The 52,611-nt window shown below is 36.3% G+C and overlaps 3 gene segments (V, D, J or C); all 3 read left to right on the top strand.

Annotated features, from left to right (window-relative positions):
* Positions 1-22,427: 22,427 nt before the first annotated feature.
* On the top strand, positions 22,428-23,087 carry LOC124081422 (T cell receptor alpha variable 13-1-like). The segment is given in 2 exon segments: positions 22,428-22,586; positions 22,744-23,087. Coding segments are annotated over 2 exon segments (396 nt in total).
* Positions 23,088-27,389: 4,302 nt separating this feature from the next.
* Positions 27,390-28,328, top strand: LOC124081421 (T cell receptor alpha variable 14/delta variable 4-like). The segment is given in 2 exon segments: positions 27,390-27,633; positions 27,799-28,328. Coding segments are annotated over 2 exon segments (579 nt in total).
* Positions 28,329-36,220: 7,892 nt separating this feature from the next.
* Positions 36,221-36,774, top strand: LOC124081430 (T cell receptor alpha variable 9-2-like). The segment is given in 2 exon segments: positions 36,221-36,313; positions 36,434-36,774. Coding segments are annotated over 2 exon segments (387 nt in total).
* The last annotated feature ends 15,837 nt before the right edge of the window (positions 36,775-52,611 follow it).

Genomic DNA, 52,611 nt, shown 5'->3' with positions numbered 1-52,611 from the left:
AAAAGATCTAGAACAGCCAACACAATACTGATCAAGAAGAGCAATGTCAGAGGCATCACACTACCTGATCTCCAGTTACACTACAGAGCTATATAGTAACCCAAATAGCATGGTATTGGCTGGCATCAAAACAGAAATGAAAACCAATAGAATAGAATAGAAGACACAGAGACTATCGCACATAGATACAGTTATTTGATATTTGACAAAGGTATCAAAACATACCTTGGTGAAAAGATAGCCTTTTAAACAAATGGTGCTGGGAAACTGGATATCCATATGTATCAGGAGCTGCCCTGGATGCAGATGCCTTTAAGTCCTGATGCACTGGATTCTGAACAATTATTGCCTTGCAGTCTGGCACAATAGTGCCAGGTCACAGTAACTTGGGTATTAACCCAACTAGGATAAGGAGGCATGGCTTCTAGAGTAGGCATCACCCACTGGGGTTGAGTTACACTCACCTGTTCCTTTGTAATCCTATCTCTTTGCCGTTTCTGGGATAGAATATTTCATGGAACTTGCCCTTGTGTGTCCCCTGTATAAGAATAAAGAATTCCAGTGGCTCTCTCTTTGTCCACGGACCCTTAAGATTGGAGAGCCATCACAGATTTTTAAAAGGTGTATCAGTGTGTTTGTGTGCTTTCTTTGTCATTTTCATAAGTTATTGGAATAGTCAGATTCTGTGAACGGAGCATTAGGTCACCAGCTAGGATAGATGACAATACATATGTAGATGAATGAAACTAGATCCCTTTCAACTTGCACAAAAGTTAAATCGAAGTATATAAAAGACACAGGAATTCAATCAAAAACCTTACAAATGCTAGAGGAAAAGAAGCTCAATACTCCAATAATATTGGCACAGGCAATTCCTTATCATGACCTCAAAGTGCAAGAAATAAAACCAAGAATCAGTAAGTGGGATGGGATCAAATTAAAAGCTTCTATAAAGGAAATAAGAGCATGAAAAGAGAACCTATAAAATAGGCAAAAATCTTTGCCAGATACTTCTCCAACAGGATTAATACCAAAAAAAAAATAGAAAGAAAGAAAACAAAAACCTAATACCAAAACAACTCATATAAACCAATCAATAAATGGACAAAAAACCCCAGACATCTCTCAAAATAAGAAATACAAATGGCCAACAAATATATTAAAAAAATGTTCAACGTCCTGAAAATCGAGGAAATGAAAACCATAACAACATTAAGATTTCATCTCATCCCAGTTAGAATGGTAATCATCGAGAATATAAATAACAATAAACTCTGGCAAATATGTGGAGAAAAAGTACACTCATACAATGTTGTTGAGACTGCAAATTAGTATAGCCACTTTGGAAACCAGTATGGAAATTCCTCAAAAACCAAGAAATGGAACAAGCATAGGACCTATCTATCCACCTGCTTCACTCTTCTTGCTAACAAATATTTTTTCATATATTTGTTGATATTTAATATTTCATTTATTTGTTGGTATTTATGTAAAAGAGCTTAATCAGGAACTGAAGTTGTAGCTCAGTGGTAAAGTGCCTGCCTAGCATTCATGAAGCACTGGGTTCAATCCTCAGCACCACATAAATATAAAATAAAGATATTGTGTCCACCTGAAACTAAAAAATAAATATTTTTTTTCTAAAAAAAACTTGATCAAAGTATTATAGATATACAGGCACATCAATGTTTATAGTAGTGTAATTTTCCAATACCAAGTTGTGGAACCAGTACAGATACCTGTTAACAGATGAAGGGATAAAGAATATGTGATATATATACACAATGGAATTTAAGGTTTAGCCATAAAGAAGAATGAAATTATTTCATTTGTAAGTGAATGGTAATGGAGACCATAATGTTAAGTGAAATAAGCTGGATTTAGAAAGTTAAGGGTTGAATGTTTTCTTTCCTCTTTCCCCACCCCTACAGAGACTCTGGCCCACTGGAGCCTGGTGCACCAGGCCCAGGGAAAGAGGGCAGGCCAAGGAAATCAGGTTGCAGAACCAGAACCAACAGTGATTGGTCTTTAATATGTTGTTAGGAAAGTGCATTTCTAATATTCATTATGCTATTCATTATGCCACTGATTTTGCCTGAAAACCCAATATCTGATAGTCCCTGTGATGTTTAACAGTAGTTAAGTCTTCAATCAAGATGTGGGTGGCCGAATTGTGGTTTCCTCTGTCTTGGCTTCTGTTACTGTGGTAGCTGCCTCCCCTGCAGTTTTCTTCTTTCCTTCCTTCCTTCCTTCCTTCCTTCCTTCCTTCCTTAATACTTTTTCAGTTGTCAGTGGACTTTATTTATCTATATGTGGTGCTGAGAATCGAACCCAGTGCCTCACACACAGCAGGCAAGCTCTCTACCACTGAGCAACAACCCCAGCCCAAGTTTGCTTTCTTGACCAGGTCAATTGACTCACCTTACAGTCGTAACTAAATTGAATTAGCATATACTCCATATCCCAAGGTCTGCATTGATAAAATAAATCATATTAATTAAATATGTTAATACTTTGTTATATTTCTTCTTACTTGATAATATACAGATACTCTGAATAATTTTTAGATGATGGTTTCTGTTAAGTTCTGAAGATTTATAAATCATGAAATTGTAGTCTTTTTCAACAGTTATTTCAGAGAACTATTTAAAAGCACTTTGCTATAGAGAGTGAATAGTAAAATATTGAAATGCTTATTAACATATAAGAAAATTTAATATCAAATGTAACCCAAACAAATTTTCAATCTTCTTAGCACTTTAGCACAATTGTTAGGATAATTTGACCTGGAGACCTAGTTCTTAAGAGACTATCAAAGACAAGGGAGCACTGATTTTTTGTTTGTTTGTTTGTTTGGTTTTTTTTTTTTTGGTACTTGGGATTGAACATAGAGGTGCTAACACACTGGGGTTGAACCCAGGGTATCCTTATCTGTAGAGCCATATCTCCAGCTCTTTTTTATTTTTTATTTTGAGACAGTTTCTAAGTTGCTAAGGCTTTTGCTAAATTGCAAGGCTGGTTTTGAACTTGTGATCCTCCTGCCTCAACTTCCCCAGTTGCTGGGATTATAAATGTGCACTACCATGCCAGGCATGAGAACTTTTATTTAGAAACAGTATACTAAATCATAGGCTTATGAAATAAAATTTTGAAATGTTGAAGGTACTTAACATGTTTGGTTTTGATTCAAAATTGCTTTTTGTGATTGGTTTCATTATGTAAAAGGATATTAAAAATTGACTCCTGAATTAGTTTTCTAGGGCAGCCATAATAAAATGCCATAAACAGAATGGTTTAAATAATAGACATTTTTTAATTAATTAGTTTTAATTTTTTTACACAAATAGAGCACATCTTTTTATTTCTCTGGTTGTACATGTTGTAGAATCACACCATTAGAGCAATCATACATATACATGGAGTATAATGTACATCTCATTCCATCATCTCCCCACATACACCCTCTTCCATCCCCTCCCTCCCCTCTGCTCAATCCAAAGTTCCTCCAATTCTTCTCTTGCCCCCACCCCCTGCCCAAGGATCAGCACCCACTTATCAGAGAAAACATTCAGCCTTTGGTTTTTTGGTATTGACTTACTTTGCTTAGTATGATATTCTCCAACTCCATTCATTTACCCCAAAATGCTATGATTTTATTATTTAAGGCTGAGTAATATGCCCTTGTGTTTTTGATTTGCATTTCTTTAATTGCCAGAGATGTTGAACATTTTTTCATATATTTGTTGATCAATTGTATATTTTATTCTGTGAAGTGTCTGCTCATTTCCTTAGCCCTTTTATTGATTGTTTGTGTTTTTTTTTCTTTGATGTTAAGTTTTTTGAGCTCTTTATATGTCCTGGAGATTAGTGCTCTATCTGATGTTCGTGTGGTAAAAAACTTGCTCCCATTCTGTAGGCTCTCTCTTCACTTTATTAATTGTTTCTTTTGCTGAGAAGAAGCTTTTTAGTTTGAATTTATCCCATTTATTGATTCTTGATTTTATTTCTTACACTTTAGGAGTCTTGTAAAGGAAGTCAGATCCTAAGCCATATGATGAAGACTTTGGCCTGCTTTTTCTTCTATTATGTGCAGAGTCTCTGGCATAATTCCTATGTCCTTGACCCACTTTGAGTTGATTTTTGTGCAGGGTGAAAGATAGAGGTTCAATTTTGTTTTGTTGCATATGTATTTCCAGTTTCCTCAGCACCAATATATGTTTTTAGCACCTTTGTCTAGTATGAAATAACTGTTATGTATGTGGGTTTGTCTCCGTGTACTCTATTTGGTACCATTGGTCTACATGTCTGTTTTGGTACCAATACCATTACTACAGCTTACATTGTTCTATACTTACTGTAGCTCTGTAGATTAAAGTCTGGTATTGTGATGCCTTCTGCTTCACTCTTCTTGCTAAGAATTGCTTTGGCTATTCTGGGTCTCTTAATTTACCAAATGAATTTCATGATTGCTTTTTCTATTCCTATGAGAAATGTCATTGGGATTTTGATTGGAATTGCATTAAATCTGTATAAAACTTTTGGTAGTATGATGATTTTGACAATATTTATTCTGCCTACCCGAAAACAAGAGAGATCTCATCTTCTAAGGTCTTAATTTCTTTCTTTAGTGTCCTGTAGTTTTCATTGCAGAGGTTTTTCACCTCTTTTATTAGATTGATCCCCAAGTATTTTATTTTATTTTTTGTTTTTGGAGGCTAATGTAAATGGGGTGGTTTTCCTAATTTCTCTTTCAGAAGATTTGTCACTGATGTACAGACATGTTTTTGATTTATGGGTGTTGATTTTATCTCCTGCTACTTTGCTGAATTTATTTATTAGTTCTAAAAGTTTCCTGGTGGAATCTTTCGGATTCTCTAAGTATAAAATCATGTCATCAGCAAAAAGTGATAGTTCAAGTTCTTCTTTTTTATTCATATCCCTTTAATTTCTTTCTTCTGTCTAATTGCTCTGGCTAGAGTTTCAAAGACTATGTTGAAGAGAAGTGGTGAAAGAGGGCATACCTGTCTCGTTCCAGGTTTTAGGGGGAATACTTTCAATTTTTTTTTTCCATTGAGAATGATAATTGCCGCAGTCTGGCTGGGCACAAAATCACGAGCCACTCAAGCAGGAACAAACTTTATTTTTGAAACTGCCGCCAATGCCCCTTACGCTCCCGGGGGAAAAAAAACTGCCCACCAACACTCACGGCGTTCTCCCGGACCCCAACAGGAAGTCCCTCCTCCGGAATTCCCTCCTACCGCACTTCCCCAACCAATGGGAACTCTCCAGGAGTCCCTTAGCAGGCCGAGGTGGAGAGCAGCAGTCTAATATCCATAAGAATGCAGATCTTAACATAATCATATCATCTCAATGGCTTGCTGGCGTCACCTTTCAACCAAAAATGCCATGCATCATACTACATGGCTATGGCTCTTAGCAATATTGGTATTGGGCTTAGCATAGATTGCTTTTACAAAACAAAAGACATTTTTTTCCCAGTTCTGAAGACAAGAAGTCCAAGTTCAATGTGTCAACAGGATTAGTTCTCTGGAGGCCTCTCTCCTTGGCAAGCAGGTGGTACCTTCTCAGTGGGTTCTCATGTGGTCCTTCTCTGAGGATGTACATATCTGTGCCCAAATTTCCTCCTCTGCTGAGAATACCAGTCATTTTGAAGTGGAGCCATCACATCAGAATTCATTTTATCTTAATTCATTCTTTAATGATATTGTCTTCAAAGACTGTCACATTCTGAGGTTTTTAGGATTAGGGCTTCAACATTTTGCATGGGTCACAATTCAGTTCCTAATTGTTCACAATTCAGTTCATAATTCAGCACCTGTTGAAGTCTCCCTGATTCAACATGGAATGAATTTCTGGTGCACAAAACCATCCAATACATAATGCTGATGGTAGCTTTCCCTGCCTTCTCTTGGTGTGTTTTTAGATGAAGTAGAAACATGAAATTATGAATAATTTATAAAATATTACAAATTGTAAAATAATAGAAGTACCAGAACCAGTAACACACATTTAAAAGCTGTTATTCAGATATGGTTTCATTCTCCTCTGCTATCTCAGGATTCAGAATTTTCTCGTGTTTAGTTTTCTGCTTCTCTGCAGCTAAATCTTCAATTTCTCTTGGTATTTTGTTCATTCCTATTTTATTTTCTTTCTCAATCCTGTTTTCTCTCTGAATGCAAATATTTATTCCTTCCTTTCTCTCTCCACTTCCTCTTCCTTCCTTCCTTATGCCCCTTTTCTCCTCTGATCAGATTTCACCTCTGCTGGAGGTAATGTAGCTGAGTAACTTGCTGTTCTCCTCTTGTGTGCCTCCTTTAAAGCCAGAATGGGATTGTTTTTGGTGACATCTTTTTGGGGGAATGTATGGTTTAGTAGATGTGGCTGGAATCCAGTCCTTGCACACAAGACTACAGGAAGAATCCTTTCTATATGTTCAACTTCCTTTTCTCAAGTAGTATATAGAAAGGTTTTAAATTTTGACTCCACCAGAGAACTTCTTAATATGTATTGAGGACTGATATGTTCGGATTCAGTTTTATTATTTTGGTGTCTTTTGATGTAGTGTTGACTTTTTGATTTTTTTTCTTTTTAGGCTGTCTTCTAATGCATTGATAAATTTTTCATTTTTCTTCTTTTGTTTTAGAAAATTTAAAGTACATTTATCTTCCTGTAAGCATGGTTTTATATAAATAAATATATATAATCTTCTTTCTCGTCTTCCTTCCTTCTCTCTCAGCACCAGGGATTTGACCCAAGGCCTGGCACATACTAGGGAAGTACTCTGCCACTGAGCTATAGTCTCAGTCCTTTTAAACATCTTGCTTTAAGACAGGGGTTTGCTAAGTTGACTAGGGTGGACTTGAACTTGTGATCTGCCTCAAGGCTTCAGAGTAGCTGGGAATACAGGGTGTCCCATGGTACCTGATTCAGTTTTTCCCTAGGCTCCATGTTATTTTTTGTTTTTCACAGTGTTATTCTACTTTATTTCTCCTTGTATATCCCACTTCTTCCTCTAGCCAATTTACTATCTTTAGAGTGATCTCAGTGGCTGGTTGGAGGAAACTACACATCAGCTAATGTAGGACAGTTCTTCAGAGTTTATCAAGTTACCTGAAAAGCTACAGCTCTAATGCACAGACAGGAAAAGCAATAAAAATGAAAATCACATATAATAATCAGAGCATGAATTCACCCCCTTCTTCCTTAGAGCCTTTGTCTCAGGTCTTTCCACATCCGTGGAATTCTTCTCCCTGCTGGTCATGTGGATGGCCTTCGTTTGCTCTTGTCTCTGCTCCCAGGGAAACATGGCACATGTGAATAAATTACCTGGTTTACTTCCATGTTATATTTCATGGCAAACAACCAAGTACACATTCAGTGTTCATCAACAGAGGAAGGGGTGTATAGCTAAACATGCCATGATGTGGTAAGGCAGTAGCAGAACTTATCTGTGTTAATACAACCTACAGAATTTATCATCAAGTTTATAAAGCAAATTACAGAAAGCTATGCACAAGACAATTTTGTATCAAGTAAGAAACTATGAATGAAATATTATATATTGACAGCTGTTTCACAAATGTGAACATGCTTATAAATTCATAGCAAAACACTTGAGAAATTTGTCTGCAAATTGAAAGATTGAAGGAAGAGTTGGGGTGATGAGTGGTGATTATTTGAAACTAATAAAAAGCCATCAAAGTCACAATAAAGAGCTATCCATATTCTTGTCCATCCTTCTCATAACAAGGCAGGAGAGGGAGAAGAAAATGTTCAACTTCTCCAGAAGGCTTTGTCTGATCACCACATATGTAAGTGCTCCCCTCCCTTTGGGGTCATGAACCTTCCTGCCTCTGAGGTCATGCACCTTCACCTCATGCTCCTCTCAGGGTCCTACTCTTTGATTTCACTAGAGTGGTGTGTATGTTTGTCTTTTCCAGTAGACTACAAACTAGTGTCTTCTCCTCTCTTATCTTTTTCACTTCCAATAAAATTTGAATAAATGTTTATCAATTTCTTTTGAATTAAATTAGAGAAGATCTAATTAACAGCATAGGTTAATAACTGCTCACTTATTTTAAAATATAATATCCATATATAACATTTAAAAGTGGCCCTGGTCTTTGTGGTACAGGAGATTGAAGTCAGAGCCTTGAGCCATGTACTGTACCACTGAGTCCTGGAAGTGGCTCATTTTTTAACCCTCATTGAAACTAGAAGGTTGTTTTGTTTTCTGGCCATCTACATTTCCTACATCAGGAACATGCAGTGAGTGGGGCTGGGTTGAGTGACTGCTGAAGACTTGCTTGGTCTTCAGTGATTTATGTTGATGGTTTTGTCCACCAGGGGGTACTCCAGGCTATAAGAAGAACGACTTCTGAGGATCCCAGAGGGTACATAGTTAAAGGGAGGAGACCAGAGAATGTGAGTCAGTCAGATCACAGACAGCAAAGGGCAGCCTGTTTGTGTAAATTCATCTCAAGTCTTCAGCTCTGCCATTCTGTGTAAATCCTCAGAAAGCTGGAGCCCATAATCATAGGAGCCCATATGCTTATAAATCCATCATATGCATATCCTCTTTTTCTTTTAATTGACTGAACTGTTGTTGAAAACATTTTTAATGCAGATGGTGATCTACTGACTTTAAGAAATTGTTTTACTTCTTAATACGCATTGCTTACTATCAAACAGTTTTCCTTTATCAAAATTTTAATATAATTGATTTTTCAAAAATCTCTGTCAATCTATGTAACTTGGGAAATGGGCTTGCTGTTTTTGTGATGCTTCAGTGTTCCAGCTGAAACATTGGCCCTTGTCTAAAGCACCATCCTCTTTCCTCACAAAAACATCTTTGAAATCAACTGTTGTAAGAAGAATATACCCCTTTTACCTTCATTCACCCAAAACATGGTCCCCCTACCCCCTGCACTGTTCTCACACAATTATGGAGCCACCACTGCTGTCTCCCTGGGCCACTGGGGGTGGAGCCCCCTGTTAGGGGACAGGACAGAGCTCAGATGTGACTGGTGCTCAGGGAGTCAGGTGGAACCTGTTGCCTGGAAGAACAACCTTGTCTGGCCCAACACCTGATACCTGCAGAGCAAGGAGAAGACCCAGTAGCCAGGCCAGCAGCCATGCAGAGGGGACGGGAGCTCTGCTGGGGCTTCTGTGGGTTTAGCTTTGCTGTGAGTCTGGTTCCTCCCAGATGGGGCTGGGGGTGTTGTAGGGCTGACAGTGTGAGGGAGGGCAGGGAGAGCTGGCACCAAGCCCCCTCCCTGTTCTCCATCCTCAAGGGTGTGTCCTGAGATATTCTGCAGGTTTGTGAACTGGTCATGGATTCCCCAGTGACACCAGCTGTGTTTGCTTTTCTCTTTCCAAGCAGGGGTGAGAGGGCAGCAGGTGGAGCAGAGTCCTTCAGCCCTGAGGCTCCAGGAGGGAACCAGCCCTACTCTGATGTGCAATTTTTCCACCACCATGAGAAGTGTGCAGTGGTTCCTACAGAATCCTGGAGGTGGTCTCATCAATCTGTTTTACCTGGCTTCAGGGACAAAGCAGGAGGGAAGGTTAAAGGCAACATCGGATGCTAAGGAGCGCTACAGCACCCTGTACATCTCCACCTCTCAGTTGGAAGACTCAGGCACCTACCTTTGTGCTGTGAGGCACAGTGCTCCCAGGGGACCTGCAGCCTGTCTGCAAACTGCAGCTGCACCTGCAGCAACAGCATCTGTCTCAAGGAAATCTTGCACATCAGTGTTTGCACAACTGTGGGTGTCCTGATTTATATTAGGAGACTTCTCATTACTGTTATCCCACATGATTGGACCCTTTTCCTCCCATAAGCCCTTTTCAATAAAAATTTGTAATAAAGATCTACTAGAACCACTGATAAGGATGTCAGGGCCCCAAATACTGTTAATAGAGATCCCCTAGCAGAGTTTATAAATAACATCTAAATTACTGTGATGAAAAATGCTTGAAAACTGTAATGGTCAACAAATAAAAAAGTGATATCCAGTGTCCATGCCATTGTAGATTGTTCAATTTCCAACAAAAAGGAAAATATGATGTGACATTAGGTATCTTGTACATACGTAAAGTTTGTATTCAGATTTTTTTCATTCCTGTAACCTCTGAAAAAATATAAAGAAAAGATCCTACTTGTTTTTAAGTGTCAGGATTATAGAGCAAAAGTGACCTGCTTGAGCTCACATGGTTATAATCTAGTGAAGCTTAGTGGGGATTCCCACTCAGGACTTCTGATATCACAGTTTGTGCTCTGAGCTAGCCAGGGCAGAAGACCCAAGTGCAAAAGATGTCTATGGGTAGAGTTCTATAATGTGCTCTTGTCCATCACTGATGAAAATATCCATTTAATCATTTCTGAATAACACACTTTAAGGAAATGCTTATTAATATTGAGTTTTGTTACATGGAAATCCAGTGCAATTCCTTGCACTTTTGGATGAATGTATTACTCATTACTTTCTATCAGCATTAGGGTCTGAGAAAGGGAGTAGAAACCCTCCGGATTTACCTCCAAGGAAATTTTATTTTCTTTAGTCACCTACCAAGACTTATCACAAACAAAAACCAAAGTTTAATCCTATATGTGGATTAGTTGCAGTGTAAATTGATTCTCAGCATTGCAGCTCTTTGTGCTAATGTAAGGGATTGCCTAGGAAAGGGCTGGTCCATGAGATTAAGATGAGGACAGCTGGCCAGCTTTCCAGGAATGTGACCCATACAGTTCTCAGGCCCTGGCACTCAGGAAGGGTCTGGAGCTTGACATAATATTGTGCTGATGCTATCTTGAAATCCTTAATAATTTTGTGTGAACTTGTGTTGTGTAAGTGAATCTGATAAGAGGATGGAGCATGTGCATGAGCAGAGGAGACACCTGGGGTTTTAGGAAAAGGACACAAGTGACCTGAGATTCAAGGGCACAGTGGGCAGCCTATGAGCTGAGCAGTTGGTCTACCCCATTCCAAGAGCAGGTGCATGCTAGGGATTCCTGATGTCTGTGGGTGGCAATCAATGTTGCTAGGAAATTTTTACAAAATTAATGCATATGCATGGACATTGCAATAAAGCGTTTTGGAGTGATTAGAATCCTTTGAAAAATTTATAAAGTCTGGTTTTGAAAATTGATGCCATAGAGCAGAGTGATTATGCACAGGTGTAGAATCAGGAAAGCCTGTTATTATTATTATTACTTGATAGAATATTAGATGGTCATTAGCATAGCAAGTATGAAATCTACATAACAACAAGGACAATATTATTACTAAGTGTTGAATTAAATCTGAAAAAAATATTAAAATATATTAAATGGTCACTGTTGAAGAAGAATTGTCTTCTAAGAGTTTCATATCTTTATTTTTTCTTTTTAAAATTTGTTCTAGTTAGTTTTACATGAAGTAGAATGCATTTTGATACATTGTACACAAATGGAGCACAAGTTCTCATTCCTCTGGCTGTACATGGTGCTGAGTCACACCAGTAGTATATATACATGTATACACACACATACATGCATGTTATATACATATGTGTATCTATAATGTCTGTTTTATTATAACGTCCTTCCTGTCCTATCACCCCACACTGCACAATTCAAAGTTCCTTCATTCTTCCCTACCCGCCCCTACTATGGATCAGTAACTTATTATCAGAGAAAACATTTGACATTTGGGTTTTGGGGATTGGCTTGTTTCAACTAGCATATTATTCTTTAGTTCCATCCATTTAGCTGCAAATGCCATAATTTCATTCTTCTTTAAGGCTGAGTAATATTCCATTGTGCATATGTACCACATTTTCTTTATCTAGTCATCTGTCAAAGGGCATCTAGGTTGGTTCCACAGTTTAGCTATTGTGAATTGAGCTGGTATAAACATTGATGCAGCTCTGTCACTGTAGTATGCTGGTTTTAAGTCCTTTGGGTATAAATTGAGAAGTGGGATAGTTGGGTCAAATCTTGGTTTCATTCCAAGTTTCCTGAGGAATCTCCATACTGCTTTCCAAAGTGATTGCATCAATTCACAGTCCCATCAACAATGTATGAATGTACCTTTTCCCCCACATCCTTGCCAACACTTATTATTGTTTGTATTCTTGATAATTATCATTCTGACTGGCGCGAAATGAAATCTTAGAGTCTTAGTTTTGAATGCATTTCTCTAATTGCTAGAGATGATGAACACTTTTTCATATGTTTGCTTTTCAATTGTTCTTCTTCTGTGAAGTGTCTGTTCAATTCCTTAGACCATTTATTGCCTGGGTTATTTGTTTTTTTAGTGTTAAGTTTTTTGAGTTCTTCTTATATTCTGGAGATTATTCTTCTATCTGAAGTGTGTGTGGTAAAGTTTTTCCCATTCTGTAGGCTCTCTTACCATGGTATTGATTGTTTCCTTTGCTGAGAAGAAGCTTTTGGGTTTGAATTAATCCCAATTCATTGATTCTTGATTTTACTTCTCCTGCTTTAGGAGACTTGTTAAAGAAGTAGTGTCTTAAGCTGACACAATGAAGATTTGGGCCTACTTTTTTTCTATTAGGTGCAGGGTCTCTGCTCTAGTGTCTGTCTTTCATCCTATTTGAGTTGGGTTTTGTGCAGGGTGAGAGATAGAGGTTTGATTTTATTTTGCTATATATGGGTTTGGTTTTCCCAGAACCATTTGTTGAATAGGCTATCTTTTCTCCAATGTATGTTTTTCGCACCTTTGTCTAATATGAGGCAACCCTATTCATGTGGGTTTGTATCTGTATCTTCTATTTTGTACCATTGGTCTACATGTCTTTTTGGTGCCAATATTATGCCATTTTTGTTACTATACTTCTGTAGTAAAGTTTAAGATCTGGTATTGTGATGCCTTCTGCTTCAATTTTCTTGCTAAGGATTGCTTTGGTTATTCTGGGTCTTTTATTTTTCCAAATAAATGTTATGATTGCCTTTTCTATTTCTATGAAGAATGTCATTGGGATTTTAATAGAAATTGCATTAAATCTGTATAATGCTTTTGGTAGTATGGCCATTTTGACAATATTAATTTTGTCTATCCAATAGCATGGGAGATTTTTTCATCTTCTAATTTCTTCTTCAATTTCTTTCTTTAGTATTTTGTAGTTTTCATTGTAGAGTTATTTCACCTATTTTGTTATATTAATGTCCAGGTATTTTGTTTTTTCTGGGGCTATTATGAATGGAGTGGTTTTACTAATTTCTCTTGCAGTAGATTCATTGCTTATGTATTAAAATGCATAAAGTATTGATTTTATATCCTGCTGCTTTGCTGAATTCATTTATCAGTTCTAGAAGTTTTCTGATAGAATTTTTTTGGATTTTCTAAATGTAGCATCATATCATCCACCAATAGTTACAATTTAAGTTCTTCTTGTTTTATTCATATATCTTTCATCTGTCTAATTGCTCTGGCAAGAATTTCAAGGACTATGTTGAATAGAAGTGGTGAAAGAAGGCATCCTGTATTGTTCCAGTTTTTAGAGGAAATGCTTTCAATTTTTCTCCATTTAAAATAATGTTGACCTTGGGTTTAGCATAGATAGCTGTTACAATGTTGAGGTATGTTCCTACTATCCCTAATCTTTCTAGTGTTTTGAACATGCTGTATTTTGTCAAATGCTTTTTCTGTACCTATTGAGATAATTGTATGATATTTGTCTTTAAGTCTATTGATGTGATGTATTAGGATTATTGATTTCTGAATGTTAAACCAAATTTGCATCCTTGAGATGAACCACAAGTGACAGTGGTGTACTAGTTTTAAATATGTTTTTGTATTTGATTTGCAAGAATTTTATTGACAATTTTGCATCTATGTTTATCAGGGATATTGATCTGAAGTTTTATTTCCTTAATGTGTCTTTCTCTGATTTTGGTATCAGGGTGATATGAGCCTCACAGAATGAGTTTGGAATGGTTTCCTCCTTTTCTACTTCATGAAATAATTTCAGTAGTATTAGAATTAATACTTCTTTGAAGGTTTTGTTGAACTCAGCTAAGAATCTGTCTGGTCCTGGGCTTTTCTTAGTTGGTAGGCTTTTGTAGAGCATCTTATATTTCACTGCTAGAAATTGATCTGTTTAAATTGTGTATATCCTACAGATTTGCTTGGGCAGATCACATATCTCTAGAAATGTGTTGATGTCTTTGAGATTTTCTATTTTATTGGAATATAAATTTTCAAAATAGTTTTTAATTATCTTTGGTATTTCAGTAGTGTTTGTCATGATATTTCCTTTTTCATCATTGATTTTAGTAATTTAAGTTTTCTCTCTCCTTTTTTTCCATTAAGGTGGCTAAGAGTTTGTCAATTTTATGTATTTTTTCAAAGATCCAGCTTTTTGTCAATTTTCTGAATAGTTTCTTTTGTTTTAATTTCATTGATTTCTGTTCTCATTTTAATTATTTCCTGTGTTCTACTACTTTTGGTGTTGGTTTGTTCTTCTTTTTCTAAGGCTTTAAGATGTAATGTCAGGTTTATTATTTGCTGACTTTTTATTCTTATAATAAAGAAGCTCAATGCAATAAACTTTACTTTTAGCACTGCCTTCATAGTGTCCAAGGAATTTTGATATGTTGTATCAGTTTTCTAATTTACCTCTAAAAACTATTTTATCTCCTCCCTGATGGCTTTTGCTATCCATGTATCATTCAATAGAGTAATATTTAGTTTCCATGTTCGAATAACTTCTATTTTATTTTATTATTGGTTTCTAATTTCATTCCATTATGATCTGATACAATGCAGGGTAATATCTCTATTTTTTTGTACTTGCTAAGACTTGCTTTGAGTCATAACATGTGGACTATTCTAGAGAAGGTTCTATGTGCTGCTGAGAAAAAGTGTGTTTGTTCATTGATGGATGAAATATTCTATATATGTCTATTAAGTGTAAATTATTGATTGTATTATTGAGTTATATAGTTTTTATTTTTATATTTTGTTTGAAAGATCTACCCAGTAGTTCGAAAGGTATGTTAATATCACCCACTATCATTGTGTTGTGGTTTATTTAGTTCTTGAAATTGAGAAGGGTTTGTTTGATATATGTAGATGCTCCATTGTTTGGGGAATAAATATTTATGATTGTTATATCTTGTTGATATATGAATCCCTTTAGCAGTATAAAATGACCTTCTTTATCACTTCTGACTAACTTTGGTTTGAAGCCCACTTTATTTGATATGAGGATAGAAATCCCTGCTTATTTATGCAGTTCATGTAAGTAATTTATTCTTTCCCATCATTTTACCTGCAGTCTCTAATGTCTTTTCCTATGAGTCTCTTGAAGGCAGCATATTGTTTGGGCTTTTTTTAATCCAATCTGTCAGTCTGTATCTTTTCATTGCTGAGTTTAGGCCATTAACATTCAAGGTTATTATTAAAATATGGTTTGTATTCCCAGTCATTTCAGTTTATTTTTGGTTTTAAATTTGACTTGGTTTCTTTGATTGGCTTTCCTTTAGTGTAGTTCATTCCTTTGCTGATTTCCATTTCCTCCTCATGGAATATTTTGCTGAGAATGTTCTCTAGTGCAGGCTTTCTCACTGTAAATTCTTTTAATTTTTGTTTATCTGGAAGGTTTTTATTACATCATAAAATCTGAAGCTTATTTTTTCTGTATATAAAATTCTTGGTTGGCATCTATTTTCTTCCAGAGCTTGGTATATGTTGTTCCAGGACCTCCTAGCTTTGAGGGTCTGGATTGAGAAATCTGGTGTTCCTAATTGGTTTCCCCCTATATATAATCTAAAGCTATTATTTGTGGCTTCTAAAATTCTATCCTTATTCTGTATGCTAGGCATTTTCAGTAAAATGTGCCTTGCTGTGGATGGATTTGTTGTAATTTTGTACTCAGGGAGTCCTGTAAGCCCATTTTATTTCATTTTCCAATTCACTCTTCATTTTTGGGAAATTTTCTGATATTATTTCTTTGAAAAGATTGCGCATTCCTTTGGTTTATGCCTTCTGTGCCTTCCTCTCAGTGCCTTCCTCTATCCCTATAAATCTTAAATTTGGTCTTTTTATGTAATCTCATAATTCTTGGAAGTTTTGTTCATGATTTATTAACATCTTCACTGTGTAGTCAACTTTATTTTCAAGGTTATATATTTTTTCTTCATTGCCTGAAGTTCTGTTTTCCAAGTGATAATGTCCGTGGTGATGCTTTCTATTGAATTTTTAATTTAGTTTATTGTTTCCTTCATTTCAAGGATTTTTTTTCAGAATCTCTATCATTTTTGAAATACTCTTTTGCTACCTGTATTTGCTCTTCTATCTCTTTATTGGAGTGATCATTTGTTTCCTGTATTTTCTCTTATTTTGTTCTTTACTTTGCACATCACTCGGATTATGCAAATTTTGAATGCCTTCTTTGACATTCCTTGAACTTTGCTGTCAATGAATTATATTACTGTAGCATCTTGGTTTGTTGGGGCCCTTTCTTCCCTTGATTTTTCATGTTGTTCATGAGTCTTTCCCTATAGCAATGCAGATCTAAGATAATATAGTTTCTACTCTCCAAACTTATATTGACCCTGCAGGTTTCCAATACCATTCCTTTAAAGGGGAGATCAGTATTAACAGTGCCCAATGCAAACAACATGCAGCCTTAAACCAAATAGCTCCTATTTAGATGATTGCAGTTTTGTCATAATAAACAGAAATGATGTGTTTGATTATTATCTACAATATAAACAGTATGTTTGCCAAAGGGTCTACCATTTCTAATGGTAGACAATGAGAGAATGGAGGGGGTGTAGGATATGATGTTTGTGAGTTTGAAGTGAGAATATGGAGGTATTAGATCATAGAAAGAGTGAAAGGGGAATCAAAAGAAGTTGTCTAGCAGGGATATCTCTGGTATAACCAAGCCTGTGGGAACCTTGGAGATGGTCTTTCGGGTCCTGACTGTTGTCCCTAGATGGGAGCAGACTTATTCCTAGTTGGTGGTGGCAGCATCATTAAACCAGCAGGTACCTTGATGTTGGGCTTCCAGGCCCTTGTCAGTGTCCTAAATAGGAAGCTGCCCCAACTAAAGATGGCAGTGATAGCAGCAGAGGTATCCCAAGATTGTGGCAATGGTGTCCCAAGTTGGAGGTGACTGTTTTCAGAGATGGGCCTGAGAGATCAGGCCATGAAGTGGCATTGGGCATGCCATTTTGAGATGCAGCACTATGTCGAGCTGTGGTACAATGGGCTGCTCCCTCTAGGCCCTGTCCATTGTCCTAAGGTAGAGGCTATCATGTTTGGGAGGCTATAGTTGTGGCTGCAGTGTTTCAAGATGGAAGTGAACTGGAGGAGCCATGGATTGGTAGATGGGGGGCCATAGCATGGACACTTCTCTGTGCAGCAGTCAGGTACAGTTACTCTCCTCCATCTGGCCATTGGGAATGGTTGTTCTCCTGAAAGCTTCAATCACATAACTCTGTCAAGGATATGTTAGGTAATACTAAGATCTTTCTGTGGAAGGTCCATGAGAAAACAAAGAAAAAAAAATCAATTGATGGAGTGGTAGCATTGAGGACTAACTTTTCAGTCTCCATTCCCAATTATGCTCTTGTACTATTATTTGTATAGTGTAAATTAATTTAATTTTTAATTTTTAATGGTATCTCCTTTTTAAATTCTTTCCATTTTTCATTAGTGTATTATAATTATACATAAATGGTGGATTTATTTTTGCATATTTATTCATACACACATTATAACAATATGATTTGGTCACTATCATTCCCTAATATTTTTGCTTTCCTTTTTCTTCCTCCCTCTTGTTCCTTTCTTCTACTGATGTCCCTTTGATTTTCATGAGATCTGTATCCCAACCTTCCTTTTACTTTTCATCTGTGGTTTCCATATATGGAGAAAACATTTGTGGAAAAGTCAAGGACCCTCAACTTTCTGAATTTGTCTTATTTCATTTAACCTAATGTTCTCAACTTCCATCAATTTTCCTGTAAATTTAGACATAATTTCATTCTCCTTTATGGCTGACTAAAATTTCAGTGTGTCTATATACCATGTTTTCTTTATCTATTTATCCACTGATGGACACCTAGGTGTTTCCATAGTTTGGCTATTGTGAATTGTGCTGCTATGAACATGAGTATGCATGTTTTGCTATAGTGATATGGCATTAATTCTTTAGGATAAATGCCCAGGAGTAGTAAAGCTGGGTTATATGTTGGTTTCATACTTACTCTTTTGCAGGAACTTCATATTGGTTTCTAAGGTGGTTGTACCAATTTCTATTCCCACCAACAGTGTAAAAGTGTTTCTTTTTCTCCACATTCTCTCCAACATTTATTATTATTGGCATCTTGTTGGTAGCTATTCTATGTGGAATGAGATAAATGTTTAGTTTTGATTTGCATTTCCCTGATTACTAGGGGTGTTGAACTTTTTAAATGTTTATTGACCATTTGCATTTCTTCCTTTGAAAAGTGCCTGTTCATTTGGTCATTTATCAGATAGATTATTTATTTATTTCTTGGGGTTAAGTTTTTTGAGTTCTTCATATATTCTGGCTATTAATCCTTTGTCAGAAGAGTAGCTTGCAAAATTTCTTCCATTTTGTAGGTTCTTTATTTCATTCCTTTGAATTGATTCCTTTAAAATCATTGTGATTTCTTTCTTTTTCTTTTTTTTTCTTTTCTTTTTTTCTTTTTCTTTTCTTTTCTTTCTTTTTTCTTTTTCTTCCTTTTTTTTTGGTACCAGGGATTGAACTCAGGAGCACCCTGCCACATCCCCAGCTTTATCTTGCATTTTATTTAGAGACAAGGTCTCACTGAGTTGCTTAGTGCCTTGCAGTTGATGAGGCTGGCTTTGAACTTGTAATACCCCTGCCTCAGCCTCCTAAGCCATTGGGATTATAGGCATGTGCCACCTCACCTGGCACAAATGTTTGTTTTTCTAAATTGGTGTCATCCCATTTATTAACTCTTGTTATTATTTCCTGAGCCTTAGGAATCCTTCATAAATGTCATTGCCTTCATTTATATCTTGGAGTATTGACCCTCTGTTTTCTTCTAGGAGTTGCATATTTTCTAGTTTAATTCCTGGCTTGAGTCATTTTGACAATTTTTTTTGCAAGGTAAGAGATAGTAGGGACCAAGCTTTATTCTTTACACATGGATATCCTGTTGTCCAATCACTGTTTCTTAAAAAGGCTACCTTATCTGTAACATATCTTTTTGGTATATTTATCAAGGATCAGATAACTATATCTGTGTGGCCTTTTCTCTGCTTCTAGCCTTTCCCATTGGTCTATGTGTCTCTTTATGCCTGTACCATGCAGTTTTTGTTACTATGGCTCTCTAGTATAATTTGAAGTCACGTATTGTGATGCCTCCAGAATTGCTTTTATTTTCTTTCTTTCTTTTTTTTTTCACTTAGCTACTGTGGCTCTTTTACTCTTCCATTTGAATTTTAGGACAGTTTTTTTTTTCTAAATTTGTGACAAATGCCCTTGGTATTTAATGGGGTTTGCATTGCATCTCTATATTGTATTTGGTAGCACCATCATTCTGACAGAATTATTTCTTCCTATCCATGAACATGTGAGTTCTTTCCATCTTCTAGTGTCTTGTTCAATTTCTTTCTTTAGATTTATGTAGTTTTTATTGTAGAGTTCTCTCACAACTTTGGGTAGATTTATTCCTAGATATTTTATTTTTAATGAGGAAATTGTAGATGAGATTATTTCCCTGATAAGATATAGGAATTATATAAAAATAGTAGCCTGGTGGAGTAGAGTGCTATTTATATGTGAAGTTTTGCATGAACTAAGCTTTTCTAAGAAATTTTAAAATTAAAATTAAAAATTTTAAAATTAATGTTTATTATGATTAAAAACAGCAATAGGATGCATGAATAAGCATTCCGAATTATATACAAATTATGGAGCCTCTATCAAGTTATCAGATACCCACCAGTTATAGAAAATATCTGTGCAAACATTAAAATTTTGATGTATTAATTTACACTTAAAATTTAATTCAGACTCATAGGAAACTGATTTGTACAAGAAGGTAATACATGTTACAATAATTAATTCCCTAGAAACAGCAATCATATAATAGTTATAATTTCAATTAAGCTATGAAACAATATTGTTCTAGCATATTTTAAGAACTTTTATATCTGTTGCATCATTTGTTCTAATCAGAAATTATCAAAAATTCAGTTTGTAGTCTTGCATTAACTAAACGTTCTTGGCATCACTTCCAATAGTAGAGCTTGAAAATGAAGTTGCTAAGAAAAGAAATTTTGAAAATCTAATATAATAAATTGCATAAGCATAATTCAGAAGTCTTATTTTAAATTTTGTTGGTTTGGGTCTTCTCCCTCTTTCTTTCAGCTGGTTTGGTTAAGGGCTAATCAATCTTGTTTATTTTTTTCAAAGAAACAGCTCATTCTTACATTGATCCCTTGTATTGTTTTTTATTCTTAATTTCTTGTTAGTCTACTAGCAAATCAGTCCACCAAGACTCACTGGCTGCTATTGGAGTGAGATATAAGTGACGGGCCATCCTCAATGCCCAGATCATCTCTATGGCGTTTCCTAAATGTAGCAATGTATATTCATTAGCCCAGGAAGCCATCCCTGAAGGAAGAATACCAACATCGTCAGCATCACTTGTACATTGTCAGTCAGAATGATCATTGAAATTGAGACACTAAGGACAACATTTTCCTCCTGCAGCTGACAGTCCCTGAAGGTGGAAGAAAATCTTTTTTCTGAATGCCACAACTCAAAAAGGCAAACATTGACACAAAGTATTTGTATCCAAGAATAGGAAACTTTGTCCAATGAAAGGTTGAGAATTCGATCATATGAGAATGGGCAAGAGTATAGAAGAAACTTAGAATGGAGAAATGTTATATATATGGACACATTTTATATACACACACACACATACTTATTTTTTGAGTTGAAGTTTGTCATCACAGATGTTCTTAATTAATACATCACAGGTGTTCTTTAATGGCATGAGATGTGATTCAGGAGTTAGATTTACTCTTTGTGACTCCAGGGGAGTATTGAGGACAAATCTGAAGAAAGGGGCCTTTACTCTGAAAATGAGGTCATCTTGTTTTGCCAGAAGCCATTGATCAAAGTTAGTTTGGGGGGTTCTGCCTCCTCCCTTTGTAATATTTATTTTACACAGGCAATTAGTAGGCTTCCCTAGATTTTTGTCTTATACACATTTTAGGAAATATCAAGGAATTAAAATAAATGAGAGCGGGATTTTTGTTATTGTGGTTTTGGTTTTTGGCAAATAGAAATGATCTTGAAAATGTACAGAACTGAAGTATTATATCAGAGTTTTTGGGAAAGAACTTTGTAGTGGAAATCTGTGAAAAATCATTGATTAAGTCATCAGAAGTCCATCCCAGGAGGATTGGTTTATAGGTTAAGAGGAAATTTCAGGGAAGATATGAAATATCATTGCATTTATAGACAATAACCCGTTTTGATAGCAGAATATAAAGTCATGTCAAGAATAAACTCGTGTGGTTACAGATTTTGAATATGTAGTTTGATGTTTTTTTGAGCATCTCTTTTCTTTCTCTCAGGACTTTGCAGAATAGAAGCCATCAAAAATAGAAAAAGGCTTCTTAAACCTCAAATTTCTCATTGCAATTCAATCCAATCTGTGCACCTGTTTCTGAAGTTGGAATATTAATGACTCAAGAAATGTATCCCTGTACTCCTTTACTATTAAGATTTGATCTTTACTTTTTATCCCAGCCACCTTTACTGAGGGAAGATGCCACAGTTTGACCTTGGTAATGTCCACTCTCTGGGAATGATAAGTTATGGGCAGGACCAGGCTTAGAGGAGTATAGCCTGAGATGATGTGCAATTCCAATATTCAATGGTCTTCTGTCTTACTCTGTTCTTTGGCTTACATGTTCTTTTGATGAAGAGTTTTTCTCTGTCATAGAAATATATTGGAGGAAGATTTTTCTGTAAGGGAAAGTGTTAAGTTTCCCTTCATTTACAAGAGTGCTTCCTTGATTTCAAACATGTGAAGTCAGCCCATGGTTATATCAACACCAGCAGCATCCATTACTTTCCAATTTATTAACAATGACTCAGTAGTGTGCACAAACAACAACCTTTATCTCTACATACTAACTGTTCATTTAATTTCTGATCTGATACCTACTTTATTAAACCTATTGCCACTTTTATGTTTCTAAATTCCTCAAGGGGGAAGGAAAGACCGTTTTACTAGGGAGTTCAGTAGTTAAGGATGTGACCACAAGGGGGCAGTCTACCCTAGCTGGTGCAGAATAGGCGGAGGGTTTTTTGTAGTGGATTCTGAATGAATAGGCTTACAGCAGAAGCAGAGCCTCTTTCTTATTGAGTGGGTTGACAATAAAAGAAGCCACTATAATTGTTAGGGGAAAACAAGTGACAACCTGATAATAGAAGAATCTCTTCTGGCTAGAGATATCAAATCTGTGAGCTAAAGGGAAGAACAATGAAGACACTGGTTTATTCTTTATTCATATTCTTGTGGATACAGCTGAGCTGTGAGTTGAGGATTGGGGGATAGTAGGGTATATATTGGATGTTCTTTTAATGTCCAGGAAGGATATTGGGTTTATTTAGATCTCCTGAATGTTCTGGAGAAAAATAAAATTCCAGAGAGTAATGATCCAATTTATTGTTTTTCTTTTTCCTTCCCAGGTGTGAGCCAAGGAGAGAAGGTGGAGCAGCATCCTTCTACCCTGAGTGTCCAGGAGGGAGACAGCATTGTTATCAACTGCACTTATTCAGACAGTACTTCGGTCTACTTTCCTTGGTATAAGCAAGAAGCTGGAAAAGGTCTCCAGATGATTATAGACATTCGTTCAAATAAGGAGATAAGTCAAATCCAAAGATTCATTGTTGTGTTGGATAAGAAAGCCAAACACTTCTCTCTGAACATCACAGCCACCCAACCTGGAGACTCAGCTGTCTACTTCTGTGCAGCCAGTACACGATGCTTCCCAGACACCTGCAGCCTGTACTCAAACCTGCCACTGGGCTGAGCCCCACCTGCTTCCCTTACCACAGACTTTCTTTTTGCCATATTGTTTGAAAGTAGTCAATAGCATATTAGTATATAATAAGAAAGTTAGGTACACTATGAACCAGGTGCTTAATATTTTTTTTTCTAAATGTTGCTTAGCATTTTTCTAAAATTTGTGTGTATATTTAAGGTGTACAAAACATGATTTTTGGTATACATATTCATAATGAAAATTGCACAGATGGATGAGGAGATGCATAGGGAAGGCATGGGGGAAGGAATCCCCAAACTCCAGGTATCTCCACATGATTAGCAATCCTAAAGTTGTGCTTACTGGATTCTTAAGGGGAATGAGAATTGTTTTGCCTTGAAATCTAGACACTGAAGATGAGTTTACAGTTGCTGTTCCAACTCCTCTCATTTCAATAAACCCTTGTGATCAATATCATAATCCCTGTTATTGGTGGCTCTTGATTCTTTAGATATGGCCTTCTTTATTTTTTCTGACCAGAAAACATTACATGCCAAACACAGAAAACATGTATGATACAAAAAACATGAAACTTATAATTTTATACCCAATCTGTTTCCAATATTTCTTCAAAGAATACAAATAAGTACATATATAGAATGAACAAATCTAGAGATCTATTATACAATATAGGGTATATAGTTAATTACACTATATTAGGGATTTCTGACAAATAAATAAGATTTTAGTTTTTTTGTAAAACAGAAACTTACTATGGAAGTTTATATTGCTTCACTATATAACCATTATAACCATTATAATCATTATATATATCCTATTATAAAACCCCAACATTACAAATAATTTATTTTGAAGAAACATATTTATTTCCATTTATCCATGCTTTTCTTTCTTGCTAAAACTCCATTTTATAGTTAAATTTATTACACAACACTTAATTTTATTGCTCTTTTATTTCATGTGTATATGAAAAAAATTATATATCTATGTACATATCTAGATACATATATATTAACCCCCACTTTACTCAACTGTAGTGGGTTACAGAAAGAATGTGGTTAAATTATTATATAGAAGAATTAACTTTTTGGTATACAGTACTATCTGTGAACACTGAATTCTATATAAGTCTGTGCATTCATTGCATAATCATGATACAGAATAGTGTCATCACTTCAGAATCTCTTTGTCTCTCCTATAGTAATCACCCCCTCCCATCCCTAAGTCCAGACAAACAGTGTGTTCTTTTCTATTTGTGACTTTGCAGAAGAGCCTGTAAATTGAATCATATAATTTAAACCTCTGAAGAAATCTGAGTCTTGGATGGAGGAAGGACATGCCATTGGGTACACACCAGACCTCCATCTTTGAACCAAAATCAGTTGTTCATATTCCTGAATGTTTTAAACTTTTATGTCATTCCATTTTTAAAAAATCATCATTTGAAACATTTCTTTCTCCTTGAAAATCTGATTTCTGTTTCTACCAAAAATGGAAAAAATCTCCATTATTATGACAATTGATAAAGGAGAGTTTCATTTGAGTGTTATGTCAGTTCATACAATCAGGTTGAGTTATTCTCTCTACATAAATTTAACTGCATCAAATGTATATTAAATGTTTATCAGTAGATACATTTCTAACATTTTAAGTCTAATTTTATTAATCAAAAGCCACTTAAGCTATATTTCTTGAGCCTGGGTTTTTTCCAGAAATGGCATTGAATGACATAGCTAACAATTCTTTAGGTTTGATTTACTACTAATACCTTTGTAGATCTGAAATAAAACACTATTTTGGCCACAATAAAGCCTGTACCTAGTCAAGTTATTTTACTAGTAAGAGAACAAAATAGGGTAAATTAGAAATATGTGACATTCTACCAGTAAGGTGAGAAAATTCTATTAAAATATAAAAAAAATGAGAATTGGATTGGAAATACTGCAGTGAGTATTTTTATTCATCTAGGGTATTCTGTTCTGACAGTCTTGGAGGGGCTGGGGATGTGGCTCAAGTGGTAGAGCGCTCGCCTGGCATGCGTGCGGCCCGGGTTCGATCCTCAGCACCACATACAAAACAAAGATGTTGTATCCGCCGATAACTGACAGTCTTGGAGATTCTGTTTACCTTGTTCTACGGCTTGTGTGTTTCAAGGATCCTAGGTCAGCACTCGTATTCTGAGGATTGTCTGCTTATGGAATTCTCTGCAGAATCTTAAGATCTTTAATGTGAGTTATTTTTTAATTTTTGTCACTTTAGGACAAGATAAAGTGATTTCATATTAGTTGTTAAATGCAATTATATTGTACTTTATTTGTTCACCTGGTAGTAAACAGCTCTTAGGTCATTTTCTATAAGGTTCAAAGGCAACCTTCTCTGGGTTGTTTCATCAGGTCATCTAGGTTTACCCCATGTAAGGGCTGATGAAATCAGAGGCCAGGAAAGGCAACCTGTTGGCATGTTGATGAGGATACTGATTCATGAGTTTACTTATCTAGTTAAGTTTGTGAAACATGGAATCTGTATAATTTGGGAATTACCTGTACCTACTGGTGACTAGTTCATAGCAAGACAACATATGACTTCCTGTGAGGGGGAAAAGCAGGGCCTCGAGGACATGGGGGCTCAAGCATGTCTGATAAACTAATTAATTTCACCTGATTTTTGTTTTTTCTTTGTGGCACTGGGGGTGGAACTCAGGGCTTCACATATGCTAGGCATGCGCTCTACTGCTGAGCTGTGTTGTAGCACGACTCAGTACTTAATTTGATTTTGTATATTTCATTTGGTTCCACATTTTCAGAGGATAGTGAGTTGATGAAAAAAAAAATGAAATTTCTGAGTGAGGACAAAGTCTCGCCTAATTGTCCCAGAAATGTCTTCATATGAGTTGAATGAACTCAGGCAGGGAACACAAATTTAAGCTGAGTTTTGTCCATCATAGGTGGCTTTCTGATAGGCGCCTGCTTCAGCTCATGTAGAAAATAGAAGACTTAGGGGTACACACTCATGACTCACACAGGTGTTGCACCTTTGTGAAATTCTTTTGAAGATGATCAAATGGTTCCACAGGATTGTATTCCTGTTAATGTCCCATCTTTACTGTATTTATGGAACTTTTTGGTCCCAGGAAAGGCATGAACTGGCCACATCCTCTTCTATGCTAGGAAAGTTTCCCTACAAGTAAGTGTTCATTTAAAGTTGTAGCCCACATGTTCCAACTGTGATGTGTTATCTCTGAGGACTTAAGCAAGCAATCATTGGAGATCAGCTGGCTCTTCGGGGGGGATGGGTCTTTCTGGCTTTAGTAATATCTTGTCTTCAATGATCAAAGAAATATGTCTTTTGTAGTGCAAACTTGGGAACCAAATTTTCTGGATCTGAGATGAAATTGTGGAGCTTTTCCATGAATCTTTCTTTTTGTTGTATAAGATATCCTTACTAAGGACTATAGTCAGAAATGCATGTTAAGTTCAGCATGATCATCTGCTCAAGCATCACCCTTCCCCTGCTTCTGTGATGACTCTTATAGTGTGGGACCTTGTCTTCATGACAAAATTTCTATGATTAACATGAAGACATCATGTATTTTAAGTATTTAGGGTCTATTTTTCAATCAAACTATCAGATGAAGAAGAGGCTAATAGGGTTAAGAAACATCATAGTCTGAAGCCTTGGAGGCTTTTAACTACATTGCAAGATGCTGACATCATTGTATATTTTTTCTGTTTTCATATTCTTCAGAGGGATCCACAAATTCAGTAACCTGATTTAATTTTTCTTCTACTTTAAGACTCGATATATATCGGAATCTGGTATTATCTTTATTGAAATTAAATGTAATTCAAAATTTGGTATGAGAGTGTCAAAATATCTTTTCTGGATGTGGACACTTTTGTGGGGGCTAGGTACCAGGGATTGAACTCAGAGTCACTCAACCACTAAGTCACACCCCCAGCCCTATTTTGTATTTTATTAGAGGCAGGGTCTCACTGAGTTGCTTATCTCTTTGCTAAATTGCTGAGGCTGGCTTGAACTCTAGATCCTCCTGCCTCCGTCTCCCAAACCACTGGGATAACAGGCATGAGTCTACATGCCTGGCCTGGACACTTTTTGAATAACATAAGTAAAATCATGAGATTTCTGTGAATGTGCAGTATAATGGATTTAAATAGTATGAGAATAATTTCATTGTATCTCTTTAATTAATTAGTCATCCTCCTGGTAGAAAAATGTTCCATGTTATTAGAGAGCAGAAGTTGTCCTGTTTGTAGCATAATCAGATTTAGTGTGACTCTAGTGCCAGATCTGAAGTCTGTGTTGGTGAGACCTTCAGCCAGCCACAGAGAAGTTTAAGATGACACATGCCACCTCCTGCTCCAGGAAGCCTCTGTTTCCTGTTCTGGTGCAGGAGCAGCTCATAGCCCAGTGGTTCCTCCATTACCCTGTGGGGCTCCCCTCCCAGTGCAGAGCCTGAAATCCAAGAGGAAACAGATCCTTTTCATCTAGAGGAAGAACACCAACATGGTGCTGCCCAGGCTGCTGAAGCTGGTCATGGTGTCTGTGTGGCTGGGTAGGGATAGACCCTGTGGTAAAGGGTCTCCTCTGTGACCAAGGAACTGGGGAACAGAGTAGCTTTAAAGGGACTTTAGAAGGGAGGGTTAGCAGGGAGCAAAATGCACTTTTTTGTCCCCACCACTTGTCCCTCAACTTTCTGATTCTGTCTTTTTTCCTTCAGGATCCAGTTCTGCCCAGAAGGTGACTCAGGCCCAGCCAGCCATGTGGGTGCAGGAGAAGGAGGCTGTGAGCCTGCTCTGCTCCTATGACGCCAGTGGTACAAATTATGGTCTCCTCTGGTACAAGCAGCCCAGCAGTGGGGAGATGGTCTTCCTCATCCTTCAGACCTCTTACAGCCAGCAAAATGCCACAGAAGGTCGCTACTCAGTGAATTTGCAGAAGGCAAGCAAATCCATCCAGCTTGTCATCTCAGCCTCACAGCTGGGGGACTCAGCAGTGTATTTCTGTGCACTGAGAGATGGCACTGTGAGAGAACTGTTGGAGGCAGTTGTACAAAAACCCAGGGTCTGCCTGAGACAGCCACCTGCTGCAGGGACCAAGGTAGACAATTACCACCCCAGACAAGAAGTGGCCAGGGCTGTGGCAGCTCATGTCTGGGGTTGGAGGGAAAACACTCACTCTGAGGAACCTCTCTCTAGGTTCATAGACCACATCAGAGTTCTCACTAATCAAACCAGCCATATTCCATAATCTCTGGATTGAAGGTGAATACAGATTTTTTTTCTTTTTTGGTACAGGCATTGAACTCAGGGGCACTCGATCACTGAACCATATCCCTAGCCCTATTTTGTATTTTATTTGGAGACATGGTCTCCCTGAGTTGCTTAGTGCCTCATTTCATTGCTGAAGCTGGTTTGAACTTGAAATCCTCCTCTCACAATCTCACTGGGATAACAGGCATGCGCCACCACACTTGGCTCAAAATTTTTGACAGAAGATAACAAGGGAAGAATTAGCACAATAAATAATTTGTCCTTTGGATATAAAATTTAGCTCAAAGAATTGGCTTAAGTAGTTCAGAAACTTATGACTGAAAAGTAGTAAAAATCTATATGAACTCTTAGATTTTCCATTAAGTATTTATTGAATAAAGATTGTGTTTCTAGTGTATTTTTAAATAAGGAAGGCCTTGAAATCTGCATGTGTCTTTAAGAAAAATTATGCTGTTTCATACAATCTAATAAATTTGACTTATGTTTGCCTTTCTTGAGTAAAAGGTGTTCATAGTTACTTTCTAAATTTGTCTATTGTGCTACATCCCTTATGCTCTAAAAGTTCCTTACATCTTCTCAACAACTCTACCATGGAAGAGCCCCATTCCCATACTGAAATCTTTGTCTCACTCTTCACTTCTACAGAAAGTTCAGTAACTAATAGCTCTTGGGTATGTGGAGGATCCACCCCACAGAGACCTCTTTACAGGTAGATAAGAGAATATTTTTTCCTAAAACAGTTACCATACTTTAAAAATATTAAATTCCCATTCTCAGTATTAATATATTCCTGCTTGATTTTTTTAGTTTTATTGTTCAATTTATTTTATTCTATGCCAGTCACAGAAAATAGTAAAACTTATTACTTGTAAGGACAAATCACTTCTAAGCAGTAAGATTTACCATGAAGATTTTATTGCAGAGTTATTTTTTAGTAATTTATTGCAGAGTTATTTTTTAACATAAATGTTCAAATTTTTCCCAATTTTTCCATATTCAATAACCCTCCACCAAACCAAATGAAAAAAACATACAAAACCAAAAAATGCTTCAAAAACAGAAAGTTGGAATTACATCTATTGAACATATTTACACATGAAATATCAAGATAAGTGCTAATTTTCTCAACTTTTTAAAAGTTAAAGTATTACAGTTGTACATAGTAGTTGGGTTTAATCTGAGACAATCATATATGCTTAGAATTTGATTTTAATTCATGTTTTCCCTTTTTCTTCCTCTCCTCCCTCTCCTCATATACCTTTTCTCTACTCTACTGGTGTTCTTTCCCCTCACCTATGTATTTTTGATTGGGTCTTTCTATATACACATAAAGTTGAAAAATCCTGTGGTGTATTATGTATACACATAGCATGATTTTTTAAAATTAATTTTGCATTATGTCCACTTTACCATCCCTCCTCTCTCTATCTTGATCTCCTTCAACTCTATTCGTCTTACCTATTATCTTTATAATATCCAATCCTTCCCTCCTTCTTTCCTTTATTTTACTCTAGTTTCCATGAAAGAGAGAAAATATGGCCCTTGATGTTTTTGAGTCTGGCTTATTTTACCTTGTATGATGTTCTTCATTGCCTTTCATTTACTAGTAAATTCTATAATTTCATTCCTCTCTCAATTTGAGGAAAATTCCATTGTGTATATGTAGTATAATTTTTTTTTACCATCAGGAACATCATTATGTTTATTCCAATATGTTACATTTCCTTCACATACTCCTTATAGGTGTTTAAACTGTGGTAAATGTATAGTCCATATAGAGGTACTTGTGCATAAATATAAACTATAATTATTCTCCTATTACATAGGACAAAATGGAAGTGATTTTCCAAAGATCGCTAAATTAGTACAGAGTAAGTAACTTAACTGCATACCATAAACTTTTTTTATTTTTTTTACTTATTTTTATTAGTTATACATGGCAGTAGAATGCATTAATGCACTTTGAAATATCATACATAGAGGGGATATAATTTTTCATTTTCTGAGTGTACATGTTGCAGAATCACATTGGTCATGCAGTCATATATATATATATATATATATATATATATATATATATATATACACACACACACACACACACACAAAGTAATAATGTCTGTTTCATTCTACTATCTTTTCTATCCCACATCCCCTCCCATCCCCTCCCTTCACCATTTCCCTCTACCTAATCTAAGGTAATGTTATTCCTCTGTAGTGACTCCTGCCTTGTTGTGAATTAGCATCTGCATATTAGAGAAAACATTTGGTCTTTGTTTTCTTAGGATTGGCTTATTTCATTTAGCATGATATTCTCTAACTTCATCCATTTACTGGAAAATCCATAATTTCTGAGTAATATTCCATTGTGTATATGTACCACATTTTCTTTGTCCATTCATCTATTGAAGTACATCTAGGTTGTTTCCACAGTTTAGCTATTGTGAATTGAGCTGCTATAAACATTGACATGGCTGCATTTGTAGTATGCTGATTACAGAGGAGGGAATACAATCAATCAACAAGTACACAAAAAAATGCTCAACATCTCTATCTATCAGTGAAATGCAAATTAAAACCACTCTAAGATACTATCTCACTCCAGTAAGAAAGGCAGTCATTATGAAGTCAAACAATAACAAGTTCTGGGGAGGATGTGGGGAAAAAGGTACACTTGTACATTGCTGGTAGGACTGCAAACTGGTGCCGCCAATTTGGAGGGCAGTATGGAGATTCCTTGGAAAGCTGGGAATGGAACCACCATTTGACCCAGCTATTTCCCTTCTTGGACTATACCCAAAAGACCTAAAAAGAGCATACTACAGGGACACAGCTACATCAATGTTCATAGCAGCACAATTCACAATAGCTAGACTGTGGAACCAACCCAGATGCCCTTCAACAGATGAATGGATTAAAAAAATGTGGCACATATACACAATGGAATATTACTCAGCATTAAAAAATAACAAAATCATAGCATTTGCAGGGAAATGGATGGCACTAGAGCAAATTATGCTAAGCAAAGTTAGCCAGTTCCTAAAAAACAAATGCCGGATGTCTTCTCTGATATAAGAGAGGTGACTCAAAACAGAGTAGGAAGGAAGAGCATGAGAAGAAGATTACCAGAAAACAAGGAAAAGAGGAGGGAGGGAAAGGGAGGGAGAAGGAGAATTGCACGGAAGATGGAAGGAGACCCTCATGGGTTCACAAAATACATATAGGATGGTGTGAGGGGGAAGGGAAGAAAAAAAAAGAAAGAGAGAGATAAGTGTCACAGTAGAATGGGTAGAGAATAGTGATGGGAGGGGAGGAGAGAGGAGGGGAGGATAGGGAGGGCAGCAGAATACAACTGACACTAGGATTGCTGTATGTATACACATGGATGTATAACCAATGTGATCCTGCAATGAGTACACGTGGAAAAATGAGAATTTATACCCTATTTGAATCAAATGTATGATATGTCAAGACCATTGTATTATCTTGAGCAACTAATAAAAAAAAAAAACAAGGAGAGGGATGGCTGGGTCAAATGGTGGTTTCTTCCTAAGTTTTCTGAGGAATTTTCATACTGCTTTCCATATTAGTTATACCAATTTGTAGCTCCACCAGCAATGTATGAATGTACCTTTTCTCCCCAAATCCTCTCCAACATTCATTGTTGCCTGTATTCTTTTTTTATATTTATTTATTTTTATTTCTTACATACATGGCAATAGTGGAATGCATTACATTCATAATTATCCATTCACAGCCAAATTTTTGTAACTCTGTATATAAAGTATGTTCACACCAAATTATGCCATTATATATGAGCTCTCTTATTGATTTTTTTTTGCATTACAATTCTTAATATACTTTTATACCACAATTTATCATATCTCTGTTTGTATATATACCACATTTGGTATATTGACACCGAATTCACATCTTCATACATGTATTGATGATTGCCATTCTGACAAAAGTGAGATGAAATCTTAGTCTAGTTTTGATTTGTGTTTCTCTAATTGCTAGAGATGATGAACACTTTTTCATATGTTTGTTGATCCAGTATATTTCTTCTTCTGTGAAGTGTCTGTTCAGTTTCTTAGCCCATTTTTGGTATTGGGTTATTGTGTGTGTGTGTGTGTGTGTGTGCTAAGTTTTTTGAGTTCTTTATATATCCTAGAGATTAATGTTTACTGGAGGTACATGTGGTAAAGATTTTCTCTCAATCTGTAGGCTGTCTGCTTGCATTATTGATTTTTTCCTTTGCTGAGAAGAAACTTTTTAATTTGAATCCATCCCATTTATTGATTATTTATATATATATATATATATATATATATATATATATATATTTTCAATTGCTGATGGACTTTTATTTTATTTATTTGTATATAGTGCTAAGAATTGAACCCAGTGCCTCATGCATACTAGGCGAGTGCTCTGCGATGGAGCCACAATCTCAGCCCCCATTTATTGATTCTTGATTTTATTTCTTGCACTTTGGGAGTCTTTTTTTCATTCTTCATACTTATTTAAATTCTACAGCTCTTGGATCAAGTACTGGGGTTATAAAGTTCAATATCTGTGTGTTCATCACCTAGCTGCCAGCGGGGTGTGGTAGGTGTTAGCTTCTGGTCTCCCAGTACAGGTTGGGTAGACTGGGGAGTGCTCATGAGTCATGTAATTCTGTAGTGGGGGGTGATGCAGAGTTCTAAATTGGAAGTCCACTGGTTGGGGTTTAGTCTTGAGTGAATTTTGGAACTCTGTTGGTGGGTATTGATCCATACCTCTTATTGCTGGGGAGCTGCCAATCTCTTCTCTACATCTGGATGTTTGGGGCCTTCAGTAAAATCCACTTTTAAGGAATACAAACTAATCCTCCACAGGTTTCACCTTCAGTGCTATAAATGTGAATCACCAGGTAGCAACTCTGGAGTGTAGACACTCCTGTGTGGGCACTGTAGGTGTCTTCCTAATAACTCCTATGGGACATCAACAACAAAGGTTTTCATTGTTCCTGTTTTAATCCCTCTGGTGCAGGCATACACTGAAGGTCAGAATATGCAACTGCTGGCTACTTCTTTTATTCATTCCTGCTTTGTCTCTGCTCACTGCTGTGCAGCATTTATAGATAGTTCCCAGGCTGGACCTATAGTCATTTCTGGGCCAGCAATCTCAGATCCTGCTGAACTATCTTCTCTGGGGTCCTGAGAAACTGATTGTTTTCAATGAACCACTTTCCCCACAGACAATTTGTTCATTAAATTTAGCCTCCTGTTCTAACACACAGGTTCCCCCAAGACAAACAACATTTTTTCAAACATTTAGTTTATTTATTTTTGTTGTTATTTGCCATACCATCTTCTCAATGCCACTGGTTACCCCTCCTCTCTGTGGCTACAACTATTTAAATTAAGAACTTAAAAAAAATCAGCCAAGCTGGTGCATTTCTAATGCATATTTTTTTACATTCTGTTCAAAGTTTCTGACATTCTGTGTCTCTACAATACCTTTTACTGTGAAGTACTGAGTTTCAGTGAGTTCCCTTTGTTACCCACCTCACTGGGGAGCAGTCTTCCCACATTGTAAGCCTGGTGCCGAGGAATTGCTATCAGGTGCAACCTTCTCTAATCTGCCACCTTCTTTTCTAATTTTATCAATTTATAAAAGGTCTTTTATGTTCTTCAATTATATTTTGAAGTTTCTTATATTTATCTTCAATTTAATTTCTCTTTGTTGTTACATATTCATCTGTGGGTCTACGCCCTCAAATTGTTCTTTTATATGTTTACTTTTACCAGTATTCTAAACAAAGAAATCATTGATTATATACCTAAGATTTTCTCCCTCTCAGGGTGTGGTTAATTTTCAGTGTATATAAACTATCTAGACAATTAGATTTTATCTTATGGAGTTAGTCAAGTCTTAATTCAACATGAAAAATGACAGACAGCATAATAAAAAAAATACTAATTCTTGCAGAGAAATTCAGATATTTAAATTGAAGAACTTAAAAAACAAAAGGTGGTTGATTAACAGAATAATGCTGTTTGATTTTTAAAACTGCATTTACTTAAATAACATATTTATTCAAAATGGCCAATGAATACCTTCTGTGTGACAAACTTTGACCTGAGAACTTGTTCCATTTAATGGGCTTTTAACAGCCTTTAGCACAAAAGAAATCAGTTTCCATATGCTAAATCTACCTGCCTGATATGAATTTTATCCCTAAAATGATCAATAATTACTGTTTCCTAGAGGGGTATTGTGAAGGGCAGAGTGTGACATCTCTCTTTTCTCTGCTCTTGTCCTTCTCTTTACCTCTCCTACAAAGGCATTTGATGCCATCATATGGTTCATTTAGCACACCCCAGGCCTTCTGTGCTCCATCAATATCTCACAATACCAAATCTTCATTCTCCCTGATTTCCTCCTTCCCTACTTTTTCATGCCTTAAAATTGGATTAGTGATTGATGATTGAGTGGTTGGTTGTTGAGCAATTCTGTATTATAACTTTCCCATATTTTCATTTGGGAAGCAGGAATGTACGTGGAAGTCTTTATGGAATAATCTTTTCAATTTTTTTTAAAAAAGTATTTTAAATGCTGGCAAAATACATAAGGTTTACCATTCCACTGTTTGCATGTGCACAGTCCAGTGGTATTAAGTACAGTCACATTGTTGGGCAACTACCCATCTGTGCAAAGCTTTTTACTTTGAAAAAATGAAACTCTATGCTGTGCTGTTCTGTTCCAACACAGCATCATCCCATCCTACTTTGTATTCTTATCATATATTAGAATAGAATTTGTAACTAGTTTTTCAGACTTTCTAGAATAGCTCTCTGTCAGTTTCTGTTAGTTGGACAGAGAAGGCTGATGGAAGGTGATGGAGAGGAAGGGGTGTGAACTCAATAATATTTGGGCCTGGATATCATTTTTTCTTTTAAAAATTGTAATTATTAATACTTATTAATTGTATAAATTTCAAGGAGTTTCATTGTAACACTTCCAAACATGAATATATTATGCTTTGATCCTGTTCCCTTCTCCATTGTTTAACTCTCCATTACACTGTACCGTGACACCTTCCACGAGTCCCCTTCATCTTCTGATAGTCACTTTTCTACTTTTAGATGATCTTTTTCTTTTTTTTTCATATGAAAGAAAACATGTGATGCTTGTCTTTCTGCATCTGGACCTGAAATTTTTACTTAGGTTTGTATTTGAGAAGATAGTCACAGGTTGGCTCTGATTTCAAGAGCTCTTTTATCTGAATCTGTGGGAAAAGAGCTCTAAGAAACATGATATTTCCCACAGTAGTGAAATAGGTAGCCACCTATTTGTGTTTTTTGCTTCATTTAACAAATTTGAATTGTGCACCGAGTAAATGTCAAATACTGCTCTACATGTAGGTACAGTACTGAAAAACACAGAGACACTCAGTAACAACTTGACGTCTTATTACTTCATATAATTCTTTCATGACATTACCGTGATCATAGGTTGACCCACAATTGATACCTGTGCTTATAACAGCCTTATTAAAATGCCCATATTAATATTTTCTGGGCTACAGAGACATCCTGGGATACTCTACTAAAGCATTTACACGTCAGGTAGAATCCTAAAAATAAAGAAGACCTTAGAGGTTATCATAGCTGTGCCTTAAATTTACAAGGGCCACCTGAAGACAGATATGTGCTTATAAGTAAAGTCAGGGATGAGAACAGAGCTGAATTCTGGAAGAAGTCCAGGAAATTATTCTCCACAGTTTAGTCCCTGCCCACTAGGGGGTGCAGCTCCCTAACACTAGCTCACTTCCTGTGTGAATTTTAGGTTTAGGTTCATCATTTCACTAAGACTTCACCATTCTTCATGTTAAGAATCAAGAACATTATTTAGTTGACTCACTAAAGATGGACACTTCTCCAGCCTTAGTGACTGTGATGCTCTTGATACTTGGTGAGTAAAATTTTTTTTTAAATTTGGACTTTTTCTTCTGTTGTGCCAGAAAATTCTTTAATCATGAATTTATCTGAGAGTTTTATCACCAAGGTGATAGAATTGTATTTTCCCCTCAAGGAAGGACTCATGGAGATTCAGTGACCCAGACAGCAGGCCATGTGACCATGTCAGAAGGGGCTTTGCTGACTATAAACTGCACTTACTCAACTACAACCATAGTTTACCCTGTACTTTTCTGGTACGTTCAATACCCTGGAGAAGGTCTACAGCTCCTCCTGAAAGCTGTGAAGGCCAATGATAAGGTCAGCAACAAAGATTTTGAAGCCACATACAAGAAAGATGCATCCTCCTTCAACTTGGAGAAAGCCTCTGTCCAAGAGTCAGACTCGGCTGTGTACTACTGTGCTCTGGGTGACACAGTGGCAGAAACTGCAGGGGGAGCTGAGCACAAACTCTGAGCAGCACCCAGGGGTCTGGCTGCTGAGTGTCTATCTTGGGGATCCATTCTGCACAGTCTGTGATGTGTGCCACAGAGTTTCTTTGGTTGACACAAAATCAAACAAATATCTAGAGCAGAAGAACAAAGAATGGACATATTCCAACTCAGCTCTTCCTTAGTCACAGGGAAAACAGAAGCTGACAGTGTTAGTTCCTCACACAGGGCCAAAGTAATTTCAAGGTAAAACCACTCAAACAATGAAGAGGTCTCTTTTCTCATCCTTGCTGACAAAACCCAGACTGCACATGTTGTTCCAGGTCACGCTGGTAGGCATTGCTACGGCTCATTATATTTTTTAGAGAGATAAATGTACAAGAGAAGGTGACATCTGCATAAGGTCTCCCTAACACAGAGTGGAAGGAGAGGTGATAGGAGAACTAGAAGCCATACCTCTGAATTATACAAGTGTTAACAGAATAAGAAGAGAAGAGAAGAAAGGAAGAGGAACAGACTTCACATGCAGCAACAGTGCAATGAGAGGAAAGGAACTTGCCTCGTGTAGGGGAAGGGCATCTTTTTTGGTCAATCATATGGTAGCCATAGGTTGATGTTCAAAAGAAAGAAAGGGAGGGAGAAAATGCACGATTAAAATATGACCCATGGTTAAATGATGAGTTTTCCCAAGACAGTTACATAGTATGGTTTGCTTCTCATGTGTGAGGCACTGGGTTCAATCCTCAGCACCACATAAAAATAAATAAAGTCATTGTGTTCATCTACAACTAGAGAAATATTTAAAAAAGAGAGAAAGAAAGAATCTCTAAAGGACATAGACACTCAGAGTAGAAAAGAAGTTGATGGCAGTGGTGTCAACTGAGTCTTAGAGAATGAGAAATTCATGGAGAAATTTTCATCACAGTCCAAGTGAAGATGGAATATGTGTCTCATGTGAGAGCCAACAAGGAGCATTGCTTGTGTGCTGTGCTCTCAGGTTTAGGAGTCAGAAGCACCAGTTACCCTTAGACCACTGGAGAAGGTAGCGCTATGTGTGTGTGTGTGTGTGTGTGTGTGTGTGTTTAGGATTATTTGAAAGGGAGAGGATGGAAAGAAAGGACCTAATAAGAAAGTGTTCTAGTGACAGTTCCCCATGCTGTTTACCACTGCTTGCAGAGCAAGGAATGCTCACTTCCCAGACCCAACTGAAAATTGGAAATTACTTTTATGAATTGGGAACATAAAAGTAAGATATTAAAAAATATTAAAAATAAGAACATGGTAGTCAATTCTCAATATAGGGAATTAACACAATGTTCAAGAAAAAGGACACACTCAGATTAGTATACAATGTTCCAAAATTGCTGCCTAGAATAGTTTCACTCTCCTATACCATTAGTAGTGGTAATTGAACAGAATATTTGTTTCCCCAAACCTGTGCATTTTCAAACTTTTTTGCCTTGGCTTATAAAATTTTCTTTTGTGTATATGTGTATATATATATAATTTATTTAATTATAAATCAGATGGAGTTTCATTTAACATATTAAGTTATTTGCAGTTCTGCATATTGTACATTTAGATAGCTGCCAATTTTTTATATTGTCTCTGATCTTCACATCCATCTTTGTTCCACTCATCACATATTTACAAACCCTCACCCTTTTTTAAAACCTTTTTTTTTTTGAGTAGTTTTAGGTCACAACAAAATTGAGAGGAGGTTACAGAGATTTCTTACATACCTAACCCCCAGCCCTCCCTGGCCACCCCCAGCCTTCTCCATGATCAACATCCTCCCACAGAGTGGTTCACTTGGTACCAGCAATGAGCTCCACTCCCACATCATTGTTACCCAAAGTCCGTGGTTTTCATCAGGGATCACCTTTGTGTTCTTATATCGTCTGGGTTTGGACAAATGCATAATGACACATATCTACCATTACCGAGTCATATAGAATACTCTCATTCATGTAGACTTCCTATGAGCTCTACCTCTTCATTTAATTCCAAGCCCGAACCTTAGCTATCACTGTGGTTTACCTTTTCCCAATTGTCATTTAATTAGAGTCACAATTATGTTGCTTTTTTTTCAGTTGTCTTCTTTCATTTAGTAACATGTATTTGTTTTCTCCGTGCCTTTCATGACTTGATAGCTCATTTCTTTTTAGTGCTGAATAATATTCAATTTTCTAGATATGTCTTAGTTTATGCTTGCATTCATCTTGACACAGGCATATTGGTAGCTCCCAATCTGGGAAATTAAGAAAAAAGATGCAGTATACATAATGTGCAGGTTTTGGTGTGCACATATATTTTCAACTACTTTGGATAAACACCAAGGGGGTGGCAGGGGAGAATTGCTGGCTCACATGGAAAAAGTACATAAGAAACTGTCTGTGGGAGACCAACCTTACACGTGACTGGGTCACACTCCCCGGCTGGGTGCTGAGGTACTCAGTCACAGAAATGTGGCAGAGCTTTCCCCATCCTTCTTGGGTTCGAGGGTCAGCGTGTGTCTTCCTACAGCCCCATGGGTGGAGCTATGCTCACCTGTTCCTTTGTAATATAACCCCTTGCCCTGTTTAGGATAGAATCTTCCATGGAAGTGCCTTGTGTGTGTCCCCTTCTTTTACTGTGCCCTTGGGTGTAGCCTACCCAGGTGTCAGTCAACCTGCTGACAGTGGACATCATGAAGATAGACTCAGCTCCCTGAAGACTGACCCCTTTTGTAGTTGAAAATATATTTTATTCTCCTCAATAAAAGGGGTCAGCGCGTGTGTGCTCTCTCTCTCTTTCAAAAGACCCTTAAGGTCAGAGGAGCCATCACAGCGACCCCAAAGAAAAAGGTATTTTTGTCTCTTGTGTGGTTATATGTGCAGCCCAGTTAGCCCAGTTCAACTGGAGTGACCCCTGAGCCTTTTAGTAACGAACAGAAACCCGGCAACTGCCAGTCTTCCAAATACATATACTTTTGTATTTTAACCAGCATGAATTAGTTTCTATTGTTCAATTTCCACACTAGTATTTGGTGTTGTTATGTTCTGTATTCGATCCATTCCAATGGTATTTTAGTGGTATCTTATTGTTTTAATTTGCCTTTTCCTCATAACAAAACGATGGGTACAATCTCTTCATAAGCTTGTTTTCCATTTGTATGTATTCTTTGATAAAGTATTCAATAAGGCCTTTGGCCTATTGCAGTGGGTTGTTTGCTTATTTTTGAATTTAGACTTGATTTGTACATTTTGAATAATAGATCTTTATCAGATGAGTCTTTTGCAATGTTTCTCCAGTCTATGACTTGTCTTCTCATTTTCTTAGCATTGCTTTTCACAGAACAGAAAATTTTAATTTTAATAAGATCCAGCTTATCAATTATTTCTTTCATGAATTTTGCATTTAGCTTTGTGTGTAGTAATACATTGCCATATGCAAATGGCCTAGATTTCTTGTGTTATCTTCTTGGAATTTTATAGTTTTCATTTTACTTCTAATGACCTACTGTTGTCTTATTAGAGGTGGATCCACCTCCTACCATGGTTGCATTGAAAATTAAGTTTCTAATACCAGGGCTTTGGGGATACATTCAAACTATTGCCATATCACTGAGAAATCAACCATTTTCTTTGGGATACAATATCATTACCCATTAACATTTTATAATATTCTTATTGTGAAATGGAACATGCTTATAAAAGTATATTACAGTTATAAACAATGCATATATATTACTTCGTTACTTTTAAAATCTGTATACAGATTTAAGTCTGTCATGTATATATCAGTATCTACCTGTATAGAAATGTACACCCCTACCTATAGATTTGTCTTGAAAAACTTGTTAACAAAATTGTGGGGACTGTCAATTCCAACTTCTATAGGCAGGTCATTGGGCAGGAGACCCTGAAAAGAGTTGATTTTGCAGATCAAATCTGAAGATTGTCTGAAGATGGAATTTCTTCTTCCTTGGGATAACTCAGTGTTTTTTTCTTAACACCTTCCCAACTGACAGATGTGGTCTACTCACAATATGGAGAGTAATTGGCTTTACTCAAAGTAAATGTTAATCTTATCTGAAAATAGACTAGTGCCACAAAATTTATTTGAGCATTGAGGTCTAGCCAAGTGGAACCATAAAGTCAACCATCAGACCCTCTTTGCCTCCAATTATTCTCTTGTCTTAGTGAGGATAATATAGCAGCTTTGTTTTTATTTTATATGATATTTTTTTCATTGTTTTGCTTTTATCCTGTTTTAATCCTCTTTTTTTTTTTTTTTTGCATGGCAGATTGAACTCGTATATTTACTTCTGTTCCCTCCACAACCTCAAAAAGATGGTATTTAAAAAGGCAAAATTCCATATGCAGAAAAACAATGGAAAAGCAAAGATAGCAGATGAAATACCAATAACACACAAAAAGGTGTAGAAGAGACATCAAAATATAGCAGTCTACAAAGACTTGAGAAATATGAAAACAAATCTTGCAAAAAGGGAATCTAGGAAGCTGCCTCTCAAATTAGTGTGGGACCATTCCATCAGGCCCAGAAATTGGATGTAAAAACAATTTTAACTGAATTCTGGAAGAAGATGATCTTTACTCAAGAATTTTTTTCAGTAATGTATGCTATGTGTTTCCAGATTGAAAGGGAATCCAAGTTCTCAGGACATACATAAAATTTCATTACATAGGAAAGGAAAAAAAGCCCCTAAACTTCTCAAGAACATAAAACCTAACATCAATGGTCTTCTCAGAAGAAGAGCAGAAAGATATAGTGGAACAATATTTCTGAACAAAAAAAGGTAAAAAAAAAATACATATTGATGGACTACCTTACGTATTTGACCATCTTCGGACAAACCTTCAGATTAGTAATAGGGTTTAAAGGTAGAATAAGGAGACCCTCTGATGAAATGAAAAAAGATAAAAGTAAAACAAAGTATATGAAAACATATATGAAGTAATATTTAAAATACATGATTCAACAACCCCAAAGCAGTGAGTGATTGATAGTGCCTGCTTCCACAAATTTTGCATGCTAACAAACTTGATTATCCACTTTATTATTGTTATTTAAAAGGTCAAAAATTTAAAAATTTATTAATTGACCTATTTACTATATATATATATATATATACACACACACATACATACATGTGCAAATGTGTATATATATAATCAACATATATAATTGATTTTATGTATATGTACATTTTTTTCAATCTATTAAAGTACCTAGTAAATATCCAACAACACTGTGAGTGTTCATCAAGAGAGGAAGGGCTATATAGACTAAACATGCCATGATGTGGTTCCAGGCAGCAGCAGAACCAATCTGTGCTAATATAGTCAGACCTACAGGATTTATTATTGAGCTCATAAAGCAAGATACAGAAAGATGTGCACAAGACCCATCATTTTGTATCAAGTAAAAAACTATAAATGAAATACCGCATAGTTTTTGTTGTTTTACATATCTGGACTGTGTTTGTAAATTTATAGTAAAACACCTGAGAACTTCACATTGAAATTGGTAAGATGAATTGAGAGTTAGGGTAATGAGCAGTGAAAGGAGCAGAATTGGGAGGGAAAGTCAAATGGCATTTATGTCATTTTATATGGCCTATATGTAGTGTTTTATTACTTTCAATAATTCATATATTCATGAATTTTTCATAATATTAAAATTAATAAAAAGTCATAAAATCCATCATAAAGAACTATCCATGTTCTTGTCATCTTTCTCACAGAAAGGAAGGTGTGGGGGGGATGTTCACCTTCTTCAGGTTTTGTCTGTGTGTCCCATACATAAATGCTCTCCTGCTTTGCTTATGCTCACTTCAGGGTCCTACTCCTTGATTTCATTACAGATATTTGTGTTTATGTCTTCTCCAGTAGACTATAAACTAATGTTTCCTCCCCTCTTTATATCCTCTTTTTTCATTCCCAATAAAATTTGAATAAATGTTAATTTGTTTTTGAGTTAAATAGAGAAAATCTAATCAACAACACAGGATGATAATCACTAATTTATTTTAAAATATAACATCCATAAAATGGCATTTTATTTATAAATAAATATCTTTAGTTTGTTTATTTATCATCATGTGGTGCTGAGGATTGAACCCAGTGCCTCATATGTGCAAGGCAAGTGCTAACTCCAGCCCTAAAACGGCATCTTAAAAGTGGCCCTGATTTTCTTTGTGGTGCTCAGGATCTAGCCCAGAGTCTGTCATGTGCTATACTGAACTACACCCAAAGCCTTAAATATGATTAATTTTTACCCTCTCCCCGCTTAATTCTAGGCAGTCTTTTTGTTACCCCACACCCTCAGATCATTTGCTTTTCCTACAGCAGGAAGCCTGCAGTGCCTGGAACTGGATTAGGTGAGGGCTAAGGACTTGGTTGGTCTTTAGTGGCTTTTGTTGATAGTTTCGGTCCACCAGGGGGCACCCTAGGTTACACCAGGAATGACTTAGAAAAAGATCCAGGAGGGTAGAACAGTTAAAGAGGAGACCAGAGAACATCTGAGCCAGACAAAGAGATACACTAAGGGTTCAGGAGATGTTCTAAGTTCATCTCAGGCCTTGAGCTCAGCCATTCTACATAAAACCTCAGAGAGCTGGAGCCTGAATCTGTGTTCTCTGGAGCCCTTATGTCTGTAAATCCATTAGGAGGATGATTCTCTGAGAGAGGTCAGGGAATTGGAATTTTATCTGGAATAAGTTCAATAGAAAACATCTCCATTACCTATTTTCAATTTTTTACAAAAATTTATTATAAAAATTCCGCAAATACACTGACATAAAAATCATCGCAGGATTTTGATTTTCAATACTTTCATATACCTTCCCTGAGACTAGAATGAACAAGAATAAATGGAGAAGAAAAGATGAAAAAGAAAGAACAAAATTAGAAGAAAAAAGGGGAAAAACATTATTTAACTTGATCAGCAGTGAGTGTCCTTATCAGTTCCCTGTGTGGGCCTGCAGGATGCATGGGGAAAGGAGTGGACAGAGCAAGGAAAGAGAGAGAATATAAATCTGGATAAATATCATATGTACACCATATTTTCCTTCAAGCCAATTAAATTTTGTTAGAAACATTTTAATGCAGATGTTCATCAGCTGAATTAAAGAAATTGTCTTTACTTCTTAATACATGCAGCATGTTATTAAATGGTGTACCTTTATCAGAACATACATATGAATGATTTCTCAAGTTCTCTGTTAAACTACTTAATGTAGGAAATAGGCTTACATGTCCTGTGATTCTTCAAGGCTCTATTTTACGCAGTTGAGACAGTGTTCCTTCCCTGAAGTTTCATCTACCTTTCTCACATATTTTCCTCAAACACATTCTATTACATCAGTCATTAAAGAAAAACAAAACTCTACCTTTGTTTTCATCCACTAGAAACATGGCCCCCTACCCATGGCACTGTCCTCACACAATTCTGGAGCCACCACTGCTGTCTCCCTGGGCCACTGGGGGTGGAGCTCCCTTTTAGGGGCAGGACAGAGCTCAGATGTGACTGGTGCTCAGGGAGTCAGGTGTTACCTGTTGCCTGGAAGAACAAGCTTGTCTGGCCCAAGACCTGACACCTGCAGAGCAGGGAGAAGAGCCCAGCAGCCAGGCCAGCAGCCATGCAGAGGGGACGGGGGGCTCTGCTGGGGCTTCTGTGGGTGCAGCTTTGCTGTGAATCGGGTTCCTCCCAGATGGGGCTGGGGGTGTTGTAGGGCTGACAGTGTGAGGGAGGGCAGGGAGAGCTGGCACCAAGCCCCCTCCCTGTGCTCCATCCTCAGGGGGTTTCCTGGGATATTCTGCAGGTTTGTGAACTGGTCATGGATTCCCCAGTGACACCAGCTGAGTTTGCTTTTCTCTTTCCAAGCAGGGGTGAGAGGGCAGCAGGTGGAGCAGAGTCCTTCAGCCCTGAGGCTCCAGGAGGGAACCAGCCCTACTCTGAGGTGCAATTTTTCCACCACCATGAACAGAGTGCAGTGGTTCCAACAGAATCCTGGGGTCGGCTTCATCAGTCTGTTTTATCTGACTTCAGGGACAAAGCAGGAGGGAAGGTTAAAGGCAACAATGAATTTTCAGGAGCGCTACAGCACCCTGCACATCTCCACCTCCCAGATGGAAGACTCAGGAACCTACCTCTGTGAAGCAGAGGCACAATGCTCCCAGGGGACCTGCAGCCTGTCTGCAAACTGCAGCTGCATCTGAGGCCTTAGCCTCTGCCTCAGGGAGGAGTTGCACAGAAGCCTCTGCACAGCTATGGTTGTCCTGATTCATGTCATAGCACTGTCACCTCTGCTAACAGGAGACTTTTCAGCACTGCCATCCCACTTGTTTGATCCTTTTTCTCCCAGAAACCTTTTGCAGAAAAAAATTTATAATAAGGAGCAACCGTTAAGTATGTGAGGGCTCAGAGTACAGTTAAAACAGATCCGCTGGCTGACCTTATACATGGCTTCTAAATTACTGTGTTGAAAAATACTTGGAAAACTATGATTGTCAACCAACAGAAAAGAGATGACTTAATATTCCATATAGTTGCAGATTATCCAGTTTTCCAAGAAAAGGAATGGATTGATTTGACATACTCCCTCTCTAGGTAAATGCATAAATGATGTAAGTACTGACAATACTTCGTCACTCTGCACACAAATGAACTGAGGATTACAGAGCAAGTGACTGTGTGCACTCCTCTGTGCAGCTGGGGTGGGATTCACTCAACAATCTGACTATAGAGCTTTTGCTCTGAGTCAGCCAAGGTAGAGAACTCCAAAGTGCAAGCGATATGTGTTGATAAATGTCTACAGTTTATATTGTATAAGTTAGATGACAAAAAAAAATACATCTTATTCTTTTCTCAATGGAACTCTTTAAGGAAGAGATCATTAAACTTTTCCTTTTGTTACATTAAAGCCATTGGTCTTCCTTTGAAGGAATCTATTACCCACAAAATTCTTATATCATTTCAAGTTTGGGAAAGGAAACAGAAATCTTCCAGCATACCCCCAAAAGCCTTTATTTGCTGTAGCCACATCCTAAAACTTCTCACAACCAAATCAAAAGTTTAAGCTCCATGTGGATCAATTGCAATGTAAAAGGAATTTCAACTTTGCCAAGGTCTTTTATGTTAATATAAGGAATAACCTAAGAAACAGTGAAACCCTGAGGTCAATACAAGGACACGTGGGTCTTTCAGTGAAGCTGGGAGCAAGACCAGCTTCCTGGAATATGACCTCTACAGTTTCATAGGACTTGAGACTCAAAATATGTTGATTTCTGATTTAACACTGTGCTACCATTGTCTTGAGAGTCTTAATAATTTTGTCTTTGAATTGTGTTTTTTAAGTGAAGTCGTTGATAAGAGTCTGGAGCATGTGCCTGAGCAGAGGAGAAATACAAAGTCTTGGGACAGGGGCACATGCAAGCTCAGGTTCAAGAGCACAGTGGGCAGCCTATGAACTGGCAGTAATTTTGTCCATACTAAGTGCAAGTGCACACTGGAAGCCCTCAGGGCTCTGTGGTGGCAAACAACATTGTTAGTACACTTTTACAAGATAAAAAGGTACACGTGGGGATTTAAATAAAGCATTTAAAGAAGTTGTTAGAATCCTTTGAAAAGTTTAGGAATTCTGGTTTTGAAAATTGATGCCACATTGCACAGTGAATATCCATAGGCTTAAAATGAAAATTAAGTATAAAGATAGGAGCTTGACATAGAAGAACACCATTCTCATCTGTAGTTTTGAATAAACTAAGTATTTCCTCAAAAGAAAATTTTAAAATTAATTTTACTTTCAATTGAAAATACAGCAACTTAATGCATAAACAAGCATTCTGAATTATATATAATCATAAAGCCTCTGTCAGTTTATTAGATTTACACAAGTCACAAAAAATATCAGTGGAAACCTTAAAATGTTGCTGTACAAATTTACATTTAAAATTAAATTCAGACTCACAGGAAAATGATTTGCATGAGGAATTAATTCATCTTAGAAAAAAATTACTCCCCTAGAAACACAAAACCTAAAGTTACTAAAATTTATATTTCAAACTAAGCTATCAGAGATTGATGTTAATATTTTTATATTATATAAAATACTTTTTAAAACTCCAGTATCTTTTTCATCGTTTTTCCAAATCAGAAATTATCAAAAATTTAGTTTGCAATCTTTTTTTTAATGTCCTGGAGATTGAACCCAGGGGCACTTTACAACTGAGCTACATCCCCAGCTTTTCTATTTTTTATTTTGAGACAGGATTTCAAGTTGCATATGCCCTTGCTAAGTTGCTGAGGCTGAACTTGAACTTCTTATCCTCCTTCCTCAGCCTCCCAAGATGCTGGGATTACAAGTGTGCAGCACTGTGCCTGGCTTAGTTTACATTTGTGCAGTTATTAAGGACATCTGTAATGACTTGCAATTACATTTCTCCCAAATGAAGTTGTTGAAAGAATAAGTTTTGAAAAAAAAATATTTGGAAATCAATCTAACAAAAGAGTGAAAGATTTGTACAATGAAAACTACAGAAGAAATTGAGGAAGACCTTAGAAGATGGAAAGATCTCCCATGTTCTTGGATGGGAGGCAGAAAAATAGCCATACTACCAAAACCACTATATAGATTTAATGCAATTTCTAGTAAGGTTCTGATGACATTCTTCATAGAAATAGAAAAAGAAGTCATGAAATTTATATGGAAAAATACAAGGCCCAGAATAGCCAAAGAAATACTCAGCAAGAAAAGTGAAGTAGGAAGCTTCACAATACTTGACCTTAAATTATCAAGCAACAGTAGCAAAAATGGCTTGGTATCGACATCAAGATAGACAAGTAGACCAATGGTACAGAATAGAAGATATAGAGACATGCCCACCTAAATAACAGTTATCTCATACTAGATAATAATGCCATAAACATATGTTGGAGAAAAAAATAGCCTCTTCAACAAATGGTGCTAGGAAAACTGGAAATACATATGTAACAAAATGAAATTAGACCCCTATCTCTAACCCTGCACAAAGCTCAATTCAAAGTGGATCAAAGACCTACACATTAGACCAGAGACCCTATATCTACTAGAAGAAAAATAGGCATGAATCTCCATCATAGTGTCTTAAGAATTGACTTCCTCAATAAGACTCCTAAAGTGTAAGAAGTAAAATCAAGAAGCAATAAATGAGATGCTATCAGATGTAAGGAATAACCTAGGAAACAGTGAGATCCTGAGGTCAAAACAAAGCTTCTTCATAGCAAAGGAACCAATCAATAATGTGAAGAGAGAGCCTATGGAATGGGAGAAAATCTTGACCATATGAACCTCAGATAGAGCATTAATCTTCAGGATATATAAAGAACTCAAAAACTTAACACCTATAAAACAATAACCCAATCAATAAATTGGCAAAGGAAATGATCAGACACTTTACAGAAGAAGAAATATGATTGGGCAACAAATATATAAAAAATGTTCAACATCTTTAGCAATTAGAGAAATGCAAATTAAAACTACACAGAGTTTCCTTCTCACTCCAGTCAGAATGGCAATTATCAATACAAGTAACAGTAAATGATGGTGAGGATATGGGGGAAAAGATACACTCATACATTGCTGGTGGAACTGCATATTAGTGCAATCACTCTGAAAAATAGTATGGAGATTCCTCAGAAAACTTGGAATGGAACCACCATTTGACATGATTATCCCTCTCCTCGACATGTAAAAGACTTAAAATCGGCTTACTGCAGTGATGCAACCACATCAGTGTTTATAGCAGCTCAATTCACAGTAGCTAAACAATGAAACCAACCTAGAAACAGATGAATGGATAAAGAAAATGTGATACTTATACACAATGGACTATTATTCGGCCATAAAGAAGAATGGAATTTGCCAGAAAATGGGTGGAAATAAGCCAATCCTGAAAAATGAATGGCTGAATTTTCTCTCTGATATGTGGATGCTGACTAACAATCTGTCCAGGGTGGTAAAGGGTGGAGTGAAAGTTCACCGGATTGTACAAGGGAAACTGGGGAAAGGTTAGAGGGATGGGAAAGGAAAAGATAGTAGAATGCATCAGCTATAACTTTCCTATGTTTGTATATGAATACATGACCAGTGTAACTCCATATCATGTACAACCACAAAATTCAGAAGTTTTATTCCATATATGTGTGATATGTCAAAATACATTCTACTGTCATGTATAAGTGAAAATAATATACAAAAAAAATTTAAAAAGAAACTTTTGGAAATATTATAAATTAAAATTTTGGAAATATTATAAATTAAATGGCATTAGAAGAAGCCAGAAAATTTTTATGTTAATCAAGATATCATATTCACAAAGAAATATTATTTTTACAAAGAATAAAGGAAATATTATTTTTATATAAACTTGTGAAACTAAATTAAGCTTGTGTTGCTACTTATATATAACTATAAATCTTATTGTGTTTTATAAATAATATAATATTTTGAAAAAGACTTGTATATTATATTATTTCATAGCACTTCTTTTTCTGCTTTTTAAACAGATATCCCAAATTTTCATTTTGCACAAAGTTTTACAATATTATATCCATCCCTGGTTAAGAATCTTGAACCCCAAAGCTACACTTAAAAGAAAGTGATTCAAGCTGGAAATCAATAGGATATTTGAGAAAATGTTTCACACTTTACATGTAAATTCCATGTCCATCTCTTCTAAGTTTTCCACTTATTCAAGTGTTTTTGTGTGTTTCTTATGAGAACAACATGATGTTACAGATAAATGAAAGAAATAATCAGAAGGAAGCATCCTGTTTACTCATGGCTCAGGCATGGAGTACACTCCTGTATCACTGCCTGTGATGATCTTTATACTTTTTAGTAAAGTCCATTTATTCTGTTTTATTTTATTCCATTTTTCTGTGGATATAGTCTCTCTCTAATCCATCATTCATTATTGATTTTGTACAGGAGTAATGGAAACCATTCAGAGGATCCTGACTCTGCTACTGCAGAAGCCCAAAGATTGGTTAGGGTAATCTCAGACACAATAGATTATATGTGAATGTGGAAATGCCCTTGGAGTTCCATGGTGCAGGGTCATTTCTCTCGCTCTCATATGACTCCATGTCTCACACATCCAGTCATCAATATACACTTCATCTGTTATATTGTAAAAAGTAATTTCAGAATGGTGGTTTCATTCCAACTTTTCTAAGGAATCTCCATACTGCTTTCCAGAGTGGTCACACCAATTTGCAGTCCCACCAACATTTATTTTTACTTGTATTCTTGATAATTGCCATTCTAACTGAAGTAAAATGGAATCTCAGTATAGTTTTAATTTTCATTTTTCTAATTTCTAGAGATGTTGAACATTTTTTTAACCATCCATATTTCTTCTTCTGTAAAGTGTTTGTTCAGTTCCTTTGCCCATTTATTAATTAGGTTATTTATCTTTCTGGTTTTGAGTTTTTTTGAGCTCTTTGTATATTCTGAAAATTAATGCCTTATCTGAGGTACAGGTGGTCAAGATTTTTCTCCCATTCTGAGGCTCTCTTTTCACATTCTTGATTGTTTCCTTGGCTGTGAAGAACACTTTTAGTTTGATACTACCCCATTTATTGATTCTTGATTTTACTTCTTATGCTTTAGGAGCCTTATTGAGGAAGTTGATTTCTAACCCAACATGATGGCGATTCAGGCCTCCTTTTTCTTCGTATCTACAGGGTATCTGGTCTAATGCCTAGGTCCTAGATCCACTTTGAGTTGAGTTTTGTGCAGGGTGAGAGAAAAGGGTCTAATTTCATTCTGTTACACATGTATTTCCAGTTTTCCTAGCACCATTTGTTGAAAAGGCTATTTTTTTTTCTCCAATGTATGTTTATGGCACCTTTGTCTCGTATGTGATCACTGTATTTATGTGGGTGTGTCTCTTTGTCTTCTATTCTCTACTATGATCTACATGTCTGTTCTAGTGCCAATAACATACTGTTTTTGTTACTATAGCTCTGTATTATAATTTAAAGTATGATATTATGATGACTTCTGCATCAATTTTTGCACTAAGAATTGCTTTGTCTATTCTGGGCCAAAGAAATTGGTGCATAAATATTTACTATGATTAGGTATTCTTTTTTATTATTATTATTTTTTGTAGATGGACATAATACCTTTATTTTATTTATTTTTATGTGGTGCAGAAAACCGAACCCAGTGCTCACACATGCTAGGCAAGTGCTCTGCCACTGAGTTACAACCCCAGCTCCTCATTAGATATTCTTGTTGGGTTGTTTTCTTTACCAGTATGAAGTGACCCTGTCTTTCTTGATTAATCTTGACTTGAAGTCTGCTTTTTTGGATATGAGAGTAGCTACTTCTGTTTTTTGGTGGGAAACCATTTCCATGATATATCAATTTCCATCCTTTCACTTTAAACCTGTGGTTGTTTTTGCATGTATCATGAGTCTCTTTCAAATAACATATTGTTACTCTTTCTTCTGAATACATTTTACCAAACTATGTCTTTTCACTGAAGAGTTGAGATAAGTTACATTCAAGATTATTATAGAGAGGTGAATTACTCATTTCTGACATTTTAATTTGTTTAATTTGATCTTGTTTTTCAACTGCTTAGCTTCTCTTCAAATGAGATTTATTCATTTGTTAGCTCTGGTGTTTGTTTTTGATTTCTTCTATGTTTAGTATTTCTTAATGTGTTTTCTGTAGTACCAACATCATAGTTGTAAATTATTTTAGATTTTGCTTATCTTGGAAAGTTTTAAAATTTATTTTTGTTTTTGAAGGATAACTTTGCTGGATATAGCAATCTTGATTGACAGTTATTTTTTTTAGGACTTGGAACACATCACTACAAGTTCTGGATTTTAGAGTTTGTGCAAGAAATTAGGAGTAATTCTGGTGAACTTTCCTCTTAGTACAACCTGAAGTTTTCTTTTGAGGATTTTAAAATTCTATTCCTTTTATTTATGAGAAGCATTTTAATTATAATGTATCAACAGAGGTTCTTTTTTTTTATCTTGTCTATTTGGGGTTTTGAATGCCTCCTATATGGGAATGTCCTTCTCATTCTCAAGCTTTGGAAACATTTTTGTTATTTCCCACAGGGATTTATTTATGTCATTAGTCTGTATCTGAAAACTCTCTTTGATTCCAGTGATTCTTAAATTTGGTCACTTAATGCTGTCCCAGAGTTTTTGTATACTGTGGTCATGATTATGTGTTTTATTTTCTTTAAAGCTGTTTGCATGTTCAAGGCCAGCTGTTTTAACTTCCAAATCTGAAATTCTGTCTTCAGCGTGGTCTACTCTATTAGAGATGTTCAACTGAACACTTTATTTAATATAGTGTGACTTTCATTTGCAAGATTTCTACCTGGTTCTTTTTCAATATTTATATCTTCTTATTGAATTTCTCATTCTTATCCTGTAATGACTTCATTAATTAATTCAGTTATTTTTCTGTATTCTATTGGAATTAATTGATCATTTTTGTAATAATTGTTTTGAATTATTTATCTAATATTTCATCCACTTTATTATCTCTGGGGTCAGTTGCTTGCGAATTATGAACTTTAGAAGTTTTGTGTTGCTTAGTTTTATGTATTTCTTGTATTCCTGTGTGGGGTTTTATGCATATGTCATTCTGGATTTGTGTTTCACTCTTAAATGCGGAGCTTTTTACAGAATAGCCTTCTCTTTCCATTGTGTCCCAGGGTGACACAGATTCAGACCTCATGGGAGTGCTATCCACAGCCTTTGGGTTAATTATATTTTTGTGTAGGAGTGAATGTCCATGGGTGTGACTGAGGACACTTCTGACCATTTCTACTTGGGG

This window comes from Marmota monax, unplaced genomic scaffold, assembly GCF_021218885.2.
Source record: "Marmota monax isolate L192 unplaced genomic scaffold, Marmota_monax_Labrador192_F-V1.1 WCK01_AAM20220418_F8-fsc00586, whole genome shotgun sequence".
NCBI lineage: Eukaryota > Metazoa > Chordata > Mammalia > Rodentia > Sciuridae > Marmota > Marmota monax.
The sequence above is the reverse complement of the archived record's forward strand: the minus strand, read 5'-3'. Positions and strand labels throughout refer to the sequence as shown.